Raw genomic sequence first — 72,089 nt, forward strand, 5'->3', positions numbered from 1 at the left:
CCTCCCTCTGAGCGGGAGATGTAGGTACTGACACGGGAGGCGAGTTAGGCCTCGCTTCCATTGAGTCGTTAAAAATGGAGCCGTAAGCTACCGAAGCGGCCGACAGCTAAAAGTAATTTACGGCTGCATTTTAGTACCAGGTTTCCATTGAAAAGATTAGCGTGTTGCGCGCAGTCGCTCTTTTCGTGTAGCTGTAAGTTAACGTTGTGTTAACGCTTCCATCTGACGTCGGATTTCTTGAAAATCAATTAGTTGCTAAGGTAACCCGACCTTACGCTATAGAATTTACGTTTAACGTCTGTGCTTCTTACCTGTGATCGCCTCTCAAGAAAAATAAAAAAACACTTATCCATATTTTTAATAATCAAATACTATTTTCTAATATAATTATATTTAACACTTCATAAATATAAGTAATATTTATTGCTGCCCTAGGCATAGGTCTAGTTTGCATTCTGTAGATATGTTCTTGCATATATTATTGTATTTAAATATATACTGATATTTCTATTAGAATATAAGTTCAACTATTTCTATACATGAGACAACAATAAATATTACTTATAACAATTTATTTCTACATTAAAACACTTGCATTATATGCAAGTTTTATCATTTCAATAGAAAATAGGTCTCAAAAAGCACAATTTTCCTCTTTTACACCTAGTTGAGCTGGGGGTAATATTTCTCAATGTATCGACAGCCTCCGACAGTGTATTAACGGTTAGCGCTTTCAATGGAAACCTGGTATAATTTATCGATTAACGGCTTCTATTACTTTCTATGGGACGCGAAAATCTTTTCGGCAGCCGAAGTCCGGCAGCCGATATTGAGGTATAACGCGCCATTGGAAACAGTCGTTAAACGCTATTGCTTTCGACAGCATATTTATCGGTTTGCGAGTGCACGCAAACTGAATTACGACTCAATGGAAGCGAGGCCATAGTCGGCATAACTCTCCCCTCGTTGTTTGGTGAAATTTGTTCAATTTGTACAGATTGACTTTTATTTAAAGTAGCATCAATACAGTTAGTACATAAATTTCTATTGGGCTCCACTTTGGCATTGCAACAAATGACACAGGTATCATCCTCTGAATCAGACATGTTTAACACACTAGCAAATAAACTTGTAACTTGGAAATACAATTCAATTAGAATAATATTAAAACGTACTGTGCCTTTAAGAAGCACAGAAGATCTATGACAGTTGAAAATTAATAAATTGAAACAGTTATAGCCTCAATCCTTGTAAATAACACAACTTTAGCAAAGGTTTAATCCCATTAGCAAAGATAACAAATTCTGAAAGCAGGAAACAAATTACAGAATAAACGTTTTTTATCTCAGTCAAACTATAATTCTCACAGCTCTGCTGAGAGAAATTACCTCCCTCAAAATAAGTTTTGAAGACCCCTGAGCTCTGTAGAGATGAACCGGATCATGCAGGGAATACAATGAGTTGCTGACTAAAATATTTGATGTGTAGTAAAAGCGCCAAAAAACGGCCCCTCCCCCTCACACACAGCAGTGAGGGAGAACAGAAACTGTCAGAAAACAGATTAAGCAACTGCCAAGTGGAAAAATAGTGCCCAAACATTTATTCACTCAGTACCTCAGTAAATGAAAACGATTTTACATTCCAGCAAAAACGTTAAACATAATCTCTAGTTATTAAACAGCTTTATGTATTTCTTACAGTGTAATTCTAGTGAAGTACCATTCCCCAGAATACTGAAGTGTAAAGTATACATACATGACATTATATCGGTATGGCAGGATTTTCTCATCAATTCCATTGTCAGAAAATAAAAACTGCTACATACCTCTATGCAGATTCATCTGCCCGCTGTCCCCTGATCTGAAGTTTACCTCTCCTCAGATGGCCGAGAAACAGCAATATGATCTTAACTACTCCGGCTAAAATCATAACAAAAACTCTGGTAGATTCTTCTTCAAACTCTGCCAGAGAGATAATAACACACTCCGGTGCTATTTTAAAATAACAAACTTTTGATTGAAGATATAAAACTAAGTATAATCACCATAGTCCTCTCACACATCCTATCTAGTTGTTGGGTGCAAGAGAATGACTGGGAGTGACGTAGAGGGGAGGAGCTATATGCAGCTCTGCTGGGTGAATCCTCTTGCACTTCCTGTTGGGGAGGAGTAATATCCCAGAAGTAATGATGACCCGTGGACTGATCACACTTAACAGAAGAAATAAACGTTTTTTATCTCAGTCAAACTATAATTCTCACAGCTCTGCTGAGAGAAATTACCTCCCTCAAAATAAGTTTTGAAGACCCCTGAGCTCTGTAGAGATGAACCGGATCATGCAGGGAATACAATGAGTTGCTGACTGAAATATTTGATGCAGTAAAAGCGCCAAAAAAAACGGCCCCTCCCCCTCACACACAGCAGTGAGGGAGAACAGAAACTGTCAGAAAAACAGATTAAGCAACTGCCAAGTGGAAAAATAGTGCCCAAACATTTATTCACTCAGTACCTCAGTAAATGAAAACGATTTTACATTCCAGCAAAAACGTTAAACATAATCTCTAGTTATTAAACAGCTTTATGTATTTCTTACAGTGTAATTCTAGTGAAGTACCATTCCCCAGAATACTGAAGTGTAAAGTATACATACATGACATTATATCGGTATGGCAGGATTTTCTCATCAATTCCATTGTCAGAAAATAAAAACTGCTACATACCTCTATGCAGATTCATCTGCCCGCTGTCCCCTGATCTGAAGTTTACCTCTCCTCAGATGGCCGAGAAACAGCAATATGATCTTAACTACTCCGGCTAAAATCATAACAAAAACTCTGGTAGATTCTTCTTCAAACTCTGCCAGAGAGATAATAACACACTCCGGTGCTATTTTAAAATAACAAACTTTTGATTGAAGATATAAAACTAAGTATAATCACCATAGTCCTCTCACACATCCTATCTAGTCGTTGGGTGCAAGAGAATGACTGGGAGTGACGTAGAGGGGAGGAGCTATATGCAGCTCTGCTGGGTGAATCCTCTTGCACTTCCTGTTGGGGAGGAGTAATATCCCAGAAGTAATGATGACCCGTGGACTGATCACACTTAACAGAAGAAATTGGTATTATTACCTGTATTGATTTTGCATTAGTTGATATATTACAAATATGTTTATTTCTTATTTAACATTAAATTGATGTTGATGATGTATTCAACATTATTTGTTATTTTTGGTTCTTTAATTGTCATCAAAAATGGCCATCAGTGATGTTAGCATGGGCAGTGGTATCTTGTTTTTTGAGTCCGTGCATGCATCTATGGTTGCCCTATATTGTTATTGTAGTTAATATTATAGTTAATTTTTGGGGTGTTCATTCTTTACACTTTGTGTGTTGAATTTGATGTGGCCATTTGGTGGTCGATATGTGCTGGTTAAAGTGATTGTAAACTTGAACGGCGGAATGTATAACAAAATGAAAGGCTAATTATTTATATATTTTAGGGTCTTCAATGATTTTGATCAATGAAAGTGCCCACCATTTACTTTTTTATTAAAAATATTGTTGAAAGAATAGTTTAAGTTTACAATCACTTTAATTTGTGTTCGGAAGGACTGTGATCACCAAAGCTGTTTCTGTCCATGCATCATATTGGCGATTTTCCCTCTATTTGCTCAGATCCAAATGTTGTTATCTCTTGGATCATGATCACTCAAAATTTAAAATCACCAGTTGGGAACCGAAAAAACTATTATAAATGGGATCTGAGGGATTGGAATCAACCCCATAGCTACATGTAAACAATAGTGCAATAATAAAATGCTCTAACACGTTAGACTTTTGTTGTTGTTGCTTTTTTATGTCCCTTTAATGTACTATGATTTTTTTTCTTGATATTAGCAGAACTAGTTAGTACATTTTTCAAGACATAATCCTTAATATTAAATTATGGTAATTCAAATACAATGACACGTTGAAACATTTTGTAGTGCAGACCCTTTCTTGTGATTCACCTGCTGAGAACTCCGACTGTACCACTGTTTACATGTTATAGGTAAAGGGTGAGAGAGATGGATCTGCTGCTAATGTGAGGAGGTAGATAAATCACTGTTCTGTATGTTGCAGCAGTTATTGGGTTAATGAATATAGGGCCAGCTTAAGAGTGGAGCGCAAATTAATGCTTTCGCTTGAGTGTTAATTGCGCTAGAAGTAAGCTTTTTGCGCATGTCGGGTAGCGCTCGTATTATGAGTTGAAAGTAAACTGTTTTCCCTTTTCTGCTAACTCGACAAGTGCAAAAAACTGAAGTTAGAATATTGCGTGCTCATTCACGTATTCCTCAATAGAAGTCAATGCAGAAAAAAGTGTCAGGTCTAGGAGGTAATGTGCTAGATACATTGGGGCAGATTTATTAAGTGTTGAATGGACATGATTTGCTATAGCGAATCATGTCCGCTCGACATCGCTAAATGCAGACAATATACACTGTCTACATTTATCAGTGCACAAGCATTTCTGTGAAGGAGCTAATTACAGAACTCAGTGTGATTTCTATCCAAGGGTTAATTTTTCGTTTTGTCCCCAAATAATTAAAAAAATAAATGATACTTACTGTTGGGTTGTGCTTTCCTTTGAAGAAACGACTCATAATCCATCCCTCCCTTTGTAAGAGGTGTAAGCTGCTTATCTATAAAATTGTAAAAAAAAAGTACAAACTCAAGAAAACATAATTTTAGCTTACACAGATATGAATATTTAAACAATGAATACATTAGTCTAATGGTCTTAAACGAGAGGATACTCTTAAGGGATACTGAAAAATTATTAAAATGTGTTTAGTCAGTCAGAGCATGTACCTCTGTATATGGGTGATGTTATTAAAGGTGTATAAGTAATTTTTTTTTATAAAATGATTTGTTTTAAAAGGGTCATTAAAGTATTTCTTACATATATGTATCAGAAATGAATGACTGTTGCAAAACATCTGCCTTAGTTTAAAAGCCTTTTATATATTGCTTATGCCATCTCCTTTGTAGTGGCCAGTAAGAAACCAGTATCAATGAGCTCCCGCACATATTAAACCATCATAGCACAGCATTTAGGAGGATCAGGGTTCTAAATTCCATGGAATGTACTTCAACTGTCTGAGGGTAGCGAAAAAATAAAGCAAGAAAGCGTTGGTAAAATAAATGATAAACGTGGGAAGTTTTTTTCACTGTACTTAATTAAACATTATGGGCTAGATTACAAGGGATGCGCTAACATTATCACTGTTGCAATATTTCAATATCGTGACCGCACTAACTTGCATGCGTATTACAAGTTGAAAGTTAAATTGTGCTTGTCGAATTAGCGTGACTGAAGACCATGTGTAAAGGGTTAGGAGGACTAAAATAACACTCATATATACACTATCTAATAAACATTATTAATATCAATACCTATTAATTCAAATATTTTATGAGGATTAAATGGTATATGACAAGAAGTTTGAATAGATATATACCTTTAAACATGTATTTTTATTCAATATTGATATTTAATATGTTATACTGTATATTTACTGCAAATATTTTACATTTCAGTGTTCTAAACATAGTAGAAAATGTTCCTAACATTTTTAAAATAGCTATTCCTATATATCTGTATATATTCATATAGATATATAGGTAAGATATATATTTTACAAAAACAGCATCAGATATATACTGTATATATATAGAAATATACATTTAAAAAAAAAAAAAAACATCAGAATGTCGGGATAGCTTATCATGACAACTGTTACATAATATAGCCGGAGATATACAGCCCCATTTATCAAGCTCCGTATGGAGATTGAAGGGCCGTGTTTCTGGCGAGTCTTCAGACTCGCCAGAAACACAACTTATGAAGCAGCGGTCTAAAGACCGCTGCTCCATAATCCTGTCCGCCTGCTCTGAGCAGGCGGTCAGGAATCGCCTGAAATCAACCCGATCGAATACGATCGGGTTGATTGACACCTCCCTGCTGGCGGCCGTGAGTCAGCAGGGGGCGGAGTTGCACCAGCAGCTCTTGTGAGCTGCTGGTGCAATGTTAAATGCGGAGAGCGTATTGCTCTCCGCATTTAGCGAGGTCTTGCGGACCTGATCCGCAATCTCAGCTTGCTTACAACAGATACACTTAGCTTTGGTAGAACTGTGTTCAGGCAGCATGTTTCCTACAGTAGCTTCTGAGGCAGGATCAGACTGAGACATTTTTGCAAAAATGTAAAAGAGAAAATAAGATTCAAACAAATATCCAATTTCCTCATATAGCAGTTTCAGGAATGGAAAAAATGCATATGCTAAATAGGACTCTCAATAAACAGTATTCATACAGAGATACTGATATAAAATCATTCAACAACATGTTCCTAAGTACACAACCATGCAAAAGTCAATTTAATTGTCGCAAAATGAGCTGTAATGCTGTTGGTTGTAGAATCAAGGCGTATGAGATACGGCACAGGCTGCACTTTCCCTTCTCCTTCACAGGTAGCAGCTCTAAAAAGTAATCAAAAAAACATAATTTATGCTTACCTGATAAATTCCTTTCTCCTGTAGTGTGGTCAGTCCACGGGTCATCATTACTTCTGGGATATTAACTCCTCCCCAACAGGAAGTGCAAGAGGATCACCCAAGCAGAGCTGCTATATAGCTCCTCCCCTCTACGTCACACCCAGTCATTCGACCAAGAACCAACGAGAAAGGAGAAACTAAAGGGTGCAGTGGTGACTGGAGTATAATTTAAAAATTTAGACCTGCCATAAAAAACAGGGCGGGCCGTGGACTGACCACACTACAGGAGAAAGGAATTTATCAGGTAAGCATAAATTATGTTTTCTCCTGTTAAGTGTGGTCAGTCCACGGGTCATCATTACTTCTGGGATACCAATACCAAAGCTAAAGTACACGGATGACGGGAGGGACAGGCAGGATCTTTATACGGAAGGAACCACTGCCTGAAGAACCTTTCTCCCAAAAACAGCCTCCGAAGAAGCAAAAGTGTCAAATTTGTAAAATTTGGAAAAAGTATGAAGAGAAGACCAAGTTGCAGCCTTGCAAATCTGTTCAACAGAGGCCTCATTCTTAAAGGCCCAAGTGGAAGCCACAGCTCTAGTAGAATGAGCTGTAATTCTTTCAGGAGGCTGCTGTCCAGCAGTCTCATAAGCTAAACGTATTATGCTACGAAGCCAAAAAGAGAGAGAGGTAGCAGAAGCTTTTTGACCTCTCCTCTGTCCAGAATAAACGACAAACAGGGAAGAAGTTTGCCGAAAATCTGTAGTTGCCTGTAAATAAAATTTCAGTGCACGGACTACATCTAAATTGTGTAGAAGTCGTTCCTTCTTTGAAGAAGGATTAGGACACAATGATGGAACAACAATCTCTTGATTGATATTCCTGTTAGTGACCACCTTAGGTAAGAACCCAGGTTTAGTACGCAGAACTACCTTATCTGAATGAAAAATCAGATAAGGAGAATCACAATGTAAGGCCGATAACTCAGAGACTCTTCGAGCCGAGGAAATAGCCATTAAAAACAGAACTTTCCAAGATAATATTTTTATATCAATGGAATGAAGGGGTTCAAACGGAACACCCTGTAAAACGTTAAGAACTAGGTTTAAACTCCATGGCGGAGCAACAGTTTTAAACACAGGCTTAATCCTGGCCAAAGCCTGACAAAAAGCCTGAACGTCTGGAACTTCTGACAGACGTTTGTGTAACAGAATGGACAGAGCTGAGATCTGTCCCTTTAAGGAACTAGCGGATAAACCCTTTTCTAAACCTTCTTGTAGAAAAGACAATATCCTAGGAATCCTAACCTTACTCCAAGAGTAACCTTTGGATTCGCACCAATATAGGTATTTACGCCATATTTTATGGTAAATCTTTCTGGTAACAGGCTTCCTAGCCTGTATTAAGGTATCAATTACTGACTCAGAAAATCCACGTTTTGATAAAATCAAGCGTTCAATTTCCAGGCACTCAGCTTCAGAGAAATTAGATTTTGATGTTTGAAGGGACCCTGAATCAGAAGGTCCTGTCTCAGAGGCAGAGACCAAGGTGGACAGGATGACATGTCCACTAGATCTGCATACCATGTCCTGCGTGGCCACGCAGGCGCTATTAGAATCACTGATGCTCTCTCCTGTTTGATCCTGGCAATCAATTGAGGAAGCATCGGAAAGGGTGGAAACACATAAGCCCTCCCGAAGGTCCAAGGTGCTGTCAAAGCATCTACCAGGGCCGCTCCCGGATCCCTGGATCTGGACCCGTAACAAGGAAGCTTGGCGTTCTGTCGAGACGCCATGAGATCTATTTCTGGTTTGCCCCAACGTCGAAGTATTTGGGCAAAGACCTCCGGATGAAGTTCCCACTCCCCCGGATGAAAAGTCTGACGACTTAGGAAATCCGCCTCCCAGTTCTCCACTCCCGGGATGTGGATTGCTGATAGGTGGCAAGAGTGAGACTCTGCCCAGAGAATTATCTTTGATACTTCCATCATCGCTAGGGAGCTTCTTGTCCCTCCTTGATGGTTGATGTAGGCTACAGTCGTGATGTTGTCCGACTGAAACCTGATGAACCTCTGAGTTGTTAACTGAGGCCAAGCCAGAAGGGCATTGAGAACTGCTCTCAATTCCAGAATGTTTATTGGAAGGAGACTCTCCTCCTGAGTCCATGATCCCTGAGCCTTCAGGGAATTCCAAACAGCGCCCCAACCTAGAAGGCTGGCGTCTGTTGTTACGATTGTCCAGTCTGGCCTGCTGAAGGGCATCCCCCTGGACAGGTGTGGCCGAGAAAGCCACCATAGAAGAGAATTTCTGGTCTCTTGATCCAGATTCAGAGTAGGGGACAAATCTGAGTAATCCCCATTCCACTGACTTAGCATGCACAATTGCAGCGGTCTGAGATGCAGGCGTGCAAAGGGTACTATGTCCATTGCCGCTACCATTAAGCCGATTACCTCCATGCATTGAGCCACTGACGGGTGTTGAATGGAATGAAGGACACGGCAAGCATTTTGAATCTTTGTTAACCTGTCTTCTGTCAGGTAAATCCTCATTTCTACAGAATCTATAAGAGTCCCCAAGAAGGGAACTCTTGTGAGTGGAAAGAGAGAACTCTTCTCTTTGTTCACCTTCCACCCATGCGACCTTAGAAATGCCAGTACTAACTCTGTATGAGACTTGGCAGTTTGAAAGCTTGACGCTTGTATCAGAATGTCGTCTAGGTACGGAGCCACCGAAATTCCTCGTGGTCTTAGTACCGCTAGAAGAGAGCCCAGAACCTTTGTGAAGATTCTTGGAGCCGTAGCCAATCCGAAAGGAAGAGCTACAAACTGGTAATGCCTGTCTAGGAAGGCAAATCTTAGATACCGGTAATGATCTTTGTGAATCGGTATGTGAAGGTAGGCATCCTTTAAATCCACTGTGGTCATGTACTGACCCTTTTGGATCATGGGTAAGATTGTCTGAATAGTTTCCATTTTGAACGATGGAACTCTTAGGAATTTGTTTAGGATCTTTAAATCCAAGATTGGTCTGAAGGTTCCTTCTTTCTTGGGAACCACAAACAGATTTGAGTAAAACCCCAGTCCGTGCTCCGACCGCGGAACCGGATGGATCACTCCCATTAGTAAAAGATCTTGTACACAGCGTAGAAACGCCTCTTTCTTTATTTGGTTTGTTGACAACCTTGAAAGATGAAATCTCCCTTTTGGGGGAGAGGATTTGAAGTCCAGAAGATATCCCTGAGATATGATCTCTAACGCCCAGGGATCCTGGACATCTCTTGCCCAAGCCTGGGCGAAGAGAGAAAGTCTGCCCCCCACTAGACCCGTTCCCGGATCGGGGGCCCTCAATTCATGCTGTCTTAGGGGCAGCAGCAGGTTTTCTGGCCTGCTTGCCCTTATTCCAGGACTGGTTAGGCTTCCAGCCTTGTCTGTAGCGAGCAACAGCTCCTTCCTGTTTTGGTGCAGAGGAGGTTGATGCTGCTCCTGCCTTGAAGTTACGAAAGGCACGAAAATTAGACTGTCTAGCCCTAGGTTTGGCTCTGTCTTGAGGCAGGGCATGGCCTTTACCTCCTGTAATGTCAGCGATAATTTCTTTCAAACCGGGCCCGAATAAGGTCTGCCCCTTGAAAGGTATGTTAAGTAATTTAGATTTAGAAGTAACATCAGCTGACCAGGATTTTAGCCACAGAGCTCTACGTGCTTGAATGGCGAATCCGGAATTCTTAGCCGTAAGTTTAGTTAAATGTACTACGGCATCTGAGATAAATGAATTAGCTAGCTTAAGGGCTTTAAGCTTGTTTGAAATCTCATCTATAGTTGCTGAGTCAAGAGTCTCTTCCAGAGACTCGGACCAAAATGCGGCCGCAGCCGTGACAGACGCAATACATGCAAGGGGTTGCAATATAAAACCTTGTTGAACAAACATTTTCTTAAGGTAACCCTCTAACTTTTTATCCATTGGATCTGAAAAGGCACAGCTATCCTCCACCGGGATAGTGGTACGCTTAGCCAGAGTAGAAACTGCTCCCTCCACCTTAGGGACCGTCTGCCATAAGTCCCGTGTGATGGCGTCTATTGGAAACATTTTTCTAAATACAGGAGGGGGGGAAAAGGGTACACCGGGTCTATCCCACTCCTTAGTAATTATCTCTGTAAGCCTCTTAGGTATAGGAAATACGTCAGTACTCGCCGGTACCGCATAGTATCTATCCAGCCTACATAATTTCTCTGGGATTGCAACGGTGTTACAATCATTCAGAGCCGCTAATACCTCCCCTAGCAGTACGCGGAGGTTTTCAAGCTTAAACTTAAAATTAGAAATGTCTGAATCCACTCTATTGGGATCAGAACCGTCACCTGCAGATTGAAGCTCTCCGTCCTCATGTTCCGCATACTGTGACGCAGTATCTGACATGGCCCTATTATTATCAGCGCACTCTGTTCTCACCCCAGAGTGGTCACGCTTCCCTCTAAGTTCTGGTAATTTAGACAAAACTGCAGTCATAACATTAGCCATGTCCTGCAATGTGATTTGTAATGGCCGCCCTGAAGTACCCGGCGTTACAATATCACGCACCTCCCGAGCGGGAGATGCAGGTACTGACACATGAGGGGAGTTAGACGGCATAACTTTCCTCTCGTTGTCTGGTGAATGATGTTCAATTTGTACAGATTGACTTTTATTTAAAGTAGCATCAATGCAATTAGTACATAAATTTCTATTGGGCTCCACTTTGGCTTTAGCACATATAGCACAGAGATATTCCTCTGAGTCAGACATGTTTAACACACTAGCAATTAAACCAGCAAACTTGGAAATACTTTTCAATTCAATTTACAAATAATATGAAAAAAACGTACTGTGCCTTTAAGAAGCACAGAAAAGTTATGACAGTTGAGTAATAATAAACCGGATAAACTATAAAATCAAATTCTTTCCGGTAAAAAACATAATTTATGCTTACCTGATAAATTCCTTTCTTCTGTAGTGTGATCAGTCCACGGGTCATCATTACTTCTGGGATATTACTCCTCCCCAACAGGAAGTGCAAGAGGATTCACCCAGCAGAGCTGCATATAGCTCCTCCCCTGTACGTCACTCCCAGTCATTCGACCAAGGACCAACGAGAAAGGAAAAGCCAAGGGTGAAGTGGTGACTGGAGTATAAATTAAAAAATATTTACCTGCCTTAAAAACAGGGCGGGCCGTGGACTGATCACACTACAGAAGAAAGGAATTTATCAGGTAAGCATAAATTATGTTTTCTTCTGTTAAGTGTGATCAGTCCACGGGTCATCATTACTTCTGGGATACCAATACCAAAGCAAAAGTACACGGATGACGGGAGGGATAGGCAGGCTCTTTATACAGAAGGAACCACTGCCTGAAGAACCTTTCTCCCAAAAATAGCCTCCGATGAAGCAAAAGTGTCAAATTTGTAAAATTTGGAAAAAGTATGAAGCGAAGACCAAGTTGCAGCCTTGCAAATCTGTTCAACAGAGGCCTCATTCTTGAAGGCCCAAGTGGAAGCCACAGCTCTAGTAGAATGAGCTGTAATTCTTTCAGGAGGCTGCTGTCCAGCAGTCTCATAAGCTAAACGAATTATGCTACGAAGCCAAAAAGAAAGAGAGGTAGCGGAAGCTTTTTGACCTCTCCTCTGCCCAGAGTAAATGACAAACAGAGAAGACGTTTGTCGAAATTCCTTAGTTGCCTGTAAGTAAAATTTTAGAGCACGGACTACATCCAGGTTGTGCAGTAGACGTTCCTTCTTTGAAGAAGGATTTGGGCATAAAGAAGGAACAACAATCTCTTGATTGATATTCCTGTTAGTAACTACCTTAGGTAAGAACCCAGGTTTAGTACGCAGGACTACCTTATCCGAATGAAAAATCAAATAAGGAGAATCACAATGTAAGGCTGATAATTCAGAGACTCTTCGAGCCGAGGAAATAGCCATTAAAAATAGAACTTTCCAAGATAACAACTTTATATCAATGGAATGAAGGGGTTCAAACGGAACGCCCTGTAAAACATTAAGAACAAGGTTTAAACTCCATGGTGGAGCAACAGTTTTAAACACAGGCTTAATCCTGGCCAAAGCCTGACAAAAAGCCTGGACGTCAGGAACTTCTGACAGACGTTTGTGTAACAGAATGGACAGAGCTGAGATCTGTCCCTTTAAAGAACTAGCAGATAAACCCTTTTCTAAACCTTCTTGTAGAAAAGACAATATCCTAGGAATCCTAACCTTACTCCAAGAGTAACCTTTGGATTCACACCAATATAGGTATTTACGCCATATCTTATGGTAAATCTTTCTGGTAACAGGTTTCCTAGCCTGTATTAAGGTATCAATAACTGACTCAGAAAACCCACGTCTTGATAAAATCAAGCGTTCAATTTCCAAGCAGTCAGCTTCAGAGAAGTTAGATTTTGATGTTTGAAGGGACCCTGTATCAGAAGGTCCTGTTTCAGAGGTAGAGACCAAGGTGGACAGGATGACATGTCCACCAGGTCTGCATACCAAGTCCTGCGTGGCCACGCAGGTGCTATTAGAATCACTGATGCTCTCTCTTGTTTGATTCTGGCAATCAATCGAGGAAGCAACGGGAAGGGTGGAAACACGTAAGCCATCCTGAAGTCCCAAGGTGCTGTCAGAGCATCTATCAGGACTGCTCCTGGATCCCTGGATCTGGACCCGTAACGAGGAAGCTTGGCGTTCTGTCGAGACGCCATGAGATCTATCTCTGGTTTGCCCCAACGTCGAAGTATTTGGGCAAAGACCTCCGGATGAAGTTCCCACTCCCCCGGATGAAAAGTCTGACGACTTAAGAAATCCGCCTCCCAGTTCTCCACTCCCGGGATGTGGATTGCTGACAGGTGGCAAGAGTGAGACTCTGCCCAGCGAATTATCTTTGATACTTCCATCATAGCTAGGGAGCTTCTTGTCCCTCCCTGATGGTTGATGTAAGCTACAGTCGTGATGTTGTCCGACTGAAACCTGATGAACCCCCGAGTTGTCAACTGGGGCCAAGCCAGGAGGGCATTGAGAACTGCTCTCAATTCCAGAATGTTTATTGGCAGGAGACTCTCCTCCTGACTCCATTGTCCCTGAGCCTTCAGAGAATTCCAGACGGCACCCCAACCTAGAAGGCTGGCGTCTGTTGTTACAATTGTCCAGTCTGGTCTGCTGAATGGCATCCCCCTGGACAGATGTGGCCGAGAAAGCCACCATAGAAGAGAATTTCTGGTCTCTTGATCCAGATTCAGAGAAGGGGATAAGTCTGAGTAATCCCCATTCCACTGACTTAGCATGCACAGTTGCAGTGGTCTGAGGTGTAAGCGTGCAAAGGGTACTATGTCCATTGCCGCTACCATTAAGCCGATTACCTCCATGCATTGAGCCACTGACGGGTGTTGAATGGAATGAAGGGTGCGGCAAGCACTTTGAAGTCTTGTTAGCCTGTCCTCTGTCAGGTAAATCTTCATTTCTACAGAATCTATAAGAGTCCCCAGGAAGGGAACTCTTGTGAGTGGAACGAGTGAACTTTTCTTTTCGTTCACCTTCCATCCATGTGACCTTAGAAATGCCAGCACTAACTCTGTATGAGACTTGGCAGTTTGAAAGCTTGAAGCTTGTATCAGAATGTCGTCTAGGTATGGAGCTACCGAGATTCCCCGCGGTCTTAGTACCGCCAGAAGAGCACCCAGAACCTTTGTGAAGATTCTTGGAGCTGTAGCCAATCCGAATGGAAGAGCCACAAACTGGTAATGCCTGTCTAGGAAGGCAAACCTTAGGTACCGATAATGATCTTTGTGAATCGGTATGTGAAGGTAAGCATCTTTTAAATCTACAGTGGTCATGTACTGACCTTCTTGGATCATAGGTAAAATTGTCCGAATAGTCTCCATCTTGAACGATGGAACTCTTAGGAATTTGTTTAGGATCTTTAAGTCCAGGATTGGTCTGAAAGTTCCCTCTTTTTTGGGAACCACAAACAGATTTGAGTAAAACCCCTGTCCCTGTTCTGATCGTGGAACTGGATGGATTACTCCCATTAACAAGAGCTCTTGTACGCAGCGTAGAAACGCCTCTTTCTTTGTCTGGATTGTTGACAATCTTGACAGATGAAATCTCTCTCTTGGAGGAGAGTATTTGAAGTCCAGAAGGTATCCCTGAGATATTATCTCTAGCGCCCAGGGATCCTGAACATCTCTTGCCCAAGCCTGGGCGAAGAGAGAAAGTCTGCCCCCCACTAGATCCGATCCCGGATCGGGGGCCCTCAATTCATGCTGTTTTAGGGGCAGCAGCAGGTTTCCTAGTCTGCTTGCCCTTGTTCCAGGACTGGTTAGGTTTCCAGCCTTGTCTGTAGCGAGCAACAGCTCCTTCCTGTTTTGGTGCAGAGGAAGTTGATGCTGCTCCTGCTTTGAAATTACGAAAGGAACGAAAATTAGACTGTCTAGTCTTGGCTTTGGCTTTGTCCTGAGGCAGGGCATGGCCTTTACCTCCTGTAATGTCAGCGATAATCTCTTTCAACCCGGGCCCGAATAAGGTCTGCCCTTTGAAAGGTATATTAAGCAATTTAGACTTAGAAGTAACATCAGCTGACCAGGATTTTAGCCACAGCGCCCTGCGTGCCTGAATGGCGAATCCTGAATTCTTCGCCGTAAGTTTAGTAAGATGTACTACGGCCTCCGAAATGAATGAATTAGCTAGTTTAAGGACTCTAAGCCTGTCCGTAATGTCGTCCAGAGTAGCTGAACCAATGTTCTCTTCCAGAGACTCAATCCAGAATGCCGTTGCAGCCGTGATCGGCGCAATGCATGCAAGGGGTTGCAATATAAAACCTTGTTGAACAAACATTTTCTTAAGGTAACCCTCTAACTTTTTATCCATTGGATCTGAAAAAACACAGCTATCCTCCACCGGGATAGTGGTACGCTTAGCTAAGGTAGAAACTGCTCCCTCCACCTTAGGGACCGTTTGCCATAAGTCCCTTGTGGTGGCGTCTATTGGAAACATTTTTCTAAATATCGGAGGGGGTGAGAACGGCACACCGGGTCTATCCCACTCCTTAGTAACAATTTCAGTAAGTCTCTTAGGTATAGGAAAAACCTCAGTACTCGTCGGTACCGCAAAATATTTATCCAACCTACACATTTTCTCTGGTATTGCAACTGTGTTACAATCATTCAGAGCCGCTAACACCTCCCCTATTAATACACGGAGGTTTTCCAGTTTAAATTTAAAATTTGAAATATCTGAATCCAGTCTTTTTGGATCAGAACCGTCACCCACAGAATGAAGTTCTCCGTCCTCATGTTCTGCCACCTGTGACGCAGTGTCTGACATGGCCCTAATATTATCAGCGCACTCTGTTCTCACCCCAGAGTGATCACGCTTACCTCTTAGTTCTGGTAATTTAGCCAAAACCTCAGTCATAACAGTAGCCATATCCTGTAATGTGATTTGTAATGGCCGCCCAGATGTACTCGGCGCTACAATATCACGCACCTCCCTCTGAGCGGGAGATGTAGGTACTGACACGTGAGGCGAGTTAGTCGGCATAACTCTCCCCTCGTTGTTTGGTGAAATTTGTTCAATTTGTACAGATTGATTTTTATTTAAAGTAGCATCAATACAGTTAGTACATAAATTTCTATTGGGCTCCACTTTGGCATTGCAACAAATGACACAGGTATCATCCTCTGAATCAGACATGTTTAACACACTAGCAAATAAACTTGCAACTTGGAAATACAATTCAATTAGAATAATATTAAAACGTACTGTGCCTTTAAGAAGCACAGAAGATCTATGACAGTTGAAATTAATAAATTGAAACAGTTATAGCCTCAATCCTTGTAAACAACACAACTTTAGCAAAGGTTTAATCCCATTAGCAAAGATAACAAATTCTGAAAGCAGGAAACAAATTACAGAATAAACGTTTTTTATCTCAGTCAAACTATAATTCTCACAGCTCTGCTGAGAGAAATTACCTCCCTCAAAATAAGTTTTGAAGACCCCTGAGCTCTGTAGAGATGAACCGGATCATGCAGGGAATACAATGAGTTGCTGACTGAAATATTTGATGCATAGTAAAAGCGCCAAAAAACGGCCCCTCCCCCTCACACACAGCAGTGAGGGAGAACAGAAACTGTCAGAAAACAGATTAAGCAACTGCCAAGTGGAAAAATAGTGCCCAAACATTTATTCACTCAGTACCTCAGCAAATGAAAACGATTTTACATTCCAGCAAAAACGTTAAACATAATCTCTAGTTATTAAACAGCTTTATGTATTTCTTACAGTGTAATTCTAGTGAAGTACCATTCCCCAGAATACTGAAGTGTAAAGTATACATACATGACATTATATCGGTATGGCAGGATTTTCTCATCAATTCCATTGTCAGAAAATAAAAACTGCTACATACCTCTATGCAGATTCATCTGCCCGCTGTCCCCTGATCTGAAGTTTACCTCTCCTCAGATGGCCGAGAAACAGCAATATGATCTTAACTACTCCGGCTAAAATCATAACAAAAACTCTGGTAGATTCTTCTTCAAACTCTGCCAGAGAGATAATAACACACTCCGGTGCTATTTTAAAATAACAAACTTTTGATTGAAGATATAAAACTAAGTATAATCACCATAGTCCTCTCACACATCCTATCTAGTCGTTGGGTGCAAGAGAATGACTGGGAGTGACGTAGAGGGGAGGAGCTATATGCAGCTCTGCTGGGTGAATCCTCTTGCACTTCCTGTTGGGGAGGAGTAATATCCCAGAAGTAATGATGACCCGTGGACTGATCACACTTAACAGAAAAAATACAATTTTAGCAAAGGATTACCCCCATTAGTAATGGATAACTAACCCTTTAATAGCAGAAAAAAAATGTACAGAATATAACGTTTTTTATCACAGTCAAAGTACAATCTCAAAGGTCTGCTGTGAGTGATTACCTCCCTCAAAATAACTTTTGAAGACCCTTGAGCTCTGTAGAGACGAACCGGATCATGCAGGGAAGAAAAACAGACTTGTGACTTAATTTCTGATGCGTAGTAAAAGCGCCAAATTAAGCCCCTCCCCCTCACACATAACAGTGAGGGAGATCAGTAAACTGTCTTAAATTAAATAAAATGCCCGCCAAGTGGATAAATGCCCAAAACTATTTTTCACCCAGTACCTCAGAACATTAAACGATTTAACATGCCAGCAAAACGTTTAACATCAAATAAATGAATTGTCATAGAAAGCCTGCTGCTAGTCGTTCTCACTGCAAAATAGGCTAAAGTTTTATGCATACAGTATTATTCCAGTGAAGTGCCATTCCCCAGAATACTGAAGTGAAAATATACATACATGACAGCCTGATACCAGTTGCTACTACTGCATTTAAGGCTGAACTTACATTATATAGGTATTGGCAGTATTTTCTAGTCAATTCCATTCCTCAGAAAATAATATGCTGCTACATACCTCTTTGCAGGTGAACCTGCCCGCTGTCCCCTGATCTGAAGTTTACCTCACTCCTCAGATGGCCGAGAACAGCAACATGATCTTAACTACTCCGGTTAAAATCATACAGAAACTCAGGTAGATTCTTCATCAAATTCTCCCTGAGAAGGAACAACACACTCCGGTGCTGTTTTAAAATAACAAACTTTTGATTGAAGTTATAAAAACTAAGTATAATCACCACAGTCCTCTCACACATCCTATCTATTAGTTGGGTGCAAGAGAATGACTGGGTGTGACGTAGAGGGGAGGAGCTATATAGCAGCTCTGCTTGGGTGATCCTCTTGCACTTCCTGTTGGGGAGGAGTTAATATCCCAGAAGTAATGATGACCCGTGGACTGACCACACTTAACAGGAGAAAACAGAGTGGCGCCAACATGTGTACATCAGTAGATCATGAAAAGGAATACCACATAAGTAAGCACAGGGTACTCACATTTACGAAGAGCACACCAATGTGCTTGTGGACACAGGGTGGTTATCACAGCTAAACAGCTAACTGTTCCTCAGCACGGGAACCAGAAGATGTCTTACAGGCAAACCGACAGTCCGTCTGTTAAGGTAGGGAAATGCTCAAGGTAGAAAGTTCAGGCAGCAGTATCATATAAAATATTTATTGTAAAAAAACAACAACAAAGATAAAAGATACCATAAAACTATTCTACTCCAATGAGCAATTTAAAAGCATGTATCAATCTTGCAACGCATTTCTCGGCTCTAAGGCCGTTTCATCAGGCATAACTAAACTTTTAATATCACTGACTTATATAGCCAAACACTACCAAACATTGTAAAAACCTCCCACATGTGGGAGTAGAGTACGGATCAATCCCTGCCCTCATAAGAGTTAGTGTGTATTCAACACCTGTTCATTCATGTTAATAGATTCAAACGGATAGTCTATTTAAAAATCACATTGAACAAAAGATCTATACATGTAATGTGTTGCCACTACCTATGTGAGTCTACCACTAATGAACAATCATATAAACATAAACATAAGTGAGTGGTAATAATGAGTTTAACATGTGAGGCTATGCTACATTGTAACGCTACATTAGTATAATGTATATGATTACAATACACTGTGACATAGCTACTAGCAAACGTGGATCTGTCAGGAAACAATAATACAGACCACTGGGGCAAATGGATACCAAATAATAACAAAATAAAAATACATGTATACTATACACTTATAAATCCTCAAGAAAAGAACTAAATACTTGGAAAAGTAAGCGTCACATAAAAAGAAATGATAACGATATCTAGGGTAATAATATATCAAAAAGATAAATATATATATATATATATATATATATATATATATATATATATATATATATATATATATGTGTAGAAACATGTCCAATTTACTGCCCCTATTGTGCATGTTATACTCTTCCTATTGTAAAAATACCAGTGACTGCTATCTACATACTGGCCTCTTTAGCCCCATATGGACAAATATCTCCTAAATAAATATTTATATACAGAAATATATATATGAAAAAGTGAGATTACACTATCTCATTCTTGTTATCACATTAGGTGCAATGCCGCAAGCTTGAAATCTCACTTTTCCATATATATATTTCTATATATATTATGTATATACATATTTATTTAGGAGATATTTGTCCATATGGGGCTAAAGAGGCAAGTTTGCTAGTAGCTATGTCACAGTGTAGTGTAATCATATACATTATACTAGTGTAGCGTTACAATGTAGCATAACCTCACATGTTAAACTCATTATTACCACTCACTTATGTTTATCTTTATATTATTGTTCATTAGTGGTAGATTCACATAGGTAGTGGCAACACATTACATGTATAGATTTTTTGTTCGATGCGATTTTTAAATAGACTATCCATTTGAATCTATTAACATGAACGAACAAGGTCCGTACTCTACTCCCACATGTGGGAGGTTTTTACAATGTTTGGTAGTGTTTGGCTATATAAGTCAGTGATATTAAAAGTTTAGTTATACCTGATGAAACGGCCTTAGAGCCGAGAAACGCATTGCAAGATTGATACATGCTTTTAAATTGCTCGTTGGAGTAGAGTAGTTTTATGGTATCTTTTATCTTTGTTGTTGGATTTTTACAATAAATATTTTATATGATACTGCTGCCTGAACTTTCTACCTTGAGAATTTCCCTACCTTAACAGACGGACTATCGGTTTGCCTGTAAAACATCTTCTGGTTCCAGTGCCGAGGAACAGTTAGCTGGTTAGGTGTGATAACCATCCTGTGTCCACAAGCACATTGGTGTGATCTTCGTAAATGTGAGTACCCTGTGCTTACTTATGTAATATTCCTTTTCATGATCTACTGATGTATACATGTTGGCGCCTCTCTGTTTTTTGGATTACAGAAAAGCAAACAGCATAGCCCTCTAGAATATAAAGAGAGCAAAAGCATAACGGAAGTGGGTAAAATAACTAAAATATTTGGCACCAAAAATGACGCACAACACAAATAGAAATTAATTTTTTTTGGCGACTTGTAATCTAGCCTATACATGGAATTAAATTTAAATTTAATGCCCCTTTATAAAAAAAAGTGTGGATTGGCCACAACCTAAATGTCAAATTTAAAGGGACAGTAAACACCAGAATTTTTGTTGTTTAAAAAGGTAGATAATCCCTTTATTACCCATTCCCCAGTTTTGCATAACCAACACTGTTATAGAAATACACTTTTTACCTCTGTGATTACCTTATATATATGCCTCTGTAAACTGCCCCCTTATTTCAGTTCTTTTGACAGACTTGCATTTTTAGCCAATCAGTGCTGACTCCTAGGAGCTTCACGTGCCTGAGCTCAATGTTATCTATATGAAACACATGAACTAACACCCTCTAGTGGTGAAAAACTGTCAAAATGCTTTCAAATTAGAGGAGGCCTTCAAGGTCTAAGAAATTAGCATATAAACCTCCTAGGTTTAGCTTTCAACTAAGAATACCAAAAGAACAAAGCAAAATTGGTAATTAAAGTAAATTGGAAAGTTGTTTAAAATTACACGCCCTATTTAAATCATGAAAGTTTTTTTTTTTTTTACTTGACTGTCCCTTTAAGAACGATAGAGTAATTTTGATTAAAAAATATATATGATTGTGCTGCAGTGGAATAAATATGGCTTTCATATCACAATTTTTTCATACTTCTTTTAATTATTAAAGCAAACAATTAAATGCATAGCTAACAGTTTGGCCTTTTATTAAAAAAGAGGGCAACGCAATGATTCTCTGTAAAATTTTGACATGGGGTCTGATAGTGCAGAATTCACAGGGGCAGAACAGAACTCGGACAGGAAGCAGGATGTGGGGCGGTTGGGAGTTATGATCATTGCGGTATACAAATTCTAAATGCATTAAAATACAAAATAGAAGATGCAAAGCCTAAATGTAATACAACTGTAAGGACAAAATCTGAAGTCTAAAATAATTTAAAATAAAAAGCAAAAACTGTAAATGTAACAAAACATTCATATCTTGCAGTTCTGTATTGTGCTGTGCACCTAGAAATGCATAGAAAACCAACTAGAGAGATGTAGCAAAAATTTGCATTTCTAGAGTCTCATAAGGGATCATTTACATAATTTTACCAAAGCAGAGAGCTATAGACAACTGGCCCTTAGTCATGGTGACAGTATTGTGAGTCACATCACAACTGATTCCCACCTTTAATACTTATGAGGTTGTAACACTAACTGGAATCCTTCTGGCAAATGGATTTTACCAATGCTTTTTATATTATGCTGAACTAGATGTCATTATAAATAACGTTCTTCTACAGTTTGGCTTCATAAATATTATTAGTAATTATTATTAGTAGTGATAATAACAATAATATTAATAATGAAATCAATAGTAACAATAATACATCATTATATATACTATATGTATTTATATAAAATCTTACAATTAACATATGTGGAGCTCCCACTGCTGTACAGTAATTTCTTAATTTTTCTTTTATATTGCTCTTCCGCTTCAAGTATAACCCTGTGGCGTTCACACTGGTACAAACAATTCTTTAGGATTGTGCTGCAGTTTCTGCTATTCATGTCTTTATCTCTCAGGCACCCTTTAAAATAAACATACAGGTACATTAGAAAATCAATATGGACACTAATTACATTTATGTATATCTGTAACCTTTGATTATGTATATAATGTGACAAAAAGCAACATTTCTATATTTGTGACCAATCATCTCCCCACTTGGCTAAGGAGAAGAATTGTATAAGTCAATAGTTTGCAAGAGGTGGTCTTCCCTTCCCACTTCTCTTTGAATTAAATTTCACAAAAAGCCAAACTGCCCAATTTCTCAAGGATCAACACATGATCCATTATTCTTTTGTTATAGGTTTCATACCCACATGCAGAGGGTAAACTCTTCATAAACAAGTGTTTTTGACACCCCTCCCTGGGTGCACACCATAATGCTGTGCACGCCTTTGATTTAGATAGAGCATACAATTTTTAATAACGTTCCAATTTACATCTAATACTGAATTTGCTTTGTACTTGTGGTATCTTTTGTTGAAGGAGAAGCAATGCACTACTCGGAGCTAGCTGAACACATCAGGTTAAAGGGACAGTCTAGTCCAAAATAAACTTTCATGATTCAGATAGGGGATGTCATTTTAAACAACTTTCCAATTTACTTTTATCACCAATTTTGCATTGTTCTCTTGGTATTCTTAGTTGATAGCTAAACCTAGGTAGGCTCATATGATTATGTCTTAGACCTTGAAGGCCGCCTCTTATCTGAATTAATTTTGACAATTTTTCACCACTAGAGGGCATTAGTGTATGTGTGTCATATAGATAACATTGAGGTCACACACTTGGGGGCCTATTTAACAAAGGTCTGTCGGACCTGATCCGACAGTGCGGCTCAGGTCCGACAGACCTCCCTGAATGCAGAGAGCAATACGCTCTCCGTATTCAACGCCGCCCCCTGCAGATTCACGGCCATTCGGCCGTCAGCAGGGGGGTATCAATCAACCCGATCGTATTCGATTGGGTTGAATTGCGGCAATGTCTGTTCGCCTGCTCAGAGCAGGTGGACAGGTTATGAAGCAGCGGTCTTTAGACTGCTGCTTTATAACTGGTGTTTCTGGCGAGTTTGAAGGCTCACCAGAAACACGGGGCTTCAAGCTCCATACGGAGCTTGATAGATATGCCCCTTGGAGTTACCTACGAGGTAGCACTGATTGGCTAAAATACAAGTCTGTCAAAAGAACTGAAATAAGGGGGAAGTTTGCAGAGGCTTAGATACAAGGTAATCACATAGGTAAAAAGTGTACTAATGGAACCATGTTGGTTATGCAAAACTAGGGAATAGGTAATAAAGGGATTATCTTTATCTATCTTTTTAAACAATAAAAATTCTGGTGTAGACTGTCCCTTTAAGCCAATGACAACAGGCATATATGTGCAGCCACCAATCAGCAGCTAGTTCCCTTTAAGCACTTTCTTTCCATCACTCTCATTAGAAGCCATTTCACTAATAGGATAAGCCTTGACTTCACTGAACAAAGAAAGGTAGATTTCAGTAGCTTTAAACAACAACCCTTAATTCTTGTGTTACCGGTCAGTTTGGTGGAAAATGGCCCTCCTGTTTGTTAGTGTAAGGATATATTTTTAATCTGCACGAAATTCATGTTTAACCGCTTGGCAACCGAGGACGTGTCAGGCACGTCCTACAAAGGGAGTCAGTTATGGACCAAGGATGTGCCTGACACGTCCTCGGGTAATCTGAGCGCTGGAAGCAATCGAGATCGCTTCCAGCCGCTCAAACAGTATTGCAGCGATGCCTTGATGTTGAGGCATCCTGCAATACTGTTCCTGACTACCTGGCTCCGTTTTGATCACTTCCACATAGCGTTCACTTCCGGTTTCACGCTACGTGGAGCCCAGCAGTCAGGAAGAGCCATCGGGCAGGGTTCTGATGCTCTGTAAGTGTGCTAAGTGCTTTGGTGGGTCGAGGCACTTAGTAAAATAACAATCTAAAAAAAATATTTTTTATTTTATTTTTATAAAATATCCCAATATAGCCCCCATATATCCCCTCTCCCCCATGTGACTTCAAATATGGTGATGCCCAGTGCATCATGGGGCTTCTGGGGGTGTCCCTAGCCCGTCTCATCATAGGGTCAGGCTAGGGTCATACAATCTGAGCTTACCTCTATAATTTAATTTTTAATAATAAAATATCCTATTTGTCTGATCATGTCAATATTTGTAAATATTGACTCTGACCAGTGTGGATCTCCCTCCCTCTCCTCACTTGCGTTTTTGTGGGAGAGAGAGAGAGATCTGTGTTTAGGAGAGAGAGATTTATTTAATATATTTGTTAAAAATTGTGAGACCCAAAGGTTCTTTTCAGAGCCATTAACCCCTAGCATGCCAGTGATCACTATAAATCACTGGCAGTAGCACAGCAGCATTTTTTTGCTCTCTGTTCATTTTTAAGGGATTCATTTTCTTTTAGTAATTTTTTGTGAGACCCAAAGGCTCTTTTCAGAGCCATTTAGCTAGTTTCAATTTATTTTTGTAAACAATTGTGAGACCCAAAAGCACTTTTCAGAGCCATTAACCCCTAGCTTGCCAGTGATCACTATAAATTACTGGCAGTAGCACAGCAGCACTTTTTTTGCTCTCTGTTCATTTTTTTAGCTGTTAATTATTATTTTTTTATTTTTTTTGAGACCCAAAGGCTATTTTCAGAGCCATTTAGTTAATTTAAATTTTGTGTTGATTTTTTTTTTTAGTATTTTTTTTTCTCTGTGACAGATAAAAATATATCATGTCACAGAGAACATATAGTGCTGAGGAGGCGTATGCCATCCTTGCATCAGAGTCAGGTGCCTCTATGTCTGACTCAGACCCCAATTTTGACCCTGCCATATGCTCAGATACATCATTAGATACAGTCTCAACTGATAGTGATGTATCTGTGGTTGCTAGACCCTTGCCAGAAGGAGACGTGTTGCTCCAGCTGCCATTGCTGCTGAAGAGTGGGTAACGCCTCATCACCAGAGGCCAGATATCCCCCCCTTCACTGCAAATCCTGGCATCAATGTGGATGTTGCAGGATTTAGCCCCCAACAGTTTATGGAGGTGATTCTGGGCGATGATGTATTGGGGAACATTGTCGCCCAAACTAATTTATATGCCCATCAGTTCCGTGCTGCAAAGCCTGACACTTTTTTGGCAAAGCAGCAATGGGCCCCCATCGATGTGGCAGAATTTAAAAAACTCCGGGCATTGACTATGCTGATGGGCATCATAAAGAAACCCTCCATCCGTTCCTACTGGAGTAGTAGCCCCATTTGCTCTACCTCCATTTTGTCCCAGAGTATGTTGAGGAAGAGGTATGAAATTATTCTACATTTCATGCACTTCAACGACAACAGCCTGTGCCCCCCTAGTGAGCATCCCCAGTTTGACAGGCTGTATAAAATTTGCCCCCTGATTACCCACTATACTGCCAGGTTTGCAGAGGCTTATACACCTGGAAGGAATATATGCGTGGATGAATCCCTGATGAAGTATAAGGGAAGGCTGGGATTCAAGCAGTATATTCCTTCCAAGCGCTCCAGGTATGGAGTAAAGGTGTATAAGCTCTGTGAGAGCGAGACTGGGTATTCTCAGGCCTTCCGGGTGTATGAGGGAAAGGATATCCATTTTGGCCCTCCAGGCTGCCCAGAACATATGGGAACCACTGGCAAGATTGTCTGGGACCTGATTTTACCCCTGATGAACAAAGGGAACCACTTGAATGTAGACAATTTTTATACAAGTGTCCTTTTGTTCAAGCTACTGTATTGTTTTGATACAGTAGCTTGCGGTACAATTCCCAGGACAACTTGCACACACCCGGCTAGGGGGGAGACCTCAGCTCTGCGCCAAGAGGAGCTGTTGGCAGTTATGTACAGAGACAAGAAGGATGTATACCTTCTTAGCACCATCCACACATAGAGGACTGTGGAGGTCTCTATACGTGGCAGAGCTGAGAGCACAATTAAGCCAGTGTGCATCAAGGCTTATAACCGTCATATGGGGGGGGGGGGGTTATCTAACAGAGCAACTGCTGCTACAGCCCTACCTAATTATGAGGAAGACAATGGCCTGGTACAAAAAGGTTGCAATTTACTTAATGCAGATTGCAACCCACAACGCTTTTTTGTTCTTCAAAAAAGCAAACCCCGAAATGAAACTTACTATTTTACAGTTTCAGCTCCAGATCATTTCAGGGATTTTGTACCAAGATGCACCTGCTCCCCGGGCGGTGATGGGAGAGAGCAGAGTTGGGGCTACCCATTTTATTTTCAAAATCCCCCTACTGGGGCGAAGCAGTCTGTACCACGAGGGGGCAGAGAAAGGACACCACATTTTACTGTCCTGACTGCCCTGGACAGCCTGGACTCTGCATTGGGGACTGCTTTAAGCAGTATCACACACTGGTAATTTATTTATTTATTTTTTTACATTTGCCGTTGTGTTTTTTGTTTGGGGGGGGGGGTTGGTTACGTTTACTGTTACTGATTTTTTTTTTTTTTACTTTTACTGTGCCAGATTTTTAAATTTCACTGTTCTATTTTTTATAAGTTCTAAAATTGGTGCTATATTTTACCAAAACCCTTTACTGTCAATCTATGCATGGAGGTATGGGTGTACTCAGGGAGTCTTGCAGAAAACATCCTGGAGTGTTTTCTTGCAATAACTTACAACAGGCTCTCCTAAATCATAGTAAAAAAAAGCAATGCGTGTATAAAAATGAAAATTGAAAAATTACCACCATACACTTTCTCCAATTTTTTGACTAAAACGCTTGCATCAAAGGCATCAAAGCACTCCATATACAATACCGTGGGGTGTCAACATTTAAAATATATACACTTTCATGGCAATAAATAAAACTGGGGTATGCATTAGGCTCCAAACTAAATATAGGCCTATCAGAAAAAATGCTCTCACTTTCAACTCAAATTACAAGTCATACAATTGTAAATGAACCTTCCAAAAATCCTGGCAAAACCTATGCATGGGGGGCATGGGTGTAATCAGGGGGTCTTGCAGAAAACAACCTGAAGTGTTTTCTTGCAATAACTTACAACAGGATCTCCTAAATCATAGTCAAAAAGCAATGTGTGTGTAAAAAGGAACATTGAAAAATTACCACCAAACACTTTCTCCAATCTTTTTGGCTAAAACGGTTGCATCAAAGGACTCCATATACAATACCTTGGGGTGTCAACGTTTCAAATATATACACTTTCATGGCAATAAATAAAACTGGGGTATGCAATAGGCCCCAAACTAAAGATAGGCCTATCAGAAGAAATATTCTCACTTTCAACTCAAATTACAAGTCATACAATTGTAACTAAACCTTCCCAAAATTCTGGCAAACCTATGCATGGGGGGCATGGGTGTAATCAGGAAGTCTTGCAGAAAACAACCTGGAGTGTTTTATTGCAATAACTTATAGCAATCTTTCCTAAATCATAGTCAAAAAGCAATATGTGTGTAAAAATAAAAATTGGGGGGCGGAGCCAACTTCCGAAGCAGCAGGACATGTCTAAGTGAAGCTCCTGATCTCAAACTTGTTTTATTACATGTATTAATATAACTATTCAGCCATTTACACCTATTCAGTGGAAGATATCTATAGCTTCATTACAGCAAGATTCCAGAGTTAATTTCCCACCGCAATCCTGACCTATGCTCTTTGGAAAGCAACGCGGCCCTGCATCTGTCTAGAAATTTGCGCTACATTCAGTCTTCAGTCTACCGCGTGTCTGGGACTACTGCATATATCCCCGTCTGATGACGATCGGGAACTGTTCATACATCAAAGCGACATTACAATGAAACCTTTGCCTGTCAACATGGATGAGAATGTTCTCAAGCGCAACTCCAGCCCTATTGTGACTCCCGACATCAAGAAGCATAAAAGGGACCCTACTAAAACTCTGGTCCTGGTTTTACCCTATCTAAAGAATATGGCCAACCCTGCTTACCGGAATCTCTCTCCTCTGAACACCAACAAGGTGGATGACAGTGGGTACTACTATGTGTCTGCAACTCAGGGAAATATGTATGTAGACAGAGTCCTGGCTGCTCTTAGCAGGCAGGGACATCACAAGGAGCACAGTAACCCAGCTAGTGCCCACCTACTCCTATGACTTGGAGTGGGATAGATAGCTGTTCATCAGCGGTGACGGTTCCCCTATGCACAACGGGACCTATCTGGATACATCTGACACCGGAGGAATAGTAAGCAGAGAACACTCAAGAAATCTACCTAAGGAACACTTTTTACACTCAGAGCCCCATACCTTAGCAAACGTTCCTCAAGATGAGTGATATGGAGCGAGATGGCTGAGAAAAAAAAATCATAGTGAGCTTCTAGTATTATTTAGATTATATCTTATGTGAGATAATTAACTATTATGCTTATGTTTAAAACTTAATAATAGATATAAAATGCTCACAGCTATTCACCCGGACATTCAGCCCCCATACATTATTTGCACCTCTTAGCTAAAGCAGACTTTCTTGCTTTTTTATCATCCACATGTTTTGTGTTTTATTGTTATGAGCTGTTCGGCAACCATAGATAATACTTATGTTCACTGTTGTTTGCTTTGCCCAAGCCAAATCTATAACGATTGGCAGACACACTCTGTCATAATGAATCATTGTGATCAGTTTGTAATCAGCTATTTACATGGCTTTCTAGCTAATTCAGTAATTCTACTTTTATTGTGTGTGGTTAAGTATGTTAATATATATACATAATACTATTTGTTCCCTATGCCTTCACAAATTAAATACCCATATATTATATACCCATATAAGATTATCTATATTTAAATATTACAGTAATAACCTACAATAGGCAGTATGTATAACATTTTAACACCACATAATTCTTAACTATGGAGGCATTAACACAAACCCTTGAGAACTACACCCTATCAAACTAATAAGTGGAACTTTATCATCTTAACCCATATTCCCTAGCTAGACTCAGTAGTATATGTTACCATATAACACCTCATTTGTATTTATTCTTGTATATCTTACTATTATGAGGAAGTTTGGAGTAATTCAAACTGATCCCTTAAACAGCTATATTTATTGTACAGTACTTGGATGTGTACTAGGTGTTTGACTATATTACATGGTAGGCAGGGACTTTTAAAGAGTCACTCTAACACATCCTATGCTGGTGGTGCACTGACTGCGTCCGGGACAGCGTATCACAATATAAACCTAGTGACAGCCAATTTTAATATTGATAAGTAATAGCCTGCTTATAAGAATGTTTGTTATTCTGAGTTCTTCCACCCCCCCAGTGTTATTTAAAATAGATTATATACCTGTGGGATCAGGGAAGATCTGTATATTAGTGTATCCTCATTGATAACTGTTTATTTACAGGTATTAGAGGTTTAACTAAAATGATATTTTACTATGTTCACCTCCTTTTTTCATCCCCGTGCCCCCCATAGGGATATTAGCACTTACATTTTACTATATCTGCTTAATTTAAATCCTTGGCAATGATGGTATAGAGTAGAGTATCTACTAAAGATTGTCACAACTTTTCATTTGGAGCTAGAAATTTCTCTGCATTGCTAAAAAATACTTTCTCTAGGTGGTTGCTTTTCTGAATTTGTTGGTAGCAAATAAATGTGTGTGTGCAAGAGGCCCCTTAAGAAAGTGATGTCACACAGAATTAGGTCATCATCCAAGGAAGTAAAATAATCATTATTCTTAAATCATCTTACCATTATTGGGCTAGATTACGAGTGGATCGCTATTTATCGATCCCACTCATGCACTAACTATGCTTGACTTCTGCTTTTTGTGCACGTCGGATACAGAACATATTGCAAGTTGAAAATAAAAAGTTTTTGCTTGTGTGCTAACCCGACGCACACCAAAAGCAAAAGTTATAATATTACGATTGCATTAACGCATTCCTCCATAGAAGAAAATGGAGCATGTGAAGTGGAAAAAACCTAACACTCTACTCGCGCCCCCTACTATTAACTCCTAAACAGACACCCCCCACATCGCAAGCTGCCCTGCTACACTATTAAGCCCTAATTTGCCACACCCACACATCACAAACTGCTCCGCTACACTATTAACCCCTAAACCGCCACAACCCCCATTGGTAAGTACCCACTAACCTCCTAACAGCTAACCCACCTTTATGGGTCAGAAAGTTCCTTCTTTCTTGGGAACCACTAAATGGTTTGAATAGAATCCTAGACCCTGTTCCGCCAAGGGAACTGGAACAATTACTCCAAGAGAAGATAAGTGCTTTACACAGATTAATAAGGATTTTCTCTTCACCTGGTTTACTGATTACCATGACAGGATAAATGTGCCCTTAGGGGCACAGGACCGAACCCTATCCTGTATCCCTAGGAAACTATTTCCACCACCCGAAGATCTGGGCCATTGCGGATCCTAGCCTGTTGAAGGAAAGAAAAACCTGTCCCCTACTTGATCCAAGAGAGGATTGGGGGCTGTCTCTTCATGCTGACTAGAGTCAGAGGAAGGCTTCTTGGACTTTTTGCTCTTATTCGAGGTTGGCTAGACCTCCATGAAGTCCTAGGTTACTCCGGTTTGGAAGAAATGGAGAAAAACTTCTGTCCCTTAAAGTTACAAAAGGGACGAAAAAATAAAGACAAAAGTTTGGACTTGGATGCTACATCCGCAGACCCAGACCATTTATCCATGGAACACTGCAAGAAGAACGGCAACGTTAGAATATTGGCTCCAAGCCTAACGACTTACATGCTGGCATCATAGATAACATATTAGCTAGCTGTAGAGCCTTGATCCTATCCTGGATCTCCTCTATGGTAGTCTCCTCGGAAATGAGGTCGACATGAAGTCGCACCAATAAAAGGATTCTGATGAATATACATCCTTCTTAAATAAGCATCCAGCTTCTTATCCATAGGGTCTTTGAAAGAGGAACAATCCTCAAGGGGAAATGGCAGATCTCTTGTTATAGAGAAAATGGCGCCTTAGGTCAGCAACAGGAAATATCTTCTTAAAAAACAGGGGATGGGGTAAAAAAATCCCCGGATCTTCCCATTCCTGAGTTAACATGTCCTACATAGGATCTGAAACTGGAAATACCTCTACAGATGTAGGAAAGACATCAAATATCCTGTTAAGCTATCTAGGAGTCTCTGTGATAGAGTCAGAGTCCTCCATTGTAGCTATAACCTCCTTCAAGAGTTAACAGAGGAGCTTCAGCTTAAATCTGAAATTAATCTCCTCTGGATCTGCTATACTAGCAGAGATCTTCTCCTCAGAGCCACTGAGGAATGAACCTCCTCAGATAACTGAGAGATGCTGACGAACGCAGACCTAGAGGAGTGAGATTCTTTGTTTTAGATAAATTCTTAGTTTTCCTCTTTCTCTTCCCATTAATGGAAAAAGGCTGATAAAGCTGCAAAAAACTGCAGAAGTTATTTGCGCTGCAATAACTCCTGGTAAAAAAAAACATCCCCAGGAACTAGATTAGAGGAACCTCAGGGCACTGCATTTGAAAAACTGCTAAAGCTTGGGACTTTTGAGGGGAAAGCTGAGGCATGGCACGGCAATATTAACCCGAGAGATAGATGGTACTGATATGGTATCAGATTATATTTAAGCATGTGGAATATAAACTGCATAGGAGGATTTTTCAGCCTCCAAGTAGTAAAAGCATTGGTTAACAGACAAAGTAGGGTCCTTATCAGAAAACATCCTGAAACCAGATACCCATAGGATTCAAAACTTTATTAGAATTTAAATAATAAAGATGTCACCAAAAAACAAAAAAAGATTGCAAATTAAAAATGATTGAAAAATTTTCGGTGAATAGATGCACTTTCATTTTTGCACTTATATAATCATTCAGAGAGTTACTATCAGAAGTAAAGAAGATAAATATTTATTTTATTTAAAAAAAAAAAAAAAAACTCCCCAGAAACCATATTGTTCCTGTTCCACTGTTCCACCATGCCTTAACTCAATATTAGCCATAAATACACTCTGTAGAGGACAACACAAATCCCATAAGAGCCTCACATGCCTAGCCTCATAAAAAATTAGATGCATTACCCTTAAATCCCCAGAAGCAGTTCTAGAAGCACATATAGAGGATAAATATGTCCCATTTTATGTCCACAGAGGAATTTAACATCTAAAGTGCTGAGTCCCTCTTACTATGCTATGGAAGGTAAAAGCACTTACCTGTGGATCCAGCTGCAGGGCAGTAGACAGCTCTTCAAGTATGTCAGACCCAACCAGACTCTGGCAGATGACCTGGAGAAAAAGAAAAACAGAGTAACCATCCCTGGTTTTCTATAGAGGGGTAGCATAAATGTTGGAAGGTAAGCAAAGACTACATTGTAGTATTCCAACTGCTAAAAGCCACCATTACTCTTACTAAAGAGATTGACATGGACAAAGCATAACCCCTTGCAAGGAAAAGTACCCATTAAAGGATTAAATATCTTCAGACACCATCTTTGCATATCCTCTTGTGAGAGAGGCAAAGAGAATGACTAGGGATTATAGTTAAGGGAAGTAACACTTAACAGCTTTGCTGGGGTGATCTTTGCCTCCTCCTGCTGGCCAGGAGTTGAATTCCCACTAGTAATTGGAATGAAATCATGGACTCTCCATGCCATAGGGAAGAAATAAAAAACCTAACATTACAGAAAATAAAAAAAAACATTACCAAAAATAAAAAAACGCAGTTATGCCTATTCTAAAACTAAAGCCCCCCTAAAAAAAACACAAAATAATAAACCCTAAACTAACACTAAAAGTTACTATAGCAATAGCCCTTAGAAGGACTTTTTGTAGGGCATTGCCCAAAAGCGATTTAGTTCTTAAAAAAAATAAAATAACCCCACCCCTCTAAAAAAAACCTACTCTAAAAATTGCCCTGAAAAGGGCATTTGGTTGGGCGTTGCCCTAAAGTGATTTCAGCTATATAAAATTCTAATCTTTTTGGTAGAGTTTTTTTCTGTAATGTTAGGGTTTTTTATGTAATGGTAGTTTTTTTTAATTTTATGTAAAGATAGGTTTTTTTTAATGTAAGATGTTTTTTTTAGTGCAACTTTTTCCTCTGGCCAAACTTTTTACGTGAACCTTCAAGTAGGGATGCACCAAAATTTCAGCCATCGAAACTTTCGGCCGAAAATGTGCAATTCCAATTTCTCCCGAAAGAGGACCACATCTGGCATGGTACACAGAGCACACACATTAGTACCATGACATGATGACAAAGATATTTGAAACCAGCAGTGCCCTTTTTTTTTTTTTTTTTTTAGAAAGAAACCAAAGTTCTGAATACAGTATATAGTAGTAAAAAAGGGATAAGTAACATGTTTATAAACACTCAATATTATCAGACACAGCCCTTTACACACACAGTGAATATGTATAAGCCTCATCTACAGTGCTCATACATCAGCCTCATGCACGTTCACAGTCTATATGCATGAGGCAAATATGCGCACATCCTATATATACATAAGCCCTAAGCTCGCACACATTAGCACATGGTACCCACCAGACAGTGTATACACAAAAATTAGTAACTTTTTGTAACTGGTCTGGTAATACCCACACTCTCCCTTGTAGACTCCCACCTATTTCACTGCAGAGCAGGCCCTACTGTACAAGTGACCATGCCCATTTGTTGGAGCGGTCCCGCCTACACACTCTCTCAGCTGTTCTGAGGTGACAGTGAAAGCATTGGTGGCTGTGACCTAAGGAGGATCAAGTGCCATACTTGGTGGGGAGCGCCTGTGATGCCCATTTGTGAATTGAGAAGCAGTTTTTATACTAACTTTTACTCCTTCAGCTACCTCATGTGCAGTCATCACATTTTTCTCTTTTTTTTTGCTCTTAAAAATATTTAGTTTAATCATCTCTGTAGAAGAAATTGTCCATTATCTTGAATGCAAACTTTTGTTTTAATAACAGCTTTCCAAAGTGCTTTGCAAGTGTGTGTGTGAGATATTTTATTTTTAAATCATCTATTTTTTTAATGATAGGTTAAAAAAATAATGGAAAATGTTTTTGTTTGTTTTGCAGCTTATATGTTAATAAACACTGTGTCAGACTGGGCACAATGCCACTAGGTTAATATACCCTGGCAGCTTTAGAAATTATTTAATATATACAGTATGTCTGTATATATATATTTGTGTATTTATATATATATATATATATATATATATATATATATATACAGAGTATATATATATATATATATATATATATATATATATATATACATACATATATATATATACACCATTATCGCATTGGAAAAAGATTGGGTCACATATCAGAAAAGTCATCCATGTGATCCATACGATGTATAGCAGCATCGACTTTGGCAGTCATAATACAACTGACCCCAATTTATCAACTCGATATCAAGAACAAAATAGTCACATTGAATTTAACAGTCAAAGCACTTGATAAAGTGCAAAACTGGCCTTTTCTGACATACATGCAAGTATTCCAAGACAATTTGGTATAATTATATTATCTTGCACATGTACAATACAATCTGAAATGGCCACAGACTATTTATGAATATATGGTCTAGATTCTTTACACCTCATCACTTAGAGGTTTCCCGATTTATAGTATGAGAACTGTTAAAATAATAGAAACATTAAAAGAATAAACAGCACCAAAGTAAAGTCATACAGGCTTCTCATATAAATAAGACCTCCTAACCAGATCCCAAAATAGATAAAAAAAATATTGTGTGAGAAGCGCTAATAAAGCTTAAGTATGAAGATAAAAAAGTAAACACTTTAATATTTCAAACGAAGGCTAATGTACAATATAGGCCGAATGGAAATAACATAAAAACAAAGTTGTGTAAACAGACTATTAAAACATATGATTGTTTAACCTAATATATGAAACTGAAAATAATAAATAAAATTGCCCACAAAGAAAAAAGGAATCCATAAAAAATTAAAAAAACTAAATACAAAATTCTAAAGTATGTCAATGAGAGGGTGGTAATGATATGTGTCATCCTTCCAATGTGAAAAAAAAATGTGAGTAAACAAATGTGTATCCTTCCGTGTGAAACAAAGAAAGTTATGATCCTTAAGTTGCTATGAAAAAATCCAAAGATAGGTGGTCCTTAAAAAGAAAAGAAAAATATGTGGTGTACACCAAAAAAATATATATAAATTGAATTTTTTAATAAATAAATAAATATATATATATATATATCCAAATAGGCGTATTTCCTGTGTTAAATATACATAATCTCCAAAGTGCGATAGTGCTGTCTGTCATTTCTCCTATGGAAAACAAAAGTACATAGTGCAATATTGCTAATATGTCTTATGCGGATGCAAGAATATATTAGGCTTACTGAATATCCTGAAGTACAAAGAACCTGAGCCGTTAGTTCGTCATGGAGCGTCTATGCATTTTGGCTTTTAACAAGGCCTTTTTCAAGACTAATAATGGCTTACTGGGATCTGCACTTAAAAGGGATATCCAATCAGTATGTAGCAATTAGGTGCCAAAATTAAAAACCTTAATTTTCTCTCTGTAACGTATATCCAGATGCGCTACATCACTTCCGGTTGTGACTGCTTCTGGTTATGATGACTTTCGGCCTGTAATTCCAGACTATGGATTTTCGGAAAATATCCGGATGGAAGATTTTAGTTCTTTCGGTTTGGTTCTCTGGATATCTATTTTTTTTAATGACTGATCTCAGTCTGTGCCAAAACTATTGTGTATCTTATATTTTACTATACATTTTCATACTTATGCCGGATAGAAACAGTGGAGTCGGTTATCTCTAATGGAAGTATTGTAAAATATTTGAGGCACAGCAAATCAGTGAGATCTTTTTCAAAAACATTGTGTGTATTAAAAGTTTAGAGTATTAGAAAATATTTAAAAATATATTATGAAAAACATTATCATAAATGTTATCAAAAATATTATCGAACATATTATCAAAATGACTGTAAATCGGCTCAGGTTCTAAAACTTCTAAAATATCCCAACTATCCATTGAAGGCAATAAAAAACAGTTAAAATAGAAATAATTCAAATAGAAAGAAAATAACAATAGAAATGACAATAAAAAATGACAATAAAAGATGACAAAAATGTCCAAAAATAACAATAATAATAAGAATAGCAATTATTTAAATTGTAGTGTATTTTAATATAAACAATAAAAACAATAACAGTATATACGTATATAAATCCCATTGTATTATATTCAAAATATATATATTTGAAATAAATTAGAAACTTGTTCCAAGACCATACTCCAAAACAATTTTTAAAAACCCATACACTTTGGAAAGTTGACAAATACAGTATTTGTTTATATCATGTTCCAAAGTCCCAAAGTTGTGTTTTCTCTATCAGAGTAGGTGGAATATCTCAGTGTTACTATTAAGACCTTTGGGAAACATACAATCCAACTGGAAAATCCATTTAGATTCAGTTCTCAAAAGCTGTTTTTCAAAATCTCCTCTCTAGTTTTTGAATGGTTTGCACAAATCCATATATTTCAGACTTTTACTACTGCTGTTGTATTGTTCTTTAAAATGTCTATATAGGGGGACATCATTTTTCTTCCATTTAATCTGAAGCAGATGTTAATGGATCCTATCTCTTAGTTTTCTAGATGTTTGTCCTATGTATTTGAGCCCGCACCCACATTCAATTAAATATATCTCTCCCTTATCGTGGCAACAAATCTTAACTTTTATTTGAAAATATTCTTTAGTTGTCCACGATTGAAAAATGTTGGATTTTTTACCATGTTTGCAGGCTTTGCACGTGTGACATGAATCATCATACTTAAAGGGACGTGAAACCCTAACATTTACTTTCATAATTTAGGTAGAACAGACAATTTTAAACAACTTTCCAATTTACTTCTTTTTTCACATTTGCTTCATTCTTTTGATATAATTTGTTGAGGAAGCAGCAGTGTTCTACTGGTTTCTAACTGAACACATGGGTGACCCAATGGCCATTGGTATATATATGCAGCCACCAATCAGCAGCTAGAACCTAGGTTCTTTGCTGCTCCTGAGCTTACCTAGATTAACCTTTCAGCAAAGGATAACAAGAGAAGGAAGCAAATTAAATAATAGAAGTAAATTGAAAAGTTGTTTGAAATTGTATGCTCTGTCTGTCACGCCACGCCGCACGCTCTAGCCGTTGCTAGGGGCGCGGCATCTCCTTCCTGCTCATTGCCTAGGGCTGTGTCGGCTCTGGATGCGTGCGGCGTTGACATCATCGCTGCGCGCTCCTGATGCCGACCGGTCCTGTGGCGCCAATCCTCTGCTTACTTAAACGGGCAGCAAACGATCTGTCACTGCCCAAGTATAGGCGCTACTTCGTGTACTCCTGGGTGTGATAGATCGTTTGCTGGACTGATATTGTTGTTGATCCCTGCCTGTCTCACTACGCTACCTGGTTAACCCCTGAATTGCTGGACTGATTTATTGTTGTTGATCCCTGCCTGTCTCACTAAGCTACCTGGTTAACCCCTGAATTGCTGGACTGATTTCTCATTGCTGATCCCTGCCTGTTTAACTACACTACCTGGTTAACCCCTGCATTACTGTCTGATATATTGTTGCTAAACCCTGCCTGTCTCACTACGCTACCTGGTTAATCCCTGAATTTCTGGACTGATTTATTGTTGCCGAATCCTGCCTGCCTGACCATTCTCATAGTTTGCCTTGTGCTGTCCTGCCTGTGGTGAGTGCCGCTCTACTCATTTGTCTAATAATCTCTGCTCTGGGATATTCCCTATCCTTCCGGCTCGATGCCGGGATAACAAGACTACTGGCCGAGTTCTGTCTGATAACGTCATATTCGCTCTCCGCTACATTCTGCTGTCTCTAGATATAAGAAGTTTGCTGATCGTCATAGGACTTCTGTACGAACCATTCCAGTGGGTGAACGTGTGTGGATATCTACCTGACACATGAGTCTACGTCAACCCTGTCACAAATTAGGGCCCAGATATATATCGGTCCTTACAAGGTCCTGTAAAGACTGTCCCCTGTTGCCTACAAAATAGCCTTACCAAAAACCCTACGTATACATCCAGTCTTCCACATCTCCTTGCTTAAACCTTACATCAAGAATAGATATACCCGGATCCGAGCTCCACCTCCTCCTCTTCTGATATGTGGGGACCCAGAATATGAGGTAGCTAAGATCATGGACTCTAGATACAGGCGCAGACAATTGCAATACCTGGTACATTGGAAGGGTTACTCCCTGGCGATCGTTCCTGGGTTCCTGCCCGTGATGTGCATGCTCAATCTCTGGTCTCCAAGTTCCATGCTGCTCATCCTTTGAAGTCGACTCCGTTTCCCAGAGGGAACCTTTGTGGAGGGAGCTATGTCACGCTGCGCCACTCTAGCCATTGCTAGGGGCACGGCGTCTCCTTCCTGCTCGTTGCCTAGGGTTGTGTCAGCTCTGGATGCGTGCGGCACTGAAGTCATCGCTGCACGCTCCTGATGCTGACCGGTCCTGTGGTGCCAATCCTCTGCTTACTTAAACGGGCAGCAAACGATCTGTCACTGCCCAAGTATAGGTGCTACTTCATGTACTCCTGGGTGTGATAGATTGTTTGCTGGAGTGATATTGTTGTTGATCCCTGCCTGTCTCACTACGCTACCTGTTTAACCCCTCAATTGCTGGACTGATTTATTGTTGTTGATCCCTGCCTGTCTCACTACGCTACCTGGCTAACCCCTGAATTGCTGGACTGATTTCTTGTTGCTGATCCCTGCCTGTCTCACTACACTACCTGGTTAACCCCTGCATTACTGTCTGATATATTGTTGCTAAACCCTGCCTGTCTCACTACGCTACCTGGTTAATCCCTGAATTTCTGGACTGATTTATTGTTGCCGAATCCTGCCTGCCTGACCATTCTCGTAGTTTGCCTTGTGCTGTCCTGCCTGTGGTAAATGCCACTCTTCTCATTTGTCTAATAATCTCTGCTCTGGGATATTCCCTATCCTTCCGGGTCGACGCTGTGGGATAACAAGACTACTGGACGAGTTCGGTCTGATAGAGAGTATCCCACGAGCATTACACTGTCTAAATTATGAAAGAAAAAATGTGGGTTTCATGTCCATTTAAGCTTTATTAGCGTTTCTCACACAATATTTTTTAACTGTTAAAATACTGATATGGACACTTCTTTATATGGGAAATTTCCTGCTATGTACTTCATGATTTTTTGTTTAAATTAAAAAAAAAACAGTTGACACAAGCAGGGACTTATAAGAAATATCTGGTTTCAAGGGCATAATAGTCAAAAAAATTACATGCTCTAATTTGTTAGCACATGTAATTTTAAGACTACAGACCCTGCACTACTGTGTGTTTAACCCCCAAAAGAGTTAAACACACAGAAGAAATACTGCTCAGGACCTGCAGAGCACTGCTGGTCCTGAAAGAAAACCACTGTTGATCCAATCAGCAACACTCGTTGTATGAGTCAGCTGTGTAACTAGCACTGCTGATTGGATCAGCAGCAGTTTCCTCTTCAGACCAGCAGTGGTCTACAGGTCCTAAACTGCACTTCTTCTGTGTGTTTACCCCTTTGTGGGTGGTTAAACACACACAATAGAGCAGGGTTGACAGTCTTAAAATGACATGATCTAACGGATTAGACCATGTAGTCTTTCAACTATTATGGCCCTTTCATATGCAGTCATGAGAAGAAAAGAGATTTTCAAATTACCTGAACATCGCAAATCAATATTTCTTTTTGTTTTTTTGAGATTGCTGCAGATTTCATCGCTTATTATGTCTGAGCATAATGTCAGTGGATCTATAAAAAAAAAAATAGATACATATACAGGTGGCCCTCGTTTTACAACGATTCAATTTACACCGTTTCAGAATAACAACCTTTTTTTCCAGTCATGTGACTGCTATTGAAAAGCATTGAGAAGCAGTGCATTTATTAAAATAGCCAGTAGGTGGAGCTGTCCGCTTGTGTTGCAGCAAAGCCAAGCAAGCTGAAATGAATAATTTTAACCAGACCTGAGCTATCAAGCAGATTTCAAAGGAACTGTCAGGGTGCCAGGAATCAGACTGAGGCGAGAAGTGCAAAAATAATCACACCTTTATTAATAGCAAAAAATAATAAAAAGTCCACAAGTCAAATAACAAGCCAGGAATCAAAACCAGAGCTGGTAGTCAGACAAGCCGAGTCAGGAGCCAAAGTGAGTAGTCAGATGAGCCGGAATCAGGAACAAGGAGAACAGCAGAGTCAGGAACAAGCCAGGGATCAGGAACCAGGAAGGATGTCAGACAGCCAGGTAATACACAGGAGCTCTCACAAACAGGTCTGAGACAATGCAAGGACAAAGCATACTGAACAGAGGCCCTTAAAATAATAAGTGATGACATCACAATTCTGAGACTGCATCCTGTCTCACATGGATGATGTAAACCAGTCTGGCCATAAAAGGAAGTGCAGGAAGTGAGCAGCATCCCCCACAATGCACCATAGTCAGGAAGAGAGGAGAGTAAATGGCTGCCAGCAGGACATGGCAAACAAGTCAATTTTTTCGTGACAGTACCCTCCCCTCAACGACCCCTCCCCAGCGGAAGGACAAAAGGCTTATTGGGGAAACGGGCATGGAAGGCACGGAGGAGGGCGGGAGCATGAACATCAGAGGAGGGAACCCATGAACGCTCCTCTGGACCGTAGCCCCTCCAATGAACCAAATACTGTACGCGGCCCCTGGACATACAGAGTCAATAATGCTGCTGACCTCATACTCCTCATGGTTGTCAACAAAGATAGGACGGGGACGAGGCAACACAGTGGTAAACCGATTACAAACCAATGGTTTCAAGAGGGAGACATGAAAAACATTGGAGATGCGCATTGCAGGAGGAAGGTCAAGAGCGTAGGCCACAGGATTGACCCGTCGGAGTATTCGAAAAGTACCAACATAACGGGGAGCCAGTTTATTGGAAGGCACACAAAGGTTCAAGTTGCTGGCCAAACTCTCTCACTAACCTGGTAGGAAGGTGCAGGCAGACGCCTATGATCAGCCTGGAACTTTTGGCGCTGCATAGAACTATGAAGGCAATCCTGAATCTGCACCCACGTGGAACGGAGTTGCCGGAGATGCTCCTCCAAAGCTGAAATACCCTGAGACATGAATGAATCGGGCAATAAGGATGGTTGAAACCCATAATTCGCCATGAACGGGGATAACTTGGAGGAAGCATTAATAGCACTATTACGAGCAAACTCTGCCCAAGGTAACAGTTCAGACCAATTATTGTGGTGATCTGAGACATAGCAACGGAGGAACTGTTCCAGAGCTTGATTAGACCGTTCCACAGCCCCATTGGATTGAGGGTGATATGCCGAGGAGAAGGAGAGCTGGATCCCCATTTGAGCACAAAAGGAACGCAAAATCTGGAGACAAACTGGCTACCCTGGTCCGACACTATCTCCTTGGGTAACCCATGTAAACGGAAGACCTCACGGGCAAAAATTGAAGCAAGCACCTGAGCGGTAGGCAACTTCTTCAAGGGAATGCAATGTGACATTTTAGAAAAACGGTCAACCACCATAAGGATAACAGTATTGGCATTGGAAACAGGGAGCTCGACAATGAAGTCCATGGAAAGATGTGTCCAAGGACGCTCACCATTAGCAATAGGTTGAAGAAGAGCCACAGGAAGACGTTGAGGAGTCTTATTCTGTGCACAAACTGAGCAGGAGGCAACATACGCAGCAACATCAGAACGAAGACCTGGCCACCAGAATTGTCGAGTGACAGACCAAATCATTTGGTTCTTGCCTGGGTGACCTGCGGCTTTAGGATAGTGGTAAGTGTGCAAAAGTTTAGTTAGAAGATTCTCAGGAACAAAACACTTACCACTAGGTTTCTCAGGAGGTGCATTGGTTTGTGCAGCCAGGATCTCCTCCCCCAAGGGAGAAGTAAAATTAGTACGTATGGTAGCCAAAATATGGTCAGGAGGTATAACTGGAGTAGGTACAGACTCCTCCTTGGACAGAGGTGAAAATTGTCGAGAGAGGGCATCAGCCCTAACATTCTTACTACCAGGCAGGTAGGAGACCACATAATTAAATCGAGACAAAAATAGCACCCATCTGGCCTGTCAGGGCGACAAACGTTTTGCTTCAGATAGATAAGTTAAATTCTTGTGGTCAGTAAGAATGAGCACTTGCACGCTAGTACCCTCGAGAAGATGCCTCCATTCCTTGAGTGCCAAAATTATGGCCAGTAATTCCCTGTCGCCAATTTCATAATTGCACTCTGCTGGAGACAATTTCTTAGAGAAGAAACCACACGGATGCAAGGAACCGTCAGGCGTAGGACATTGAGACAAGAGGGCACCTACTCCAGTCTCAGACGCATCGACCTCAAGAACGAAAGGCAGGACAGGGTTAGGATGAGCCAGAACTGGAGCGGCAGCAAAGACAGTCTTAAGACTATCAAAGGCCTCAATGGCAGTAGGTGACCAATGGAGTGGATCATTCTCTTTACGGGTCATGTCTGTGGTAGGTTTGACCAAGGAAGAAAAGTTTTTAATAAACTTTCTATAGTAATTGGCGAACCCCAAAAAACATTGAATAGACCGAAGACCAACTGGGCGAGGCCACTGCAGAACTGCAGATAACTTCTCAGGATCCATGGAGAACCCTGCAACTGAGATAACATAACCTAGGAAGGTTACTTGAGTCTGATGGAACTCACATTTCTCAAGTTTACAAAACAGGCCATTCTCACGTAGTCTCTGAAGAACCTGTGTAACATCAGAACGATGAGCCTCAAGTGTGGGTGAGTGTATGAGGATGTCGTCTCAGTACACCCCAACACACTGTTGCAACATATCTCGTAGGACATCATTAATAAATTCCTGGAAAACAGCAGGAGCATTACATAGGCCAAAGGGCATTACAAGATACTCATAATGCCCGCTCCTGGTGTTAAATGCTGTTTTCCATTCGTGGCCCTCCTTGATCCTAACGAGAGTGTACGCTCCTCTCAAATCAAGCTTAGTAAAGACCGTAGCACCCTTGAGGAGGTAAAACAGTTCCGTAATGAGCGGAATAGGGTAAGCATTCTTAATGGTAAGACGATTAAGACCCCTATAATCGATGCATGGTCTTAACTCACCACCCTTTTTCTTCACAAAGAAGAAGCCAGCCCCTGCAGGAGAGCAGGATTTGCGGATGATCCCCCGCGACAGAGCATCGGAAACATACTCCTCCATATCACAATTCTCTGCAACAGACAGAGGGTAAACCCGGCCCCGAGGAGGAATGGCTTCGGGTTGCAGGTCTATGGCACAATCTTAAGACCGGTGAGGAGGCAACCTACCGGCACGCACCTTGTCAAAAATGTCTAGGAACTCTCGGTACTCCTCTGGCAATGGAGATACTGAAGAAATGCACAAGACTTTAACTGGTTTCTGAAGACAAGTGGAAATACATTGCGGAGACCAGGACAAAATTTCGGACCTGCGCCAGTCGAGACTGGGATTGTGCTTTTGGAGCCAGGGATAACCCAGAACAACTGGAAAATGCAGAGAGTTTATCACCTGGAACTGGAGGGTTTCAAAATGGAGAGCCCCAACAGCCATGGACAATGGAGCGGTTTCATGAGTAACAAGTGCGGACTGAAGGGGCCTGCCATCAATGGCCTCAATAGCAAGCGGAACAGACTGAGGCAAAACAGGAATGGAGTGCTTCGATACAAAAGCACTGTCAATGAAATAGCCCGCAGCACCGGAGTCAACAAGAGCCTGGGTGACTATGGAGGAGTCCACCCAGGAAAGGACAACCATGGATAAAGGATAAACCACCTAAGGTCTGCCCCCGACAGGACCTTAGGTGTGAGCGTTTCCCGGCCATGTAGGACAAGACTTCAAAAGGTGGCCCTGTAACCCACAATAGAGGCAGAGCCCCTCCCTCCTCCTAAAGGCCCTCTCCGCCGCGGAGAGATGTGTAAATCCCAACTGCATCGGCTCAGCAGTACCTGGTGACTCGGGACCAGGAGTCATGGGAGGAGAGGGAGGCATGGGTGGGAATGAACACGTAGGAGACAACGGTGCAGGAGGCTTCCGCAAGCGCTCCTTGAAAGAAGGCCTCTCACTTAGTCTGATGTCAATTAGGATCAAAAAAGACACCAATGCCTCGAGATTCTCTGGTAAATCTCTGGCAGCAACTTCATCTTTAATCGCATCAGAGAGCCCATGAAAGAAGGCGGCAGGCAACAAGGGCTTCATTGTTCCAGCCTACCTCTGCTGCAAGCGTACGGAACTCAATGGCATACTGAGCAACAGATCTTGTATCTTGCTGAATGGACAAGAGTAGTTTAGCAGCAGAGGAGGAACGAGCTGGAACATCAAATACCCTTCGAAAGGAGGCCACAAATTCAGGGTAATTTGAAATCCCAGGTTTATTAGTCTCCCACAAGGGATTAGCCTAGGCAAGAGCTGTGTCAGAGAGTAACGAGATGAGAAATCCCACCTTAGCTCTGTCAGAGAGAAACGCCTGAGGTAACTTCTCAAAGTAAATGCCCACCTGGTTCAAAAACCCTCTGCACTGATTAGGATCGCCTCCATATCACTGAGGTAGAGGTGCAGAACCGGACATGCTCCTGGTAGGCATAGGTGCAGCAGCGGAAACAGGAGCAGCCATAACTTGCGGGACACTTTGGTCCAAATGTGCAGTGCGAGTCAGCAGGGTTTGCAGGTCTAGTGCAAATTGATCCAAGCTGTGATCCTGTTCATCCATCCTGGAAATTATGGCAGGTAAAGGTGGATTATTAGCACCATCAGGATTCATGGTCCTTGCGTAATGTCAGGGTGCCAGGAATCAGACTGAGACGAGAAGAGCAAAAATAATCACACCTTTATTAATAGCAAAAAATAATAAAAAGTCCACAAGTCAAATAGCAAGCCAAGAATCAAAACCAGAGCTGGTAGTCAGACAAGCCGAGTCAGGAGCCAAAGCGAGTAGTCAGATGAGCCGGAATCAGGAACAAGGAGAACAGCAGAGTCAGGAACAAGCCAGGGATCAGGAACCAGGAAAGACGTCAGACAGCCAGGTAATACACAGGAGCTCTCCCAAACAGGTCTGAGACAACGCAAGGACAAAGCATACTGAATAGAGGCCCTTTAAATAATAAGTGATGACATCACAATTCTGAGACTGCATCCTGTCTCACATGGATGATGTAAACCAGTCTGGCCATAAAAGGAAGTGCAGGAAGTGAGCAGCATCCCCCACAATGCACCATAGTCAGGAAGAGAGGTGATTAAAATGGCTGCCAGCAGCACATGGCAAACAAGTCAGGAAAAAACCCTGACAGGAACAAGATCTTCCTGTCTATGAATCAGTCCAGATTGGAATGCATAGAAAGAACTGTTTGCAGAAAAATGCAAGTGAAGTCTGTGTTGTGTGATTATTTTATTAGGTTTATAATGCTGCAAAGCAAATGTTTTTGTTCATTTAACTTAGTTTAATTATATATTCTGTGTTGTGTGATTATTTTATTAGGCTTATAATGCTGTTTAGCATTTAAAGTCTTCATTTCAAAACTTTAAAAATAATGTATTAGGTGTTACTTATGACAATTTTGAGAGGGGCCTGGAACCTATCTCCCTCACTTCCCATTGACTTACATTATAAACTGGGTTTCAATTTACAACGTTTTCGATTTACAACCATTCTTTCTGGAACCTAACCCCGGCGTAAACTGAGGGCTACCTGTACTTGTAAAATGAATTAGCACTTTCTGCATTTACATTAAAATCTCTTTGAACTAAAATGTATTACTACTATCTAGGTAAGCACCATTTTCACAGCTAATCTTTATAGATAATAGGACTACTTACCTGTATGTGCAGGACTGTAAGTTTCTTGGTTGATACATTGATGTATAGATAAATCATGTCTGCAATATAATAAGGTAGAACTAAAGTAGTAAAAAAAAAACCCATTGAAATAGAACTAGAAAAGAGGTAAAACAATGTATTTTGGTTTTTATTTTCATTTCATTAACAATATGCAAACAAAATTATTACACAAGTAGATTAACATTGTGACCTGACTATAACTATTGTAGTTGTAAATAATTGGAAAAAAAATGGCCTCTAACACTTGGGGCCTGATGACGATAAAAGAGAGAGAAAATGTAGTGCAGACTTCACAGGGGTTGAACTCACTGAATGCTAAAATACAATAAAAACTCTAGCACTGCAAGATGTCTCACAAGATTCTAGACAGGCATATGTTGGAATACTTGTCTAAAGGGTGTTCTCTGTATTTTTGCATGTAAAGGAGACACAAGCCCAGTGCAATATAGCACTGCATGATATGTTTTGTTACACTTATACTTTGAGCTTTGTATTTTATTATACTTTACACTTCAGATTGTGTACTTTCAGTATTATTAAATTAAAGCTTTAAACTTTCTATTTTAATTTTTTAATATATTAGATTTAGACCCAGCAGTGATTTTACAAAACTGATTATAATTGGAAAGTTTCTGTGTTACTTTAACAAATAAGGATCATACTTTGGGGCCGATTTATTAAGGGCCGAATGGCCCTGAATACAGTTGTTTCTGCGCGAGCCTTAAGACCGCTGTTCCTTAACTCGTCCCCCACCTCTGAGGCTGTGGACAGCAATCCACATGATCGTATACGATTGGGTTGATTGACACCCCTGCTAGCGGCCAAAGTTTATTTTGGACTTGACTGTCCCTTTAAATTAAAATAAATTACGGTGTTACAAAGAAGAGAAAAGTGTAGATTATGCCACAAGATGGTTAGAATTTACTCCATCAAATGTGTTAGCCTTGTAGCTGTGTCTCTCACATTGTATGTATGGTTCTTCATTTAACTTCTCCCCTGTGAAATTCTTTATCCCAGAGAGCCTCATTACTTTCTATGGAACCTGTCTCTTTTCTATCTGGGACTTCCAGGTTCCACCCTTTATCTTATAGAACTCAGCCCCTTAGAAGTCTGCAGTATAATTTCTCTACAAACTAGAGAATCTTTGCTTATCTGGCCCTAGAAAGTAATGAGGCTCTCTGGGAAACTGAAACTGTCAGTTTTTCAGTTTTATTTTAAATAAAAGAAATACAAAGTGCAATTGTAATTTGTAAATATACAAAGTATGATCCTAATTTGTTACTGTGAAAGCACGATCACAGAGGTTTTTATCATCAGGCCCTTGACATAAATATATGCCTTTATGGGTTAAGGAGTTAAACCAAAGTAAAACATAGAGTCCCTCCAAGGGGATTTCCTTAAAACTTGGATAAGGTTCTACCAATTGTATAAATGCACACATACAAAAATGAGTTAAACTTACATAGAATCTCTCAACCATTGAACAATTTTGTAGTTTTAACACCCAAATAAAACATGGCTTATCCCTTTCATATTCCCTACGTTGTAATCCTCCAAAATATACCACACCTTTGTATGTGACTGCTGGGACCAGAGACCTGGGCTAGATTACAAGTGGAGTGCTAAATATTGCTTGCATGCAAGTGAAATTAGCGTTCCATAAAGTAAAACCAGTGCACGCTAATGTGCGCTTGTATTACAAGGAAAGCACAATGAGAACGCAAGCTCGTGTTTTGCATTGCTAGGAAGCATTGCGCCCACAAGAGTGTGCTTCCATAGGCTCCAATGGGAGCCTCATTCTGATGCCATCAAAGACGGAATCAGAACCTCACACAGTGAAGGGGTAAGTAAAGCAGCGATTGCAGCAAATATAAATATATATTTTTTTGATTAAATACATATATATTTATATGTTAATATGTGTGTATACACATATTAACACATAAATATATATGTATATAGTCATATACATATATATTTACTGGGAACACACAGTTTCCATAGACCACAATGTAATGGCACTTTTCAGTGCCCCCCACCCCACTTCCGCCAACTTTAGATCCCAAAAACTGCCTAGTGCAGGAGTTTTTTTTTATTTTTTAGGGCATTTGGGGCACTTTTTTCTGCTTAATTTTCTGAATGCTAATTGCAACCGCAAGCTCACGGTAGCAATAACCAGCCACTTGTAATGGCTGGTTAATTATCGCCCGTTTGCGTGCACACGATAATTTAGCGTTCCGCTTGTAATCTGGCCCACTATATCTAAAAAAGAATGGAAATCTATATTTGTTTCAAAAGCCATGTCAGAATCCTTGGGACCTCTAGTAGAAACAAATTACAAAATTCTTACCAGACAGTATTTAACACCCCAAAAGCTAAAACTTCTGTTCCACAATGCCACTATCTGTAGTTAGATAAGGCGCCCTCCTCCATATCTGGTGGTCAAGCCCAAAAATGCAACCTCTTTTGACAGATATTCTAAATTATATTAGCAATTTACCAAACAGTCAAATCCAACATTATTATTCTTTTTAATGTACCTCCACAACTCATATGTAAACTTAGTTAAAAAACTGTACCAAGTAGCTGATACACAGGCTCTGGAAAAATAGGAGGCTCTTTCTTTGCTGTACTGGATTGGACAGGTATAATAAATTATAAAGATGCCTATGTTTCACCACCAATTAAATGAACATTTATCTGGTCATGTCTCAGATTTGGAAATCCATATCAGATTAGCATTAGTCATTAGAATGTGAATATACATATAAAATAATTTATTTTTATTTCAACCCTTATGGCTTGATACATTGGTTTCTCTGCTTGATTGTAGAGAACTATAACTTGCTAAATAAAGAGTTATATTTGTTTCAAGGGCTGTGTTTATCAGTATAACTAACTGAGATAGGCTATATAAATGTTAACAAGAAAGATAGGAACATTAACTGATTTATATATCAGGCCACTAAGTGCAATTTAATCTTGTATACAACCATAACTATATTCTTCAGCTGAACTCCTTACAATTTGTTGCTATATTTTTTTATCTTCTTTATCATACTGTAATGTAAATTTCAATCAATTTTTTTGTTTGATTTCTTAATTTATTGAAAAATTTGCAAAAATAAAATAAAGGAAAAAAATGCACGTTCTATCTAAACCAAGAAATTGTTTAAAGGGACAGTCTACTCTTATCTTTTGTTTAAAAAGATAATCCCTTTATTACCCATTCACCAGTTTTGTATAACCAACACAGTTATATTTATACACGGTTTACCTCTGTGATTACCTTGTATCTAAGCCTCTGCAGACTGCCCCTTATTTCAGTTCCTTTGTCAGACTTGCATTTTAGCCAATCAGTGATAATAACTAGGTAACTCCACGGGCGTGAGCACAAAGTTATCTATATGGCACACATAAACTAATGCCCTCTAGCTCTCAAATGCCCTGTGATAAGAGGTGGCCTTCAAGGGCTTAGAAATTAGCATATGAGCCAACCTAGATTTAGTTTTTAACAAAGAATAACAAGAGAACAAAGAAAATTTGATGATAAAAGTTGTTTAAACTTGCATGTACTATCTGATTCGTGAAAGCTTAATTTTGATTAGACTGTCCCTTTAATCTTGCTTTTTATGAGCATTAAAATAATTCTAATTAATATAGGATTATTTTTTTAATTGGCTCTCCTGCAATATGCAAATAAAAAAAATAAAAAAACAGCAAACATAATTTATCATTAATGCCAACAATTTCATTATACGGCACTATACCTTGAATTTAGACTTGATCTTGACATTTCAACTTGTTTTGCCTCTTTTAACACTTCACTAGATTTATTGGGGTATCCATCACAATGCTTCTTATTTGTTCTGTATGACTGAGTCTGTATAGCTGCATCTCTCATAGGAGGATTATTTATGGAAATGTTTGATTTATTTCCCAGATTTCTGCAGGGTAAATATAGGAAGCTTTCCTGTGGCTTAGGCTGGCTGTCTCTCTCAATTTCACCTGCATGGCCTGATGCAGCACATTTACGCAGTGAAGCATCCTCAGAAAATATTCGCCTTCTTACTTTTTCCTGTCCATAAAAATGAATGAATCAGTTTGGTAATGTCAATACTGCTCTGCACCAAAACACACATCTAGTTAAATACACATCAGGATAAAATATGTTTGAAAAAGGTAAGAAATCAGTACTCATTATTAAAGGAATAATTTTATTTTTTATTTTAAAATACATGACTATTTTTTTGTTTTTGTTTTTTTTTTTGGGGGGGGGGGGGACTCAAGCTCCTGTCCTGATTTTTTTATTTTTTATTTTCATGCAGGTTGACAAATGTCCCTGTTTGTTCCCCAGCAGATGCTTGAAAAAATGTCTCTGATCTTCACAATGTGACACCTTCTGTCTTCTGGGTTTTTTTTTTTTTTAAATTGACATTGCAACAAACACAGCTGCATTCGTTGTTTACTTCCCATTAATTTTCATTGACTGTAAGGAACTTTTATTAATGCTGATTGGCTAATAAGATGATCCTGCTAATAAGCCAGAGATTTAGTAGATTTGCAAAATAGATAGCAGTATATTCATTTAAATTTAATATTTAAAGGGATAGAAAAGTCAAACTTAAACTTGCATGATTCAGATAGAGCATGTAATTTTAAGATATTTTTAAATTCACTTCTTTTTTAAATGTGCTTCGTTCTTTGGGTATCCCTTGTTAAAAAATAATACGCACATATCCTACACTAGTGGAAGCTAGCTGCTGATTGGTGCCTGCACATATTTGTCTCTTGTGATTGGCTAACTAGATATGTTCAGCTAGTTGCCAGTAGCACAGTGCTGCTGCTTCAGCAAAGGATAACAAGAGAATGAAGCAAATTTGAAAATAGAAGTACATTGGAAAGTTGTTTATAATTGCATGTCCTATCCAAAGCATTAAAGACAATTTTGGGGTTTACTATCCTTTTAAACAGCTTTTACTTACTACATATTGTTTTTAGGCCATAATAACAACGTATTTAAATACTGCTCTTGGACAACAATTTTGTTTTAGCACAGTATCCTTTTAAGGTTTATACATAATAATAATAATAATAATAATAATAATAATACATACTGTATATTTTTATTTTACTCATCTCTCATTTCATCTTTCAAAAATAAGTAACAAAAAAAAAATAAAAACCATGCATCTTCTTAATGCATGTACTAGCATTCATATTTATTACCAAACCGTAAAATTAAACACTTATAGGGATAGATTAAGAAAATGCTTGAATGATCCCTACTAATATTTTATACAGTAAGGATTGAAAGCTTTGACTGCACCATGTAGCAAAGTAAATCATACTGTGCTAAGCCAAATCCTATTACCACAGAAAGATTTACATCCCTTCTAAATACAGAATTAACATACTCTTCCAGTATGCTTATACGACTTTATCTAGCTTACATAACCTTTGTTATATTACTAAACATGACTTAATCCAGCAGAAACTATCTTAAAGCCTAAAATTAAAATCTGTTTAACAGAGTTAAAGTATTCCCGATACATGCATGTAGCAAATCAATTCATAAAGACAAAGAGATCACTTTTAATATAAAAATATCAACTTACCATTGGTGCATTTTTGCTGTATGCTGAAGCATTTTCATCTATACTGTTTAAAGCCACAGATCTACAGTTTTTTTGTAACTGTGGGGTGGTTGCTTTGTCTTTATTTAAATAAGCCGTGCTAGGGCCAGCAAACCTTCCGTGTAAAAGTTTTGTTAAACAAGGTTCATTGCAAGGTATTTGCTTTTTTAGACGGTTTGTATCTGCAACTGTCACAGTCTTCGGACAGTATATGGTATTTTGCAAACCCGAACCAGATGGTTTTAATGCCCCTCCACTTGTATCCTCTTCCAAAAAAGCATTGATTTCCTGAAATATAAAAATGACATTATATGGTATGTATATGCTGTTTCTATATACTATATACATTAAGTTGCCAATTACCTTATTTATAGCACTACATTCAATATTATAATGATAACATAACCTTTATGATGGTATGAAATACATTATTGAGCTATTCATATTATGTACACAATATCAACATATTACGGTAATTTAGGAATGCTTGCATATAACTTCTATGGCTGAACCCACAGATTTGGCAGAGTAGTCCCACAATGGGAAAATGCAAAACAGTACGTTGACATGAATTGGGGTATGGATAATGCTATTGCCACAATCAAACTTAGGGTAGTCTTCTTTGATCATTTTCTGTAGGGAATCAACAAAAGAGAAGTAGTACATATTATCATGTCCTTTCTTGCTGTAACTAACCCTTCATTCTTTAGGGTAATGAATACATTGGAATAAAACCCTGACCCTGCTATGAGCAGGAAACATTCCATTATGATCTATAACATATTGAAAAATTGCCTCCAAAAGTGATTATTTTTAGCAGATTCCAAGAGATAAGAAAGAAAAAAGAAAAACTGTATTTAAGTATGCACCGTGCACCAGCATTTTAAACACAGCACTTGCCAGAAAGATTAAGGTGATTTTACCATCTGGTAATGACTCAATTTGTATATTGTTGACATGATACAAGCCTCACTGGCTCTCTGAGCAGCTGCAGTATTTAAAATGCTGGTGCACTGCGAATATCTAGCTATGCTTAGCATTCACATGCAGAGATCAATGTTAACCGTAAAACAGTGATTACTTTACTAGAAATATTTTTGCCAAAACAGGCATATTGTAAATACAAACCCAATTCCGAAAAAGTTGTGACAGTATGGAAAATGCAAAAAAAAGTCATTTGAAAATTCAGTACACCCTTTACTTTATTGAAAACACATTATTAAGTTTTATTAACTCGGTGCAGTGTGGTATGCAGAGGGGAAGTCCTGCAGAACAGTGACAAGTCCGGGAGGGGGAGGGAAAGTAGGCCCGTGAGAGTGGAGATGTACTGAGGGCTGAAGAAGGAAGCAACATTCCAGGGCATTCCAGGCGAGCAGCATAAGAGGAAGACATTTTACTTTAAACTGAATCAGGCCCAGCAAGAAGGTGAGGACCAAGGCCCACACCCGTAACTTGAAATAATCAGAAAACGCTAAATGTGAACAACATAACTAGTCACAGCACTAGTGTCCAAAAAGCGGCGGCACAATCACTTCATAAGTGAGGTTGGGACTCAAAAAGTAACAAAATGGCTGAAGCTCATCAGGCTGTGGCATTTCAGTTTACTATTACTCCTGATGGCATTGACCTCCGCCTCAGTCACGAGGCACTAAAACAGATCTACCTCTCAGGACTCCGTTCATGGAAGAAGAAACTAGCTTGTCTCAGGAATAGTTTCATCACTGGAGTTTACCCTGCCAGTCCTTACAGCTGGCTTTTTGTGGTTATTGCAATCTTGGGGACCATGTATGCCCGTGTGGATCCATCCATGGGTATGATTGGAAAGATCAAAGAAAATCTGCCAGCAAGCGAATATTTATCTCATCAAGGACAGAGCATTGTGAGTGTCCTATTGTTTTCTACAGGCCTGTGGTTTGCACTTATCATGACAATGAGATATATTCTTAAACAACTTCTGTCTTACCATGGCTGGATGTATGAGCAGCATGGAAAAATGTCTGTTACAACTAAGTTGTGGTTGACATTGGTAAAGATTTTCTCAGGGCGTACACCAATGCTTTACAGTTTCCAGGCATCACTCCCTCACCTCCCTGTTCCAACTATAAAAGATACCATACAAAGGTATTTGGAGTCTGCTAAACCTCTTATGGATGATGAGGAGTTCAAACGTATGGCAGCACTAGCAAAGGATTTTGAGATAAAAATGGCTCCAAAACTACAGTGGTACCTGAAGCTGAAATCCTGGTGGGCATCCAACTATGTTAGCGATTGGTGGGAAGAATATATCTACTTGCGTGGAAGGGGGCCCATCATGGTGAACAGCAACTATTATGCAATGGATTTTCTGTATGTCACTCCAACCCCAATTCAAGCAGCTCGTGCAGGCAACGCAGTCCATGCTATCCTGTTGTATCGCCGTAAATTAAGTCGGGAGGAGCTGAAACCGAGCAGGGTCCCAGGATCTATAATCCCGTTATGCTCATCCCAGTGGGAGAGAACATTTAACACCACCCGCATACCCGGAGAAGAGACAGACACTATCCAGCATTATTCGGACAGCAAACACATTGTGGTCTATCACAAGGGACGCTTCTTTAAAGTGTGGGTTTACCATGGTGGTCGCTTGCTTAACCCCAGAGAGCTGGAGCTTCAGTTTCAACACATCCTAAATGACACAAGCTCTCCACAGCCTGGAGAAGAAAAACTAGCTGCTTTAACTGCTGGCGAGAGAACAACTTGGGCCAAAGCTCGTAAAGCTTATTTTCGGAGTGGAAAGAATATGCAGTCTCTGGATCTTGTGGAGAGAGCAGCTTTTTTTGTCACTTTGGAAGATAGCGAGCAGGGACTGCGGATTGATGATCCAGTGAATTCTTTGGATGCCTATTCTAAATCTTTGTTGTATGGGAAATGCTACGACAGATGGTTTGATAAGTCCTTTAGTTTTGTGGTGTTCCAAAATGGCAAAGTGGGACTCAATGCTGAACATTCTTGGGCTGATGCACCCATCGTTGGACATATGTGGGAGTGGATGTTGGCTACAGATTGCTTTCAGCTTGGATATAATGATGAGGGACACTGTAAGGGTAAAGCCGATTCTACTTTGCCTCTGCCACAAAGAATGCAGTGGGACATCTCTAATGAGTGTCAAGAGGTCATAGAAACATCACTGAATGTAGCTCAGTTGTTAGCCAATGATGTTGACTTCCACGCGTTTCCTTTTCTGCCTTTATGTTGTATCCAAATACCTTGGATTGGATTCACCTTTTTTGAAACAGGTACTATCTGAACCATGGCGCCTGTCAACCAGTCAGACACCAATTCAGCAGGTTGAACTCTTTGACCTGGTGAACCATCCAGAATACGTCTCATGTGGCGGTGGCTTTGGACCTGTGGCTGATGACGGCTACGGAGTCTCTTACATTATTGTTGGTGAAAATCTAATTAACTACCATATATCAAGCAAATTCTCCAGTAGTGAGACAGATTCTCACCGATTTGGCAAACACATTCGGGGAGCTCTTCTGGATATTTTGGCCTTGTTCAATCTTAATACAAAATAGGCTGTTTTCATCTTACAAAAAAACTCTACACAAAGAACATCTGTAGATTACATAAGGAGAAGGAAGAAAAACAAATAAATCATTGCAGCCTAAAGGGACCATTTGGTAGTTTATCATCCAGAATGCATATGTACTGAACTCAATGCATACCAATGCACTGCCTTACATGCGCAAACAAATAGGTTTTATACATTACTATAGTAGTACAATCACAAATTCAGAAAGTCAGTACTAACCAGCTTAATTTTGTTCATAGGCACATAATATACAATAACACATACATGCAGGGACTATAATATGACTAAACGCACATGTGCACTGTCCTTTTAAAGAATTGTAATGTGAACTTCTAATGCAAGATGCAGAATTTGTGCACATTCCTTGTTCCTTTTAAACTAAGGAAAAATGTCAGTAGCTGTTCTTAAACACTCAAATGATAGATTCTGTAAAGCATAATTGTAAAGAATATAAAAGAAAGAACACTGAAACCCTGACCTCAGGGGTGCCAACATAGATTGTTTACACACCTAGGTAGGAGGCTGAGGTATAATTTTAAATGCTTCATGAATATTGTGTTGAGTGCTAAGTCAAGAATAACCTAATATAACATGTGATTGTAAGAGTTATTTGTGAGCTGGTGCCTTACCTGGTTACATTTTGATTTTAGTGCTCTCAATGAAAAAAAGCCCAGGTTTTAAATACTTGCCAAATTTTAACAGGCGCCTGAGTAATGCATTTTAGTAAAGGAACAGGATCCTGTTTGTTAAAAAAAAGTTATTTGTTTTTATTTGCTGCTATTTGTATGTTGGCTTCATTTATTTCATATTTCTTTTCTCCAGTATTCTTTAAAATATGTTCTGGCTTTGTTCTATAAAATTTGATTCTAGTTAGCGGATACTTTTATTGTAATTATTTTTTTTATTGGTTTAGTTAAATCTTAAAATATTACAATGCTCTGTTTACTCTTCCCAAATTACATTGCTACCCTGTAGTACTTTGAATGCACCTAAGAACTGTATATACATCATTAGGTGTTTGCAGGTGACTTTAAAAAACAACATAAAATATTGTGTAGTTTCATAGCATATATTACACTTCATTGATTTAACAAAATAAATCTCAATCACCTTGAAATAGCTAAGCAGAAGACTCTGTGTGGAGTATATTTAAACCACTTTGGTGAATCATTCTTTTTGATGGTAGAAAGCAAATGAATACATTTTACTACAAAACATCTCAAAATGAATGTCTTGTTGAATATCCAAGTGCATCTTAAGTTCTAAGGAACTTTGTGCATTAAGAATTAAAAGCTATGCATTTAGGCTACAGGAAGGGTACAGAGTCATTATTTATTATGAATAACTTAGTTGTATAAAACATTTATCTGTGCCTGTTTTTGGTTGCGATTTTCATTGTTTCCATGTTCTTTGTTTGCTATTTCTGTAATGCACATGTAGCTAAATGTACCAATTCTCTGTGCCTCACTGAAAATTATTTTGTTGTATAGAGACATAGAAGTGACACATTGTTTATTGCATAATGACCAGATGTGGCAGTAGAGTCACTTAACACTTAAATCACTTAACAGGTGCATTTTTTTTTTTTTTTACTAAAAACCCAGTCCTGCGTGTTATAGCCAAAGGCTTTATTATCAGAGCTGAGTTGCTTGTTCCCAGAATAAATATAGGGGGCTGTAAATTATGGCAGTCTACAGTCAAATCTCACCAAAGAAGGGGACAAGACATTTTTTGTGCAATAGTCCAATAAATATCTGCAGAATATGCTTCTTTTTTTTTTAAATGTAATGCTCTACAGCCAATGCAGGAAGGAATGCATTAAACACAGAGCTATAGTTCCATGTCCTTTTAAGTTAAGCAGCCTGATTTAATGAATTTTGAACTGCTTTTAAAGGAATGAACATATTTTAAGTAGGAATGGAAATTGGTAGGAAAAAAAAACGCAATTAAAAATATAACTGCTTATTAAGCAGTTTGTGACATGAAAATATGGTTTAAAGGAATAGTACCTGTAAGCTATCAAAACACATGGGATATGGTTCCTTGGAAATCTGTTTAAAATGATCTATAAACATCTATAATTCAGTACTTTACAGTAATTTATCCACTATATTCAATTTATCCTTTTATTAGATATAAATATTTTATATGGGCCTACAGAAATTTTTATAAGTATATATATCCATGCATACTTGCTTTTGGTGTCACTTGCATTTCTTTTGTTATTAAAGTTTGTATTTTTTTTGTTCTTCTTGCCATTATCAATGCAATTTCAACTTGGGAAAACACATTATTAACACATTATTTGATGTTTTACTTTGTGAATTTAATGTACAGTATTACAAATCTGATGACAGCAACACATCGCCAATCTGCGAACCGATGCGTCAACCAATAATCCAACACTTTGAGAACAACATTCCCCAAAGTTAAATTGGTAGGATTTTGGACATTTCACCTTCTACAGTGCACAATATAATGAAAAGATTAAAGTAATCCGGTCAAATATCAGTGCATAAAGGGAAAAGGCCGAAAAACACTTCTGAATGAGCATGATCTCCGATCCCTTAGATATCATTGTCTCAAAAGCCGTCATGAGTCTGTAATGAATATCCTGACATGGGTTTGGTAATACTAAGTACATTTTTGTCAGTTAACAACATTTGCCACTGCATCCACAGATGCAAGTTAAGGCTTTACTATGCAAAGCAGAAGCCATACATCAACACTGTCCAGAAGTGCCGCAGACTTTTCTGGGCTCAGTCACATCTGAGATGGACAGTAGCCCAGTGGAATCGTGTTTTGTGGTCCGACTAATCATCATTTTAAATAGTTTTTGGATAAAACAGCCGTCGTGTTCTCCGGGCCAACAAGGAAAATGACTATTCAAGCAGTTATCAGCACCAGGTCCAAAACCCAGCATCTGTCATGATATGGGGGGTGTCATTGCCTATGTCATGGGTAACTTGCACATCTGTGAGGGTGCCTTCAATGCAGAAAGATATGTATACATTTTGGAGCAACATATGCTGCCATCCAGATGTCATCTTTTTCAGGTAAGTCCCTTGTCACGCTCGGCAGAGCAGGTTTAGGGGAATGGAGCATTATCAAGGTGATGGCTGAGTTAATCTGTGAGGGTGTGAAGAGATGAGTGAAACTCAGTATACCAGAATAGAAACCCAGAGCAAAGAAAGTCTTTTCTAGAACAAACTTTACTGAAATAATGCAAGGAAACAAGAGGCAACACAATACGAGATTATAATCCAACCTGATGATAGACAAACAAAAGTCTTTTGAAAAAGAACACTTTGAGCAGAAGTCCTTCAACAAGACTACCCCTTGGGGCACTGTTGGTGAAAGTCTTTCAACAAACACAGACTACCCCTGCGGGCACTGTTGGTTTTGCAATCAAAGTAGAGCATACACTGGAAACATATCAAGGGAATTGGGTTTCAGAATCAAGGTGAGTATACTCAGGTATCACATCAAGAGTACTTGTTTTCAGGATCAGGTAGGCATGCTCAGGTATCACAGCAAGGGTACTTAATTTTAGGATCAAGCTGAGTATACACCAGTATCACAGCAAGGGTACTTGGTTTCAGGATCAAGCTGAGCATATGCCTGTATTGCAGCAAGGGTACTTGGCTTCAGGATCAGGTAGGCATACTCAGGTATCACAGCAAGGGTACTTGGTTTCAGGATCAAGCTGAGTATACACCAGTATCACAGCAAGGGTACTTGGTTTCAGGATCAAGCTGAGCATACTCCGGTATCACAGCAAGGGTACTTGGTTTCAGGATCAAGCTGAGCATACTCCGGTATCACAGCAAGGGTACTTGGTTTCAGGATCAAGCTGAGCATACGCCAGTATCGCAACAAGGGTACTTGGTTTCAGGATCAAGCTGAGCATACGCCGGTATGGCCGCAAGGGTATTTGGTTTCAGAATCAAGCTGAGCATACGCCGGTATGGCCGCAAGGGTATTTGGTTTCAGAATCAAGCTGAGCATACGCCGGTATCACAGCAAGGGTACTTGGTTTCAGGATCAAGCTGAGCATATACCGGTATCACAGCAAGGGTACTTGGTTTCAGGATCAAGCTGAGCAAACGCCGGTATCACAGCAAGGGTACTTGGTTTCAGGATCAAGCTGAGCAAACGCCGGTATCACAGCAAGGGTACTTGGTTTCAGGATCAAGCGAGCATTCACCGATATCGCAGCAAGGGTACTTGGTTTCAGATTTAAGCTGAGCATACACCGGTATCGCAGCAAGGGTACTTGGTTTCAGGAGCCAGATAAACATACAGTTCTTACAGCAGTAATGTTTAGTCTCAGCAGCCAAGTAAGTATACAGCTACTCAAAGAAGAGGTGTTTAGTCTTACAAAAGAAGTAGTTTTCCAGCCTCCAGTTAAATTTAAAAGACCTTTATTAATTTCTTACAGGGTCCATCATATCAACCAACAACGTTTCAATCCTATTCCAGGTTCTTAATCATGTCTATTGAATAGTGTACAGGTGTGTCTTTTATACCTGTCCAATCTTCTATCAATTTGCATAATAGTGCCATCTTGTGGTTAAAATTTAAAATTACATGTGATAAATAAGTTTTTAGATTTATTGGTTTTTATTCTTTTCTTTGTGATTAGAATATAATTTTCTAAGTCCTTGTATTTATCACATGAAATGTTAAAACCAAATTACTATATATACAATTAAAACCTATACACATAATAATATCAGAATCAATATGCTACTACAGATATGTGCTACAATTTTTAGAAAAATAATGACCATTCAAAATCTTTGTTCAGACCTTCAGGTATCATTGTATTTAATTTATTTATCCAATACATCTCCCTTCTTTTAAGCATTTGGTCCCTGTCACCTCCCCTCCTGGGTCTGTCAACTTGTTCAATTACTTGAAATCTAAGTTGACTGATGTTATGACCCGTGGAGAGGAAGTGACAGGAAACAGGAGCTTCCAGATTTTTGTTCCTAATGTTGGATATATGTTCAGTAATTCTAGTTCTTACTTCCCTACTTGTTTCTCCTATATAAATTCTGGCACACGGACATTTGATGAGATATATAGCATATGTGCTTCTGCATGTCAAATATTTCTTTATTGGATATTTAGTTCCCTTAATGGGATGAAAAAATTCCTTCCCTTTTATTATTGAACTGCAGTGGCTACAATGTATGCAAGGGTAACAACCTCTATTGTCTGATACTATTGTTGTTAGTGAATTTTTCTTTTTGCTACCTATATCTGCCCTTACCAATAAGTCTCTCAAGTTCTTAGTTTTTTTGTAAGCTACCATAGGTATATTTTTAAATTCTTCAACCTGGGGATTACAGTCTTTCAATATGTGCCAGTGTTTATTTATAATGTGTGATATCTTTGTTCCTAAAGAATTGTATTGAGTAATAAATATCATTCTGTTTTCTTGTGTCTTCTTTTTTATATTGTCTTTTTGATTTTTGCAGTATTCTAATTGTTTTGTGACTAATTCTTCTGGATACCCTCTTCTTTTGAATTTTTCTGCCATTTCTGTTAGTCTGATGTTACATTTCTTTTCGTCAGTTACTATTCTTTTTACTCTTTTAAATTGGCCTTGGGGTATTGCTTCTATTGTCTTTTTTGAATGAAAACTGTCATATTGTAATACTTTATTTTTGTCTGTTGGTTTTACATATAGATCGGTTTTCAAAAAACCTTGTTCTTTATACACAAAAGTGTCTAAAAAAGCTACTCCTGTTTCCTCCATGTTGAGTGTGAATTTAAGACCAGCGACAGATGTGTTGAGATGTTGTACAAATTGCAATAGGCTACCAGTGTCACCCCACCATATGCCAAATATGTCATCCACAAATCTCCACCATGCTGCACCATTTTGTAAAAAATAATGGATGTGAATATACAAATTTCTCTTCTATGTGGGACATAAAAATGTTGGCATATGTTGGGGCAACACTGGAGCCCATTGCAGTACCTTGCTTCTGCAGATAAAAGGTGTCTTGAAATAAAAAGTAATTTTGATATAATATAATAGATAACAGATCTATTAGAAATTGTATTTCTTGCTCATTATATGTGTTATTAGTTTTCAATGTGTTGGTTACTGCCTCAATTCCGCTTGTATGCTTGATTGATGTATATAAGCTAGTAACATCTAATGAGTATAGAATGCATTTGTCTCCAATCTGTCCAATATCTTTTAATTTAGCAAGAAAATCATTAGTGTCTTTTAGATATGATGATGTATCTAATAAGTAGGGCTGTAATACTTTATCTAAAAAAACTGCAATTTTTGAAAAAATAGAGTTCACCCCTGCCACTATTGGGCGTCCTGGTGGTTGAAATTTATCTTTATGTATTTTAGGTGAGATGTATATTACAGGTCTTACTGGGTTTTTTTCGATTAGACATTCTTTGAATTCATTTGTGATGATACCATTCTTAACCGCTATATTTGTGATGTGTTCTATTTCTTTCCCTATTTGGATTGTAGGATCTCTGGTCAAGGCTTCATATACTGTGGTGTCATTTAGTTGTCTTTGTATCTCTTTCACATAATCAATTTTATTTAGTAAAACTACTGCTCCGCCCTTATCTGCTTCCTTTATTGTGATTTCGTTGTTGTTTTTTAACTTGTTAATGGCTTCTTGTTGTTTCCTATCTATTTGTACTAGTCCTCTCTTTTTATTTCTTTTGAATAAGTTTTTTACTTCTTTTTGAACTAATTTTGCAAATGTAGCTACACTGTGTTGTAAGGGTCGATTAAATTTACTCTTTCCTTTAATACCAAATGTTTTAGGATCATTGAATTTTATGTCCATTTTTTGTCATCAATCTTAATTGTTATAGGTGTTTCTATCATATTTTTAAGTGTGGAAAAATGTACTTTAACTTTCAATTTCCTGAAAAACCTCTCTAAATCTTGTTCTATGATGAATTCATCATGTGTGTTTGGTAAACAGCATGATAAACCTTTATTTAAAATTGCATATTCTATTTCTGACAAGGTGTAATTCGAAATGTTGTGAACCAAATCATCCTCTGTATTTTCTATATTGCAGTGCAATTCAGTATTGCTATTAATTATAGTATTGGCTTTAGAATTGGTTTGCATCTCATTCAATTTGAAAGTATTGTGGTTATGAATGGTGTTATCCCTTATTGAGTTCACATTAATAGTGTTTTCTTTATTTAAAGTGCTAGTGTCATTTCCAATGTGACTACCTAAAGTGCTATAAATTTTTAAAGTTCTTGTGTTTTCTGCAGCATTATTTATTAAAGTGTCGTGATTGATTAAAGTGATATCCAGTTGTAAAGTGCATAGATTTTCTGCATCTCTGCTTTCTAAAGTGCTCTCATTTTCAACAATGTTTGTTACATTATTAGCCAAAGTGTTATTTAATCCTAAAGTGCATATATTTTTTACAACATTGCTTTTTAAAGTGCTTTGATTTGCAATACTTATTTCATTGTCAACATTCAACAAGGGATTTTTCATATAATGTTTGAACTTTTGCAATACTGTGAGTCTTTAAATATATAGTTCGTTTCTTTACTTTGTCCATCATTTGCTTGGTGAATTATGTCTTTTAAATGTCTATACACAGTGTATTTAGGTGCATTTACTTTACCCATGTTTGCTGTACAGGGAGTGCAGAATTATTAGGCAAATGAGTATTTTGACCACATCATCCTCTCTATGCATGTTGTCTTACTCCAAGCTGTATAGGCTCGAAAGCCTACTACCAATTAAGCATATTAGGTGATGTGCATCTCTGTAATGAGAAGGGGTGTGGTCTAATGACATCAACACCCTATATCAGGTGTGCATAATTATTAGGCAACTTCCTTTCCTTTGGCAAAATGGGTCAAAAGAAGGACTTGACAGGCTCAGAAAAGTAAAAAATAGTGAGATATCTTGCAGAGGGATGCAGCACTCTTAAAATTGCAAAGCTTCTGAAGCGTGATCATCGAACAATCAAGCGTTTCATTCAAAATAGTCAACAGGGTCACAAGAAGCGTGTGGAAAAACCAAGGCGCAAAATAACTGCCCATGAACTGAGAAAAGTCAAGCGTGCAGCTGCCAAGATGCCACTTGCCACCAGTTTGGCCATATTTCAGAGCTGCAACATCACTGGAGTGCCCAAAAGCACAAGGTGTGCAATACTCAGAGACATGGCCAAGGTAAGAAAGGCTGAAAGACGACCACCACTGAACAAGACACACAAGCTGAAACGTCAAGACTGGGCCAAGAAATATCTCAAGACTGATTTTTCTAAGGTTTTATGGACTGATGAAATGAGAGTGAGTCTTGATGGGCCAGATGGATGGGCCCGTGGCTGGATTGGTAAAGGGCAGAGAGCTCCAGTCCGACTCAGACGCCAGCAAGGTGGAGGTGGAGTACTGGTTTGGGCTGGTATCATCAAAGATGAGCTTGTGGGGCCTTTTCGGGTTGAGGATGGAGTCAAGCTCAACTCCCAGTCCTACTGCCAGTTTCTGGAAGACACCTTCTTCAAGCAGTGGTACAGGAAGAAGTCTGCATCCTTCAAGAAAAACATGATTTTCATGCAGGAAAATGCTCCATCACACGCGTCCAAGTACTCCACAGCGTGGCTGGCAAGAAAGGGTATAAAAGAAGAAAATCTAATGACATGGCCTCCTTGTTCACCTGATCTGAACCCCATTGAGAACCTGTGGTCCATCATCAAATGTGAGATTTACAAGGAGGGAAAACAGTACACCTCTCTGAACAGTGTCTGGGAGGCTGTGGTTGCTGCTGCACGCAATGTTGATGGTGAACAGATCAAAACACTGACAGAATCCATGGATGGCAGGCTTTTGAGTGTCCTTGCAAAGAAAGGTGGCTATATTGGTCACTGATTTGTTTTGTTTTTGAATGTCAGAAATGTATATTTGTGAATGTTGAGATGTTTCACTAGTAAAAATAAATAATTGAAATGGGTATATATTTGTTTTTTGTTAAGTTGCCTAATAATTATGCACAGTAATAGTCACCTGCTCACAAAGATATCCCCCTAAAATAGCTATAACTAAAAACAAACTAAAAACTACTTCCAAAACTATTCAGCTTTGATATTAATGAGTTTTTTGGGTTCATTGAGAACATGGTTGTTGTTCAATAATAAAATTAATCCTCAAAAATACAACTTGCCTAATAATTCTGCACTCCCTGTATTTTCACTTGTTGCACTCCCGCTGTGTCTTGTTCTTTCCCTGTTGGTGGTTAAACTCGAGTACCTTAGATTTTCAGGATCCGTTATCTCACCATTTTCTTTGTTTGCTTCCTCTGGTGTATCTTGTGGCTCTGCGCCGCTACTCAATAGCGGTATTGCCCCCGTTGGTATCCTCTCGTTCGTCGGGCTCTCTGGCGCTCCGGTTGTGACGTCGAAAGGTATGCGCCTCTTCCGATGCTTGCGCCCGGCGCGGTGTGATCTACGTCTGAGTCCTCGGTTAAAAAACCGGCAGACGATTCTGAACCACTACCGCTGATGTCATCTTGAGCTGGGCGTTTTCTTGTTTCTCTCCTTCGATCTCTGATTTCTGTGTTGGGGGGTCTTTGGTTGCTGTTTCTCTGTCGCCATTTGTAGACATTACCAGATGAGTAGTCCTGCTCATCTCGAATGAATTTGGTCCTTTTGCGGCACTCCAATTGTTTACGGTACTCTTGTGTTGATTTTTCCACTTCTTTAATTAATTTGTTATATTCATCTAAGGAAATGTTATGAATAAGTTGTTCTTTCTGTTTGTTTATAATTTCTTTATATCTGTTTATTTCTCTTTGTGCATATTCTACATATTCAAAGAAGAAGTGTTTAGTCTTACAGCAGAGACGCTTTTCTTCAGGATACACAAGTGTCACAGTAGGGGTGCTTAGGCTCCGCAGCCAGATAAACATACAGTTCTTACAGCAGTGGTGTTTAGTCTCAGCAACCAACTAAGCATACAGGTACTCAAAGAAGAGGTGTTTAGTCACACAGCAGAGATGCTTGGCTTCAGGATACACAAGTGTCACAGTAGGGGTGCTTAGACTCAGCAGTCAGATAGATATACAGTTCTTACAGCAGTGGTGTTTAGACTCAGCAGCCAAGTAAGCATACAGTTCTCAAAGCGGAGGTGTTTAGTCTCAGCAGCCAAGTAAGCATACAGGTACTCACTGAAGAGGAATTGCTATAACAGGCTGAAGACACAGGATACAAGAGAATCGTCAGAATACAAGCCAAGGGTCTGTATACCAGGAAAGCAGTCCAATCTTTCATAAAGCACAAGGAGAATCAAGAAAAATGGTTAATCAGCAAGCTCAGTTCAATCCACTAACAAGACAGGAATGCAGGAAGCAGAACAGAGGCACAAACAAAGGAAATCAATCACAATGTCAAGGCAGGAAGTGAATAGTGAAGCAGCCTTTTATAGCAAAAGGTGATTAAAAACTACCTGCAGCTGACAAGCAAGTGGAGCCAGAGAGCAATCTACAGCAGGCAACAAGTCTCCAAAAGACTGTAAACATAAACAAATACCTCTAGTGGTACAGGGAAAGAGAAACAGGCTGAGAACCAGGAGTCCCATGTTCAAATCCAAACACAACTGTGACATCCCTGCATTTTCCAGCAGGACAACACCAAACCACATTCTGCCCGAATTATAAGAGCATGGTTACGTAAGCAAAGAGTACGGTTGCTAGCATGGCCTACATGCAGTACTGACCAGTCTCTGATTGACAATGTGTGGCACATTATAAAGTGCAAAATATGGCAACGAAGGCACCGTACAGTTGTACAGCTGAAGACATACATAGTGGATAAATGGGGGAAAATTTAGCTTGCTAAACTTAAACAACTGGTGTCTTCAGTGTCCTAACGCATAATAAGTGTTATTAAAAGAAAAGGTAATGTTACACAGTGGTAAACAGTCGACTGTACCAACTTTTTTGGAGTGTGTTGCAGTCATTAGATGTTAAATGAGTGTATATTTTCAAAAATACATTAAATTCACAAAGTAAAACATCAAATAATGTGTTAATAATGTGTTTTCAATATAGTACAGGGTTTATTGAATTTTCAAATGACTCTTTCTGTTGTTTTGCATTTTTCATACTGTCCCAACTTTTTCAGAATTGGGATTGTAATGCTCGTGAGATATTCCACTAACAGACCGAACTCGGCCAGTAGTCTTCTTATCCTGGCGTTGAGCCGGAATGATTGGGAATATCCCAGAGCAGAGAAAGTTTGCAAGATGAGGTAAGCGGCACTCACCACAGACAGGATCCGTCTTCGGCGGCAACAGGCAGGGAATCAGAGAAAGGCAGTTCATGGGAAAACCACAAGAAGGGTCAGGCAGGCAGGGTTTGGCAACGGTAAAGCAGTCCAAGGGTAAACCACTAGAATGGTCAGGCAGGCAAGGTTGGTAACGGTAAAGCAGTCCAAAGGTAGACCACAAGAATGGTCAGGCAGGCAGGGTTTGGCAACAGAGAGACAATCCAGAACAATAGGGATTAATCAAGCAGAGAGGTCAGACAAGCAGAGTTCAGAGCAGTATATCAATCCAGCAATTCAGGGGTTAACAGGCAGAGTGGTCAGGCAGGCAGAGTTCAGCAGCAGTATATCAATCCAGCAATTTAGGGGTTAACAGGCAGAGTAGTCAGAAAGGCAGGGTTCAACAATAATAAGGCAATCCAGAGAATAATGATCTATCATACCCCGGAGCACACAGAGTAACACCTATACTTGGGCAGTGATAGATCGTTCTGAGTAACTTACATAGGCGCAGGATTCGCGCCACAGGAATCCGGACCGGCATCAGCGAACTTTGTCTAAAACCGGAATAACAGTGACTGAAGATGTTGAGCTGATAACTTCGACTACCGGGTATCTTGAATATTCGTCTATAACCACCATCAAATAATCTCTAGTAGGTAATGGACCATAAAAATCTATACTCACATTACACCATGGTGCTTCAGGCAATGCAGACATTTTTAAAGGTTCTTTGTGAGCTCCTGGAGTTGTGGCTTGACACACCATACAATTTCTCACTAACTTTTCTGCTTGTTGATCTATTGATGGAAACCACACTTTTTCTCGCAATAAACTTTTCATTTTAACTATTCCTTGGTGACCTTCATGTGCTAAGGATAATACTTGCTGTTGTAAACATGTCGGAACGACTAGTCGATTACCTCGCAAGATAATACTGTTGTCATTATTCACTGAGAGTTCTTTGCTAAATCTTGCAAATGACTTCAACTCTTTTCCATGTATTTTGTCAGAATCAGGTGTGTACCATTTTCCATTCCGAACTAATACAGCGAGTTTTTGCAGTATAGGATCAGCTAATGTTGCTTGTTGTATTTCTTCTAAACTCAATGCTTTAGGTATAGCATGATTAGTAACAAAATTGATATATTCCTCTGCATCCATGGAACTTGGTGAACTTGTGAATGAATCTGTTGATATAGGATGTCGAGACATATAGTCTGCTGGGTTCTCTTTTCCAGATTTGTAAACCCCATCTTTCTATTCTAGCGGGCGGTTTGGATTTTGGATTATTCCAGATCAACTGTAAAGGCTTATGATCTGTGATCAGTCTGAATGGACAACCATATAAATATAAATGAAAATATTCACAACTCCAAACTATTGCCAGAGCTTCACGTTCTGTTTGAGAATAACGTTTTTCCACATCATTTAAAGAACGGCTACCATACGCAATTATATACTGCTTGCCTTTGTCTCTCTGCACCAGAATAGCACCTAAACCAACAGGGCTAGCATCTACTAAAAGAATAGTTTGCCGTTGAGGGTTAAAATAGGACATTGTCTTGTCACTGGTCAAACTCTGTTTCAGTTGTTGAAAAGCTTGTTGTTCAGTTTCAGTCCAATGCCATGGCACACTTTTCTTTGTTAACTCTCTTAAAGGTGTGGCAATAGTAGAGAAATTAGGGATAAATCGAGAACAGTAGTTTACCATCCCTAGGAAACTTCTGACTTCACTGGCGTCTATTGGAGGATTTGCATTCTGAATTGCTTCCACTTTCTTTGGGTCTGCTGATATGCCTTCAGTTGAAAAGACAAATCCATAAAATTCTAGTTTAGTTTTGTTAAATTCACACTTACTACAATTTAAGGTAAGTCCTTTCTCATGAAGTCGCTCAAAAACTGCTGTGAGATTTTTATCATGGTCTTCTTGAGTAGCTCCAAACACAATGATATCATCGCTGAAGTTTTTAACTCCTGGAATTCCAGATAATGTTTGCTGTATTGCATTTTGAAATACTTCAGCAGCAGAAGAAACACCAAAACTTAGGCGCTTGTATCTCCACAATCCTGTGTGTGTTGAGAATGTAGTTATATATCTGCTTGTTGGATCAAATTCCAGTTGATGATAGCCTGATTTTAAATCAAGTTTGGAGAAAACTTTTGCCTGGTTGAGATCATGAATTATATCAACTAATGTTGGAGTAACGTGGCGCTCCCTGATAATGGCAGTGTTGGCTTGCCTCATGTCTATGCAAATTCTTACACTATTTGGGTCTTTGGGTTTTGGCATTGATACTATTGGGGAGACCCATGGAGTTGGCCCCTGCACTCTTTCAATGATTCCTTGTGTTTCAAGGTTCCTGAGTTCAGCATCAACCTTGTGCCTTAGATTAAATGGAATTCTTCTATGTGGTTGTATTACAGGTTTTATATGTGTATTAATATGCAGCTGTACTTGAAAATCTTTCAATTTACCAATGCCATTAAACAAATGGGAATACTGCTGTACTAACCGATCTGCTACAGATCCTGTGTCCTTTCTAGGTGAAATTGCATTCATAAGCTTTATAAGTCCCAAACTGGATGAAGTTTCAAAACTCACAAGAGAAGAATTTTGACCCTTTACAACATAAAACATAGTTGCTGTTTTGTTGTGTTTAAATGCACATGTGGCTGTAAATTTACCAATTACATTAAGGGGTTTAGTTGATCCATATGCATATATATTTATTTTACTCTGTAATAACTGTGGTTGTGGTTTTAACATGTGAAATGTTTGTTCACCCACTAAATTGACAGCAGATCCTGAATCAATCAATGCAGTGATTTTAGTGTCATTAATGAGTACATCAACTTGTGGCTGAGTTAGGTTACACATGTTGTTTACTACAAATACATATTTGTCATCATTGTTTGAATATTGTCCTTTTTGATCAGGAGATCTGACTAGATTTACTTTCCACTGTTCTGATGTATGTGGCTCAGTATGTGCTTGAGGTATTTGATACAGTTTTGTTCTACATTGCTTTGCAAAGTGATAAAATTTTCCACATGCCCTGCATTGCTTATTCCTTGCAGGACAAGTCCCATTATGTGGATAGAAACCCCCACAGTTCCTGCATAACACACTTGAGGTCTGGTTCTTTCTTGTGGGCTGTACTGTTGAACTGTCTTTTTGAACTCTATTTGTAATAAACTGATCTTCAGTAGATCTATTTTCTATGCTTGCAGCTTGCCTGTCAGCAATTTCTAATGTTCTGTCATAATCAAGCAAATCTTTTAAAGATAGTTCAGATTGTCTCAGTGCATATTTCCTAAGTTTTGAAGAAGTGCAGCTTTGTATTATCTGTGCTTTAATCTCATTTTCAACATTAGAAAACTCACAATTCTTTGCTAGTAAACGTAACCTGGTTTGAAATCCATCTAAAGGTTCATCACCCTGTTGTGTTGCCTGTCTGAATGTGTATATTTCATACTGAGTGTTCTTTTTAGGGAGAAAATATGTTGTCAGTTTATCTTTAACATCATTGTATGTGTCAGTGGTTGCAGACAAGGTATCATAAATGTCATACATTTTTCTCCAGCTAAATGAAGCAGTCTGTTTGCATCAGTAACATCCAAAGCAATAAGATAATTTTCAAATCTCTGAATCCATTTTAGCCATCTTGGGCCTACTGAGCTAAGTTCTGCATCAGAGTTAAAAACAGGGAAGTTGTTTTCATTACATGCAGCCATTCTTGTGTGTATTGCAGCAGGTTACTCACTGTTTACTGAGACAAAGCAATAGGGTTCAAACAAAATCCTCGTCGCCAAAATGTAGTGTTTGTAAATCCAGGTGGTTTAGAAATATATCTGACACAGAGTCCATTTATACAGCAACTAACCGCACACTTTATTTCCTGGTTTCTCACTCCTACAACACTGTCCCCGCCCCTGCTTCTTTGCAACAATTATATACATTTACAAGTCAGAGCACAAACTAGGAAGAAAGCATTATAATATCACAACAAACACCATAGGAGCGTACGGCGATGACGTCAGCCCGCACGCATCCAACCCGACACAACCCATAACAACAAGCAGGGAAGGAGACACCGTGCCCCTAGCAACAGCTAGAGCAGCACGGCATGACAGGGGTTGTATGTTTCTATTCAAAAATGTAATTAATCTATGTGCATTTAAATTTTCACTGGAATACCCCTTTAAGGAGGAGCCATGAAAAAGTATGTCTGATAACCCTGGAAACAAAAATAATTAAAGAGACATAAAACACCTTGAATTTGTAAAAAATGTTTAATAATGTGTTGTAAAAAAGCAATAATATTGCAAAGTGCTTTTTTATTATTTATCCACTTGTCACATGAGTAAGGACTAAGGGGCTGAGAAGTGACTTAATAAATGCTGCTGCAACTCTCGGATGAGACCCAGGAAGTCACTACCAAGTTAAAGGGGTGATAGAAAGGCGTGATCAGAACAGGCTAGAGGTTGGCTCAGCCTCAGAGTAAGTTCAGGCAGAGGTCGGTAAATTATTATTATTATTATTATTATTATTAGTTATTTGTAGAGCGCCAACAGATTCCGCAGCGCTAAACAGATTCCGCAGCGCTAAACAGATTCCGCAGCGCTAAATGTCGAGCAAAGTCAGTACCAGAGGGTAATCCAGAAGAATAGATGGTAAATAAGCCAGGAAGTTAAATAACAACAGAGGAATTTCGAATAGCACACCCAGGAACTATATCCAAAGATTGGGCAAAAATAAGTATACATTGCGTCATTAAATAACGACAACTGTGGGAAAAAGTTTGTCAAAAATTAAAGCAAACAATATCGTGCCATTACGCAGACAAAATTATGCGATGGCAGCAAAAAATAATGCAGCAAGGAAAATCAAAAGACGCCATAGCAGGGTTGCTGGGTGACCAGCCTCAACATAACACAACTTTTCTTGTATTTCAACTATAAAAAACATAATTTATGTAAGAACTTACCTGATAAATTAATTACTTTCATATTGGCAAGAGTCCATGAGCTAGTGACATATGGGATATACAATCCTACCAGGAGGGGCAATATTTCCCAAACCTCAAAATGCCTATAAATACACCCCTCACCACACCCACAATTCAGTTTAACGAATAGCCAAGCAGTGGGGTGATAAAGAACGGAGTAGAAAGCATCAACAAAGGAAATTTGGAAATAATTGTGCTTTATACAAAAAATCATAACCACCATAAAAAGGGTGGGCCTCATTTACTCTTGCCAATATGAAAGAAATGAATTTATCAGGTAAGTTCTTACATAAATTATGTTTTCTTTCATGTAATTGGCAAGAGTCCATGAGCTAGTGACATATGGGATATCAATACCCAAGATGTGGAGTCTTCAACTCAAGAGTCACTAGAGAGGGAGGGAATAAAAATAAAAACAGCCATATTCCGCTGAAAAAAATTAATCCACAACCCAAAACAAAAATAAGTTTATTTCATCTTT

General features: G+C 39.2%; 1 protein-coding gene and 1 long non-coding RNA gene across 2 annotated transcripts; one reads left to right on the top strand and one right to left on the bottom strand.

Moving 5' to 3' along the window:
- Positions 1-4,606: 4,606 nt before the first annotated feature.
- On the bottom strand, positions 4,607-40,005 carry LOC128643726 (uncharacterized). The gene is made up of 3 exons (XR_008399872.1): positions 39,917-40,005; positions 21,998-22,162; positions 4,607-4,683 (listed from the first exon to the last, which is right to left on the bottom strand). It is a non-coding gene; the product is annotated as an uncharacterized LOC128643726 (long non-coding RNA).
- Positions 40,006-53,137: 13,132 nt separating this feature from the next.
- Positions 53,138-55,767, top strand: LOC128643727 (carnitine O-palmitoyltransferase 1, liver isoform-like). The gene is given in 2 exon segments (XM_053696554.1): positions 53,138-54,938; positions 54,940-55,767. Coding segments are annotated over 2 exon segments (1,992 nt in total). The 5' UTR covers positions 53,138-53,298; the 3' UTR covers positions 55,292-55,767.
- The last annotated feature ends 16,322 nt before the right edge of the window (positions 55,768-72,089 follow it).

Source organism: Bombina bombina, unplaced genomic scaffold (assembly GCF_027579735.1).
Source record: "Bombina bombina isolate aBomBom1 unplaced genomic scaffold, aBomBom1.pri scaffold_1047, whole genome shotgun sequence".
Classification (NCBI taxonomy): Eukaryota; Metazoa; Chordata; class Amphibia; order Anura; family Bombinatoridae; genus Bombina; species Bombina bombina.